The sequence below is a fragment of the Ptychodera flava genome, chromosome 6 (genome assembly GCF_041260155.1).
Source record: "Ptychodera flava strain L36383 chromosome 6, AS_Pfla_20210202, whole genome shotgun sequence".
NCBI lineage: Eukaryota > Metazoa > Hemichordata > Enteropneusta > Ptychoderidae > Ptychodera > Ptychodera flava.
This window is the reverse complement of record NC_091933.1, coordinates 18,510,450-18,582,538: the sequence shown is the minus strand read 5'-3', so window position 1 is coordinate 18,582,538 and position 72,089 is coordinate 18,510,450. Positions and strand designations below refer to the sequence as shown.

Genomic DNA, 72,089 nt, shown 5'->3' with positions numbered 1-72,089 from the left:
TGAGAGCATGTAGCTGATAAAAAATGTAAACAAGAACACATCAAGCCAAGCTCTTAATGTCGTAAAAATCGCTGATACATATCCATTAAAACAACACCTTGTTCTGCAGCTTGATCGAATGTCACTGTAATTGCTTTGTGCCATTGCACGCCCGGTCTGTGAAATCGCCGAAATTTGCCCGATATTTATCAGCGATTTTGGGACTCTAATATCGATACCAGACGATACTAGAATGACTTGCCCTGTGCCTCCTTACGCGGATCTGTGACATCTCCGATATTTACCCGATATTTATCGGCGATTTTGGGACTCTAATATCAATACTAGACGATAGTAGAATGACTTGCCCTGTGCTTCGGTACGCCAGATCTGTAAAATCGCCGATATTTACTCGATGTTTATCGGCAATTTTGGGACTCTAATATCGATAGTAGACAATACTAGAATGACTTGCCCTGTTCCTCGGCACGCAAGGTCAGTGAAATCACCGATATTTACCAGATACTGTATATAGGCCTAGTTATCGGCGATTTGGGGGCTACATGGACGATCTGCCGATTTGGGGAGTCTAATATCGAAATCAGACAATACTAGGTTCTGTCAAATCGCGGTAAATATCCGATATATATCGGAAATTACACCACCTTACAGATCTGGTCAAGCCCGACTTCCAAGGACTGACTCTTACTTTAATACTGAACGATATAGATTCTGTCAAATTGGGGGGAAATATCCGATATTGGAGATTTCACCACCTTCTGACCTTGCAAGTTTTGGTCAAACCCGACTTCCAAGGACTGACTTTAGCTTCGATACTAGACGATATAAATTCTGTCAAATCGCGGGTATATGTCTGGTATATATCGAAGATTTCACCACATTACAGGTTTTGCCAAACCCGACTTCCAAGGACTGACTCCAGCTTCGATACTAGATGATATAAATTCTGTCAAATCGCGGGTAAATACAAGGATCATGAATGAAGCTATTTGGGCAATTTTATATGAAGGTGTCTGAGTGCAGCCGTATTTTTTTAACAGAGATAAGGCGCGCAGGTTAGACTGCACTGTATTGGCTTCTGTCAACTTGATCTGGCATTTCTATGCAACCCACAATCCCAGCCCCTACGCAGTGTGAAAAGGCGTTGGTCAGAAGCATTGATAATAACTTATAACAAGCTATATGCATCGATTATGTGTTTTACGTTCATATCAGAGAGTAAAGTCTGTCATCGCGCTGTAAAATCTGGTCCATACTACAGCGAAAAATAATTGTCGCGAGCTCATTTTTCAGTTATTGATGTTTGTCATGTGATGATTAATATATCATTACAATACCTATGACAACAACTCGCTGGAGCACAACACAGTCGTAATTGAAACTAAAATGTCAATATTATGAAGTAAGGGTGTTTTATTGGATAAACATTATAGGCTGTTTGTCATAAACATTTTGAAACCGGAAAGTGAGAGGTAAAATAATTGTAGAAAACTGTATTGCGTCATTGTTGCTGAAATCACAGGCTATCGACTCAATGCCGGCGATTTGAAAAATCGTCACTCACAGCCTGCAGGTAAAATGGTTAATCAGACCTGGACGCTCTTGCCATTGTTCTAGGTCTAAATAGGTGCGACCATATCAGTTGTTAATGTAGCTGTTCAGAATGTTTGATTGCACAGCTTATTACAATGGGAACACTCAGTAAACATGCACTTCCTCAATTCCAAAGTTTTGAATATTTACGAATTGGTGTGTGGACTTGAGTGAGACCAAGTTCAGAAACAAAAATGCTAGAAACGTTTGCTCCAAGTACTACTACTGTCACTATTTAGTCTCAACGATCAACTCCATGACTAATTTAGCACTTTCCTTATGTGTTTTATCCAAACACTCTACATTAGGTGCCACACAATTAATTCTTTGTTTGCCGTTCGCGTGCGGGTAGGATTTTCAATGGACGAAATCTGAAAAACAAACATAAATCGCCTGCTTGAAAATAAGGTGCGTTGTGCTTCCTTGTTCGCAATGACGCAGGCAGTGTTTCCGCTGCCTGCTCGCAAAATCGCAAATGCGAGAAAAAAGTAGCGTTGCCGAGAAAATTTAGGCAAAAATTAGCCAAACTGCGAATCGAAAATTGCACTATGATGTCATCACTTGTCTGTCCACGCGCTGTCCTGCATTCAACTTGAGACGTACATGCTTTATCTCTGTTCATGCCCCGTCAGAAGATCGTATTTGTAACACATACAGTAATGAATAAAATTGTGACGAAATAGCTCACAATCCAAAAGTACCCCACATGTTTACCATGACTATTTGACTACAATGTACTAAGTTTTGGGTTGGACAACTTCGCACAATGTGCCTACAGATTACTCCGTGCACTGTGCAGTACAGTGTCGTCGTCAACACTGAAGGATTGAAGTGACGGTGAAACTGAAACTAAGCAAAAACGGTAAACTTTCGATTTTGACTTAGGCAGCTCCACCAATATGGGGAGAAACCACCCCTAACGCAGGTTCTAAGCGCAAGTAGAGATATGACATGGAAAGAAAGTATGATGCAGAGTAGGAAAGTCGACTGGAATTGGCATGGTCAAAAGCTACGCTTTTTTTGCAACGTAGAGCGAGTAAGGCACTCCTGAACGGTGAAAATGTTGGTGGTGTATTGCTGCCAACAAGAAAATATCTTTACTGACGTTAGGAACTTGTGTGAATTGGCTTCCTTAAAGATGATTCGCAAGAAATTTCAGTGTACTGTGACGTGATATCGTAAACAGATTTTCAGAGAAGGCGCTCGCTCGTCCGCCAGAGTACAGTCGACGTACGGTAGAGTTGACTTTTCAGATCCTCAGATTCAGATCCTCAGATCCTCAGATTCAGATCCTCAGATCTCAGACCTCAGATCCTATAACTTCAGACGCAGATTCGGAATTAAAATTTCACAACTTTCAAAGTTTGATGTAATATACTGATAAATAAAATATAATTTAGATTTGAAAAGGCTTTAGAAATTATTTTTTTTCTATCTTGAATCTTGAACTTAAAACTTCGATCTCAGAATCAGAAACGTCAATCAGTCGAAGACAGGGTGCGCAATGACTCCACTTGTTATGTCATCACGTGAAACGTTTCTCATAGAGATAAACACACCCGCAATCGACCGCGACGATCATGTAAATGCTGGCTATCGACAGTCCGTATTTTACATCGTTCGTAATATGATGGCAGGGAATATAACTATCCATGATGGAGGCCAGTTGACCCGGCTAAATCAGAATTCAGGGGTCGGAAGAAGCAAATTAGCTAATCTGTAATTGTTAGACCGGTGTTCGTTGAAACTTGTTGAGCGAAAACGTTTACGTAGACTTGGTTTTTTTCATAACTGCCTTGTACATGTCATATTCAAATTATTAATTTAATATTGCAATCATACTGTTAATACGGGTATTGTAAAAGGCTTGTAAATTCGAATCTGCATCTGAAGTTATAGGATCTGAATCTGAGGATCTGAGGATCTGAATCTGAGGATCTGAAAAGTCAACTCTACCGTCGACAGTACTTACGCATTCATATGTGTGCCAATGCGCAAGTCTTGTCGCGATATTTGAGCATTTAACTTGACTGTCAGTGAAAACAAAAAGATCTTTCTCCATATCAAATCATTATGTGTTTTATATTTTAGGGTTCTCTTTACGTAATAGACATGAACATTTGGATTTATGATCCATGATTTCTGCGATCCTGGCATGATTCGAGCTCGCCGTGAATACGCTCTGACGTTTTTGGTGATGACCCCTGACCCAAGTGTCATCGATACGCTGTGCGCTGTCCGAGCATCGCTTGCTAAATTCATCGAGCTACCAAAGCTCGCTAAATTAAAGCGTAAAGCAAATGTGTCGAAAGTCTAAAATGCACACATTTCTCTGAGACTATTACTTGAACTGCTATGAAAATGGATATCTAATTCGTTTGAAAAACTGGTATGCTGAAGCAGGTTTCGTGCCGTTGTCTATAGCGCGATATGTACAGTACTGCATTGATAGCGATTACAGGTTGTAACTATTAAATATAGCTGCATCGCATACGCCTAACTTTTGACAAGTATAACTAGCCTTTAAAGTTACAGCTAAGGGAGCATTTCACTCAACAGAAACAGTGCTCAGGACTAGTATTATTTGACTCTTAAAAAGGAGGATTCGTACTCAAGGCTGTTATGATTTGTTCAGCTACCCACTCTTCTTATTGCAAAAATTGTAATCTTATAAAAGAGACAGTATTTTCAACTTTTACCACGATGTTTAGCATTTATTTCCTGAGTGACAACTCCATACTTTGTTATTGCCAGTAACTTTTGCAGTTTATTATTTGGAATCTTCAGGTTTTGAAGAACACCTTTTGTTCTACCCAACATTTTCAAATTCATAGTATACAGGTCATCAAAACAACTAGTATGCCAAGAAAAATAAAACATTTCTTTGTTATCCTAGACATATTTCAAAAATTATGTGGTGACGCGGGTTTCTTTATTTATTCTTCAATCAACAACGCGGGAAAAAATGGCAACAACATATGAATGCACGCAGAGATAAATGAACAGCAGTGTTGCTTTATTATTTTTGTACAGCAACAGTTCAGCGGTTTGACTTTAAGTGCAACATTTGCAAATTTTTCACAGAGTAATATAACAGTGAAATACGTGTACAGTTCTGAATGGAATGTTAGTGTCAATTATTTAGTTTATGGTTCTGTTTTATACATGCACTATCGTGATGTATTTTTTGCAGTTTTTTGTTCAGTCAATTATTTAGTTTACGGTTCTGTTTTATACATGCACTATCGTGATGTATTTTTTGCAGTTTTTTTTCATTTATTTCCTCATTAGCAGAAAATAGATCTGAATTGACACGCGCGAGGATGAGAAAAAAACCTTCATTTTTCTTGTCATCACATCAGTCTGTATGGCTTACAAGTGACCACATAATCAGTTGAAATTTATTGTAATGCTATTTACCGTTTGTCTATGACACACACACTTTTCAAAGTGATGTAAATGGGAAATCGGGAAAACGATCTTTGACACGAAATTTTCATGTATAACAACTAGTTTAAGGATTAATCAACACATAGGACACATGGTAAATTTACAGAATGAGCTATGATGATATACATCAATTGTCACGTACTTAAAATGCTTGTTCGCCTCTCTCTGTCAAGCATACTTTTCAAAATCATTTTAAATGAGAATTGAGATGCGTCAGCTTTTAAATGTATTTTCAAATGTGTTAACAACTAGTCTAAAATTTCTCTACACACAAGACACATGGAAGCTCAAAATGTGCACATAGTATCATCAGTGCAAGTACTTTCAACAACAGCGACCGCTTGTACCCCGCCTACGCTGCTTGCAGCTTTAATCTATATTTGTATTCTTTCTTGCATTGTACTAAAGACCACGAAAGTGGTTTCAAAAACAACAATGAGAACAACATATATTCATTATCCTTCAATATCATTCGGTAACAAACAAAGCAAATAGGGCTCAAGTTTGCTGTGATCGACGAACGAAATCATCTGAAACACTGTAAAGGTTTTCTCATGGCTATGTTGTGAGAGTCTCGACAGCATTAGTATTTTCACTGGATTTTTACCTGCCAGATTAGGTGTTTAGTGAAGTCTAAGCAAGTTTAAATTGCAGCTTGATAAACCTTCGGTAATGGCGTTAGTCGAGCGATAATCACATTTGTAGGGCGGTTGCCTTGAGTTTCTTTTGACCTACCAGAGATTCTATTTTATTTCAGGTTTTGGACAGAACTTCATCCATGATGATCACTTCTTATCTCTGGTTGGTTCTTTTGCATCGGTTTTCAACTGTCTTGGTCGTGTTTTTTGGGGATACCTTGGTGACAGATTTTCCTTCCGTGTAAGTACGAGATCGAACATCTGTGCTCTCGACTATTTTAAGTAAATTCTTAGAGCTTTCATTCGAAAAGACAACGGTGGGAGCATGAGAGAGAGAGAGAGAGAGAGAGAGAGAGAGAGAGAGAGAGAGAGAGAGAGAGAGAGTTATGAGATTTTATAGATTATATGATAATCGTTCTCGAATTACTGATATGTGATAATGATAATAATAATTATTGATAATTATTTCTTTGGTCACAGGATGCAATGCTTGGTTTATGTACGTTCAGTGTTGCGTTCATGGTAACATTTATAGCCACTGAAGAAGCTGGAAAAGCAATGTTGCTATATGGTTGTGTGCCATATTCTTTCATTTTCTGGAAATTTTTCACTTTTTCCAATGGCAACGGCAAGGTATGTGACTTGTGACATAGTCTTCTATACATTGAAGCATTTATACGCAATAATTAGTTAAGTATATCGGAAAGGAACAGCACCTTTAATGCAATCACTGCCATTGGAGTTAACACAAACTTCTGTGTTCCATTCAGACAGTCTGTCTGGGGGAATCAAAATCAGATGCACTCATTTTCAGATTTTACACTCTGTATATATAGAGAAATATATAAGCAAGAAAAGTCATATTTCGTATGTAAGTTACGATGACACTAGTTTTTCCGTTGGTTATTGTGTAGTTATGACAAAATTTTGTCTAAACAAGACAGTTGTATATGGACTGTGTTAGCCATCGTAATGTCATCTGAATCTTGAGAGGGAGGGTGTCAATCGTAAACTCTAAATTACAACTCTTGGTAAACCTCAGCCTGGTTTTGCTTTTCTGACAGTCAAGTGGCCACGGGTGTACTTAAATATTAATCAGAGGGAGGCAGTGACATAAATATCATTCATAAATGTCTCCCTCTTCTTTCCAAGGAACGATGATCACTTAGACGAATTTCCCAAGACAACGACGATTCGACGATTGCACGTTTCCCAGTACAGCAAATGAAAGTGTAGTAGTCAGGCTGTATTCAAAGGGACTTTAGTTCGTTTGCACTGCACACGCTCACTGCCGACAATGTATGCATAGAGAGTTTATATGTGTCGGGTTTATTTGCCTAAACTAATAGAATGACTTTACAAAAAACGCCGGACGGGTGAATTGATTCATATAGGAAAACTTATTTGCATTTCACGTCTACCTAATCTTTACACATAGAGAATAGAATGCATGTCTCCATTTCATTGCAGGTCCTTTGGTGAAGAAAACGCCGGACCAAATTATGGCATTTTGTTTACTGCAGTAACGGTATCGTCAGTATCAGGAACATTATTTGCTTACACACTGTCTGAACGCATCGGATGGATTGGTCTTTTTTATTTTGTGCAGGATGTTCACTTGCTGGTAAGTTTAGAAACAATTTGCTAAATTGAGTTAAGACAACATAGTAGTCCTTGTGCAAGATTAAGTTGCACCATGATAAAGGCATGAGCTATTTCAATACGACTATATTTATGAAAAATTGCAATGGCGGGTATTCTTTAAAAAAATGCTTTAGGAAAGATTCTGATTAGGACGGGACCATTAGATCTTGGGAGGGGGGTGGTCAAAACAGAAAAAAAAAAATTTCAGAGCAGAAAGTTAGGAAAAAAAATCTTCAAACTAGTTTGCAAAATAAAAAAAAATAAATAAGAAGACAAAGGCGTAAAAAAAATCTGCAAAAGTCTTTAAATTTTGAATTTTTTTTAGATTTTACCGACAGTAAGCAACTTTCTGTATTTTTTTACATCCTCCCGGCACATTTTTAATTTTAATTTATACATTTAGAGTGACTGTATCCCTTATACTGGAAGTTGTGATTATCTTATCTTTTTAGGACTTTTGTATTCTGATCACTTGAAAATTATGAAATTATAGAGCCTGTTTTCTACTTGTTTCCTGCGTACAAACCAAGCAGGTACACTGGGTAAAACATTGAAACTATGGTATGGTTGTCAAGACAGAAAGTTGTATTTGCCTTTTAAGATCAAGGTAAACAGATGCAGGCCACATCAGTTTCATTTTTTTCACAGCATTTTATTACAATGATGAATGCAAGAATGGGTGAACAAGTAGAAACACGTCAATAATGATAAAACAACATATCAAGTCATTATGTATTATTTTGCTTTTAAAAAGGCATTTTCAATTCTTTTTCTCAAAAAACAGCCTCAAATAACAACAGCAACACATGTTTTAACATTCAACAATACACTACGTAGAATGCCATCTATCCAACAAATCCCAACACAAAAACACATAAAAGGGTTGAACTTTGAAAGTTTCTCGATAGCAAATACTGAATAAATCTGCATGGTTAATCGTTTTTGTGTAGCAAATTTCAAAGAAATTGGACAAGCCCTTTCAGAGAATACAGATTTTTTGACCATGAATGGCATAAATTGCCCAAAAAGACAAATATTGAAATTTCAACACATCTATACACATCCAATCAATTTAGACATGCTGCTACAGAGAAATAGATGTTTTGATCAAAAAGGGCAACAATTGCTCTAAAAACACAAATATGCAAATTTCACTATATTATTTAGCTTATTTTAGCTTCTCAGCTTGTCAAAATCAATTGTAAATATGAGATATGCATGATGTTTGGTGGGGTGAATGTAGGCATTTCACCACGCAGTAGAAAGGGAAGCCAGGAAACCAAAATAGTCAATTTTCAAAACTATACGAAGCTACTGAGGAGCAAGAAGACCATGTTTCAGAGGAAGATGTGTAATCCGAAAAATATGCTCCCAAAGTGCCACCAAATAACACCATTTTTATCTCTATTTTCAAAAGCTCCAACGGCAGGAGGGGGACACCCCCCTCCTGACCTCCCCCCGCAAAAATACTCCCCAAGTGCCACCAAATAACACCATTTTAATCTCTATTTTCAAAAGCTCCAACGGCAGGAGGGGGACACCCCCTCCTGACCACCCCCCGCAAAAATACTCCCCAAGTGCCACCAAATAACACCATTTTAATCTCTATTTTTCAAAAGCTCCAATGGCAGGAGGGGGACACCCCCTCCTGACCTCCCCCCGCAAAAATACTCCCCAAGTGCCACCAAATAACACCATTTTAATCTCTATTTTTCAAAAGCTCCAACGGCAGGAGGGGGACACCCCCTCCTGACCACCCCCCGCAAAAATACTCCCCAGTGCCACCAAATAACACCATTTTAATCTCTATTTTTCAAAAGCTCAACAGCAGCAGGGGGACACCCCTCTCCTGACCTCTTCCCAGTGACCGCTTGCGTGGCCGCTTGTGGTGCTTGGCACCACATGTTTGCCCTCTTTATCTTTAGACAGCTACGAACGAAAACAAAATTATAAATCTGAAAATTTACTCTGAAAAAAAAAATTGCACAGCTAATCTCAATTTGAAAAAAAAATTTTCAGAAATTTACAATTAAAAAAAAATTTTCACAATTTCATTGTGACAACCCCCCCTCCCAAGGTCTAATGGTCCACCCTTAGTGGAACTCATACTCGACAAGCATCCTGCAGTGACTGATGCAGTTCGACTAATACTTGAATTACGTAATTGTGGATAACCAGTAATTTCCGATCAATTTTGACGAGGAATTATATATTTTGCTTGAACAGACGACAATTAGATATTATTCCCTGATATTTTTCTTCGTTCAGCGAAGGAAAATACGAGTGACGTAATGACCGTGTCACCACGAGTCGAAGACGAGTGGTGACACGGTCATTACGTCACGAGTATTTTCCGAGCTGAATGAAGAAAAATATTAGGGAATAATATACTTATCACATGTACAAGCCAATAATTCGTTATTTTTGCAAAATGAAATAAGTTTTCCATGACGATTCCGCGTTTAAACCTTTGAACTACTTCAGGAATAAATATCAGTACGCCGCCGTGCACAAGTTGTCAATCATTTCCAGTCGTCCGTTGTGTGCATTAGCGCTCACGTTCGTTCATGTGTGGAGCAAATGACAGCTCTCGGTCTGCATGTAGGCTACCTTCCGCAAAGTTATACTCTATTTCAAAGATAGCATAGTCCTAGAAATTTATCACAGACGAAGATACGCTATTTTTCGGGAACAAATATCGACTGAATCTCGACGGCGCGAACACTGTAAACGTCGCGCCATGACCCTGTTTGCAATGCGTGCGGAACCCACGGTATACGCGACCAGCTTCGAGTTCGTTGTTTCCCACAAATTATTCACGTAATTCCTTCGGAATATACAGGCGGTACACTCTTGTGTTTACATTGTTCGGATTAGTAATGTCGTAGTCCGTGAAAATATCGATTTCATTACATGACTTTTGATTGTGGGAGCAACTGCATCACCACCATGTTGTTTGTTTACATATTTACGAGCACACCGAAGATTGACAAAAAAGGTCCGACGCACCGAAATTGATGACATAGACGCGGGTTGTCGTGAGTAGAACGACCAGAGAATAAATCCCGTATTTTTTTGTTCGGAGACGACAAACTCGGCTTATGCATGTGATAATATCAGATATCTACGTGCATAGATTTTATATAACGTGCAAACACTTTTTCAAAAAGTTGGCAAACTGCATGTAACTGCCTGACATTGACTTTTTTACACTTTTGAATATCGAACTCATTATAGAACGAAATGGCTACAATGCTGAACTTACTTTTTATGCAGGTGGTATAACGACCTTTACCTTCAATGTGAAGACATCAAAAGGAAGAGGTATATAAGAAGAGCATCGCCCCAAGACACGTAGTTTAAGCTTTTGGAAATTGGATCAGCGATGCCCCAAGCGTGGATTTGACCTTATGACTTATATCATATCATATGCCCCAGACTGTATGGTGTCTCTTCTGACGTTGAACATAAATTATTAGCCCTCATGATGTTTTAAGTCATAACCGCTTAACATGTAATGCTGAACCTAACTTATTTCAAGGCGGTGACCCTAGTATAAACGAAACAACATTTTCCTATGTGCTGTGATGGGTGTGATCCCAATACACTTAGGCTCATGAAGTGTAGATAAATTCGAAGAAAACGAAATTCAGGACAGTGCTTGTATTTTGTTTTGTTACACAGAGTATGGGAATATTTGTTAATATAACGTGCAAAACAAAGTATATTTTGAGCTGCATTCTTGTACGATGTTTTCCATAGTCCGTCGATCAAATGGTGTACATGTAGTGAGTTTGTGGAAATACAAATAACTTATCAGCTAAATATCACTTTATTTCGAAGCCAAATTGTAATATATACCAGATAAGTTACTAACACTTGACTGTAGAGAAATATTAACTGTGGATAGTATAATTTTTAAAAATTAAATTACATCACCTTGCCGATCGCGGCGAAATCTTTTACTTGCTGTGTTGTCCCTTGCAAAGTCTCGTTAGCCGTATTTTTGTGCGAGTCATGGAAGTGATTTTAAAATTTCAATAAAGTCCGATATACTTATTTCCACTACTAGTATGGGACAACGGATTCCTTTAAACTACCAACCTTAACTACCAACCGTAATCAGCTGTTGTAAACAATGGTGTTATGACTGCGCTCAGTTTAGCGTAATAATACAGAAACATGTAGCCCCAAAACATTGGGTAAGTAAAACTTATTCCGTTTATTCTAAGTGAGTAACATTATAATACTAATATCATGGGCAAATTATAAACCGGTTATCACAAGTTACCATCGCTTTGTTTAGTCGCATTACCACTTGTGGTGATGTGAATTGTATTGTGCATCCTAACTCATGGCAATACGATTAAACAAAGTGGTGATAATGTAGGATGACCTTATAACATTGCCTACAGATGGATTATTTATTTCAGTCGACATATAAAGCTTCTTAATTGATATATTTCTTAAGCCTAGTACATATTTTGGAGTTTTGGTCTGTAGATAATATACTTGAATTTAAACTACCCATTTACCAGTGAATGGGCTATTTTGAAAGTTCTTTTGCTATGAATAAACCTCTCTAACTAGCCAGTACTTTGCGGGCAGTCTGGATGTCAGTTTGACCATCCTGCTTTGAGAAAGATTAAAAGACTCAGATCAGCAACTTCGTTAGGCTTACAGGCAAAAAACAATTGGGACCATTTTTGTTTTGCACTTTTTTATTTTGCCTATAAAGGTCTTAACCCTTTCACCACCATGGTTTGTCCCAAATCCATTGTTTTCTATGGTAAAGTTGGACCTGTATACAGGGAACTGGGGGTGAAAGGGTTAAGGTTGTTTTTGATCCCACTCTGTCTTCAACTTGCTTTCCTAAATCCTACAGAAGCTTTTAAGTAGACAGTTTGGCCCCTCCCTTTAGCTGCAGTAGGCATTTTCCTTCTCTTTTTACAAAAAAAATAATTCTCTTGTCAAACCAAGAAGGAAACTTTCACTTGGCAAAATGTTACTTTCGAATTACAGTCCTTAATGGCAGATAACACAAAGTAGTATATACATCCATCGATATCACACATAAGATTCCGTTTGCAATGGTGCTTTCAAGCTACTTGCGAGAACACATACAAATAAAGTTGCAAGGTTATACAGAAACAATCAATTGATTGAAATTAAATTCAATGTATTTTTGACAGAAAAGGGAAAAAAGCATGGACATGCATGGCAAATATTTAACAATTTGTAGAGCAAGCCCTGGAGAATTCTATACACTAAATTGAACAATTGTAACTAATAGCCACGCCCAGTAGCCCTTTTCATTGCTACTACATCAGTCCGGGTTATGTCCATAGAGAGGATATTACGATTGACCAATCAGCGAACCTGCCGCCGCAACGTCACGAATAATTAACCATGCAAACCTGGGCTCGTACATTGCAACGAGTTTGGAAGTTTTCGGCTTGATTTCGCCCTTTATTTTTAGCACTGGGTAGTTTTTAGATGTAGACGTTTCGCACAATGTTTAGTACGGTCGAGATGGTGACCGACACAAGTGGTTAGTACATTAAAAATTACTTATTTGGATGAATTTCCTGGCCGGGTACGGCTCCTAGAAATCAGCATTTGACCCTTGTAAATCTACAGTAAGTTTATTTGTCGCCAAATATCGCCTATTTTTGGTCGAATTTCAATTTAACCTTGCCATGTGCAGTATGGAGAATGTTTCAAGCTTTTCAAAGATGGGTCAACTGTTTTAGTCGGTCATCGGAGCACGATGGAGCACGATTTTTTCGATCACCATGCGTTGCCCGGTACGATTGACCCTTCGCTCATAAAAACGCACGCCGGATCAATCGCCGAGAAGTTAACCAAAAGCTGGAAAAGAGAACGAAAAACGTCCAATAACTCTTTGTCGAATATGGTCAAGGGTTAAGAAACTCAGAAAACTATTCCTGAAGAAATCTTACAATTTTTAACACGGTAGAACGTCGCCAATCGACTGGAGCTAAGATACTTCCGGGTAGTCAACAGTCTCACTCGATCGGTGGATCTGTCAGGTCATATCGCGATCTGAACAAAGTGAACCAACGTAACCTTTGACCCATGTTACATATACAGTACGTGATTGGTTATTGCCTTAATTTCATTACATATACGGTACGCCATTGGCTCTTCCCTACTATCCTCTATAGGACATAACCCGGACTGTACATAAACGAAAAGAAAACTAGAATAACAAAGTAATTTGTCAATTAAAATGTGCCGGATGAGAGATATCCGTAATGACTTTGCTACATGTATATCTAGGAACTAGGCGATTGCTATAAAGACAGTATATATTGATGGGACGTCACACCTAATGGATGTAAAGAATCAAAATGTGAATAACAGCACCGAATCAGAGCACAGCAACTTCTAAAGGCTTTATCAACTACAACAACAGTGAGACATTCCGAGAGTCAAAATCGAGCCTGACTGCATCATAAACTTAAGTTGCATCCAAGAGGCTACAAAGAACAAAGAAATCGAAAATTGGCGCTTAAGGCATGTACAGTTTACCAAAGTGTGAGAAGTTTGTCACTACAATTACTTTAACCCTACATCAGAACAAAGATTTGAAATGAGCGATATCACACCAATGGTGTTGCTCTAAAGTTACAGATCAAAGCTTCCAGTTGTTACGATTACAGTGTTTTCAATTAAATTAAGATAGTAAGGATCAAAAGTAGTGCCAATCTCCTTGTTTGAAGAGCTAGGGTAGAGACGTTAAGGTTAGACCATAGGTTTATGATGTTTTAGTGAGAGCAGCATTGAGTTCATTTAAAATTACATCTCCTCGACCGAGCGTGGTATAATTGAATCTTAATGTGTTCTGAAACCCACCTCGTGTACCAATGGTCTTGACTTTCGCGAAATCAGCTCTAGGACCGCGTCCAACCTCAAATTTCCTTGGACTTGGGTCGCTGAATGTTCTAAAGATAGGGATTCTAAAATTTAGCTCAATACTACCATTGGCGCAAGAGGAAATTGATATATATTGTGGAGTAATATGGCGGGATATGAAAACCACAGACATACGCACAAGGGAACAGTTACCATACAAACAAGCAGAAAACTATGCATTGCATTATTTTCGTTGCCTACTTGTGAAACGAGTTGAGTATAGATGAATGCCAGTGAATTCAAACTTAGCTGAAACTGAAAAAACGGGTTTTCAAGAAGTCTCATATAACCTTCATAGATCAAAAACGATGAAACAACGTTTCAGTTTCAGTTCTTCACATACTGAGTGCGACGTAGTCGATATCGTTCCCGAGTTTTTCACAACATTTGACATTGTTTGTTAAAAAGCACAAGCCTACAAATGGAAATATGTTTACGCGATCTGCTTGATCAGTGAAAGGGCGAACGTCTTATTTAATGATATGATTTAAATTCATTTACTTCATGAACGTTCCTGTGATATATAATAGAAATAACGGGCAACGCGATGACCATTAACTTTTATTTATGGGCAGGGGCAAGAGGAAAGCCAAAACTAAACAGCCGAGCCCGTTAATTTGGCTTTCCCTCGAAACGAACGATAAATTTCAAATGAAAAGTCAATGAAAACGTACTATTTTTGTTTCGGGCAACGCGATGACCATTAACTTTTATTTATGGGCAGGGGCAAGAGGAAAGCCAAAACTAAACAGCCGAGCCCGTTAATTTGGCTTTCCTCGAAACGAACGATAAATTTCAAATGAAAAGTCAATGAAAACGTACTATTTTTGTTTCGAACCTTTCGCCGGTCCAATGTGTTCTGTTAACAATAGTCACTGAAAATGGCTTTTGCCAATCAAATTTCGTTATTCGCATCTTTTCTGGGGGCGGTTAGGAAGTAAAGGTAGGCAGGGAAAGGATTTTGTCCCGATACGCCTAGAGTAGAATTTCGGCCAAAAAGACTGTTTTTTCGTTGCGGTCCGGATCCGGACCGCAGATCGCCAGTTATCTCCATAGACCGTTGCAGGGCTGTGGTGGAGGCAGTATAATATGTATGCAGGGCTAAGGTCAACCCCGCCACCGCATAGCTTCGCACGCTAATCCCGCCAACAGATAGCTGCGTTTCGACAGCTAGTGTTTGAAGATTAAAAACCTCAATTCCAAAATGTTATGGCTTTATTTCGAGAGAGATTTGTGAAACTTCACAACTCCTCTGACTAAACAGGTACTGTAGTGACTGTGGGAGTACATGTTCATACTGATATTTCCATGGTGGCCCGTGATTTCGCCATGTATCAATTTGCATTTCGACCGTGATTGAAGGCACTTCAAAATATTCCATTACGTACCTAATCCGTTCATTAAACCCAGTAAACCAACTGCTGTGGTCACGGACATTATTTAAATATAAGATTTATTGAAGAAAAAAAAATTAGGGGTTGTGGAAATGTTGTCATTTCGTGATATCGCGATTTCGCAAAGTATCTATTTCGTTGTTCATCATAAGCCTCTTGCGATTACAGTTGTGTGTTGTTATTGTCACGATGTCGTCGGGTTTCAAATGTACATCGATTAGAATGTAAAATACTTCTGGAATCGATCACATGTTTTTGCAATTGCCAGCCCTGGACTCACATGTATTCTATCGCTGTCACCACTTTTATCGGACTGTAGCAAGTAGCACGACGTTTTGGCGTCTTTAGCAATTTTCGTTTTGAATCGGCCATGTTCGTGTTGACTGGCGCTGACCAGCCCTTCATAAGAGCTTAGAGAGCACCGAAGCTGCAAGACATACCGACGTCAAAGGCTTACAAGTCCATTGCAACCTTCTCATTTTGAATCACTCGGCAAGTTACAATCTCCCGTTGTTGTTGGCGAACCTCTTCTGCCATCTTCAAAAGAACTTACCCACAGACACCCGAAAAAATCTAGCGACAAAACGTTCTGGTCACGAGTCGAGGCCCCGCAAAGTTGAATATACCTCGCGAGCGAGGTGAGGTACTGAGCAGCAGACGAAGGGACGAACAGACATGTGACGTCATATGACACAGTTTGACCTCATTTGCATATTTGTTTGTTTTCGAGGATTTACAGCTAAACCTAGGCGCGCGCTGACGTCAAACAAAGTTTCAAATTTGCGCAGCCTAATAGATTAAATCAACGAGTAATATAATAGATTAAATCAACCACCGTCAGTGGCAGATGATATCCGTCTTGCTGTACATGTGTGTGGTTAGATCCGGTACCATTCCCCATATTGTCGATCGCAGACTCCACAACTGGCAACGGGGACAAAAGTTAAACATAAAAGCAAAAACGTTCTAGCAAAACTGTTCGAATCTGAAATGCCTGGAAGAATCAATAGTGATGACACAATGGGAATAAAACTATTTGACTCCAACAGAGACACCAACAGTCAGAACAGTGTTGGCACGCGTTTAAAGAGATGGATCAAAGGTCTCTATAAATGCAGATAGCAAACAGTTAATCGAGGATGGCACAGATAGCAATCAGCAACAGAGAAGAGCGCTGCTTCTTCATTCAGCAGGTGAGAATATACAAGCATTCTCAGATACATTAGACAAAACTGCCACACCTTAAGAATACAATAGAGCCTACGCCGTCAAATATAGCTTCAAAACACGAGTAAGCACTACCTACCGTGTGTTCTCTCTAGAATTTATATAACAATGAAATAAATTGTTGTGTTAATGAGTTTGTCTCTTCTCCCTTTGATTTTTATGTTGATAAGTTTTTATCCCCCTTGCTCCAAGGCTTTCAGGAGAACATGCTACCATAATCATGTTTTCAGAGCCACGTATATGTAACAACATAAAAATGAAAGTGCAAGTTGTAACCAGCTGAAACAAGCTGTAAGGGAGCGGTAAGTTTTTTTTTAATGGTGGGGTGGGCCGGCAAAATCTTCCTACGCATCTGATCAAAAAAGTGACCCCGTACTAATCGCAACAAAGATTGATGACCCCCATTTTTTAAGATAACAAAAATGTCATGACCCCCTCCCCATTGCTTGAGTAAAGCTGCACACACAAACACCTCGGAAGGAGGGACTATATAATCCAAAAACGACTGTTAGATTGTTTTCAAATGACCCTCTAACAAACTCACAATTCGTTCAAATCTTCCACTCTGACTTAATTGCTATAATTCTGAAAACCCCTTCAAGGGGATTGGACAGAATCGCACTTTCGTTGTGCAAGCATTTTGAAGGGTCATGAAATTTCACGCATGCCTTTTGAGGAGGATCACAATTTTTTGCGCAACTATTAGAATGCAAAATGTCGCTGATGTAGCGCTACACGTCCTAAAATATCAAATCATAATATATCGGAGTCTATTCGTCAAACTATTAACATTTTCCCATAAAAAAATCAATCTGTTTCTGTACATTTACAACATTTATATTTGTTTGATGATTCATGTTAATGTACTTTGCTTGCAGTGGTAGGTAAAAAATGCGTGTGTGTACAAAAATTCGATATTTAGATTTCATTAATAATGTTGATTCACAATACATGGTAGTTTATGAGAAAACTATGTAATACTTTTTCAATATAAAACTAGCAATATCTATGCATTTATAGAAGTGTGATAAATGACATCAGTGTACTTAATTGTAATAGAGTTGTTACAACTCGTATGAGTACAAAAAATATGATTCTAGAAATTCACCGAAAATGTTTATCCACTATACGTGGCAGTCTATGATAAAAACTGTGAATATTTTTTTCAATGAAAAACTTGCTATTCTTGTGCATATATATAGATGTTTGATAATTTAATTAGAATAGGGTGGGTTACAAGTGAATATGTATACAAGTGCACTATACATGGTAGTCTATGAGAGAACTATAAACGTTTTTTTTTTCAAATACAAAACCAACACTACCCGTGCACTTGTGGACATTAAATATTTGGTATGCATGTTCTTGATTAGACTAGGGTTGTAACAAGTGGATGTGTGCGCAAGAAATTTGATTGTGAAATTTCACTGAAATGTAGATTGAACACACATGGTAGTCTATGAGGAAACTGTGAATATTTTTTTCCTGTACCAAAACTAGATAATTTTTGTGTATTATAAACGTTTGATAATTCATTTTGAAGTACTTGATTAGACTAGGGTTGTTTCAAGTTGATATGTGTGCAAGAATTTGATTTTGGAATTTAACTGAAACGTTGATTCATTATACATTGGAGTCAATGAGAAAACTATGAATATTTTTTACAATAGTAAACTAACTAAATCTGTGCTTTTATAGTGTTTGACAATTGATATAAATGCACTTGATTAAATCGGACGTTTGAAAGTTCAGATGTGGACAACAATTACGATATTGAATTTCACCTAAGAGTAGTATTATTCACTTTTCATGGTAGTCTACAGGTAACTTTTCGATATTTTCCTTGACAAAACTTTCTATATGTCTAATATGTAAGTAAAATGAATTGCTCATTGCCCTAAGTGAGCTCTATTTACATACAAGACAAGCCTCAGCACGGTCCCTCCACAAGGTTGCCACGGCAAAATGTTTATGTGACAAATAATTATACTTTTATTCAGAATTTCAATTAAATGTCTTCAGAGAATGTAATCTCTCCGTCAGCAACTGGATGCCGTGTGTTGTGAGTTCGAATCCGATTTACAACTAGCCGTATACTTACGACAATTAAGTGACCCTCTCTGTGTTGTTTGAAAATACATGACCTTTGCTGTTTTCAAATTGAAGGTGACTGGATTTTGCCGACCAACCCCCGGCCTAACTGAACGCTCCCTTAATGACAGTGTGACAACGGAAATCAATGGGACAACTATTAAAATACCGTACCAACTTGTTGAAAAATAATCGCAATCATACCAATCCATAATCCAATGACAGTAGGTCAGAATTCATAAGACAAAAGTTGTAAACACAAGCACAAAACAGCACAGAACAGACAGTAAATAGACGGCTACACAAACAAAGTCATATTCATTAAAGAAAGATATATGGACCTCTGGCCAGAAGACCAAGAAGTGATGTCAGGTGTTTCGAAAATAGTAAGCGCATCCTGCCCCACATGTGGCACCCGCCATATATCAATCTATAAGTCAGATAGGTAGTGGTCACTAACTAAGGCCCAATGTCACCGATGCCATCAGTGATCATCTGTCGAAGAGAGATATTGTATTTATCTACCAGCTTGCGATACCTGCCAAAAAAGTGTTTGAATGTAGAGACAAGTCTTGCTCTGTAACAGTTTGTAAGAGAGATGGCCATGTCTCTCTACAAAATCACCATATGAACTGCATGCTCTAGCATATCGAATAAGCTGGGAAATGTATACCCCATAAGCTGGTGTGAGTGGAATATTACTTATGAGGTGTGGAAAATTGTTGAGCTGCGGGTCTGTGTTGAACATTACTATAACCAGATATGAACTGAAAATGCTGACGTGCTTCAGTATATTGTGCAGTTGTCTGTGAATCTAAACTTCCGCCTCATGTTTGCAACTTAATTGAAAGTGTTCTGATCAACATCGTGAACAATATTCACCGCAGATTCATTCCGAAAGGTCATCAAGTATATAAATATGTAATAAACTGAAATAAAAATACTACATTTCTTTGACTGCTGTATTGTTTCATCACTTTATATAGCAGGTGTAATTGCCTTTGGTCAAGTCCTTCAAGCTATGCCAAACTGTGAAAGCTCACTACATATGCAAATTATAAATTTGCTGACATAAAATGCAAGATACCAGGGAAAATCAAACTTTCGTTTAGGAACTTTAGGTACTTCAAAGAAGATTAGTTCTATTTAGGCAAGCCAGTAAGGAAAATATGCGAGCAGACGATGTAAATACCTTTGAAATGTTTTATTCGTACAGCAACAAAATCACGATCGAGTTACAACGCTACAGCTTGCAGTGTACTCACTTCACGTTTTCCCTAACCCGCTCACAAATTCCTTTCTAAGATCGTAAATTCGGCATATTTGACGTCTGAGGGCATGTATAATTCTTGGAAATAAACTGACTGTTACGGCTATTATATTATTAGTAAATCCGCTGTGCATTCATAGATGTCACAGAGCTGCTTGCTCTAACTCTATCATCTGTTCATACTCGATCGAGTCTGAAATCGAACGTTGGCGCGGCGCGAGTATTTTGATCCAATTTTGGTGGGCCTAATAACTTTCGCCAAGGGATGAGGTTATGTTTCAAAACACGTAAAACACCCTCATTTTGCACACTCGAGTCTACGTTTTACGTCCACCGTCATTTTAAGCTCGAAATAAATCTTCATCAAATTTTGAAAACCTGTGTCGACATCTTAAAGGGATAATAGCTGTAACTTTTGACCATTTTTTTCCGCACGACCACATGATAAAACAAAGCTAGATTATATCTATCCCACCCTAATTGTCGATTGACAAGGAAATAAGTCGAAACTAACACCCGATTGTGAATAACGAACGGTAATAGAACTGTTGCTGGCTTGCGCTTTTGTTTACAAAATGTTAGGCGATCACGTGGTATGGAGCACAAGGAGTGATGATATCACTAGCCACGCGAGAGCGGGATTTTAAACGTGATCACTGTAACGATGGAGACGGAGAGCGTTGTAATTAATGCATATTTACATCCAACTTACGCACATGTGTTTTGATTGTGATGTACGTCCACTGTTCGTTTGAATCTGGAGTGCTATTTGTTCAAACTCTTTTTTTTCTGTTGCCTGAGTATGAGAATGCTTTTTACGTTTCAAGTGGTGATGCAATAAGTCAGAGTAAAAAAGAGGTAATTTAGGCCCAGTGCATTAGCCCGACCCGGCATCGGCAGTCGGTGCATTGCCCGCGCCAGGGCCCGAAACGACTGTCACCGCGTCAAAAACCCGAAACGTCGAGCATTTTTCCACCAACTATTCATCATTTACCAAAGTTTAAAACTAGTGCATTCATAATTTGGTCAGTTTGCGTTGTCATTTATCGGCGAGCAAGTCAACTAGTTCAATGTAAAGGTGACGATGCGATGCTATACTTCAAGTTAACACTGGATTGGGAACGGCTTACACTCGGGCCCGCGGACACCAGTTGTGTAGGTACGTTTGACGTTGACCTACATGATCCGCAGGAATTACTGCTGAAATCACTAATGCATTCAAAACGTAAAAACAAAAACCCTGCCGTCAGCACGTCCGATTCTCTGGATTTACTGACTGGATACTAGACTTGGTTCAAGTGCATGATTTGTAAACGTGTGAGTTGGGTGAACACTTGGAATGCGATGATTTGTGTTTTGTTTTCATATGAAACGTGTGAGTAGGATTATGTGAACGCGTTCAGTGGGTTGACACGAGGTGTGAGAAGCCGATGGTCAGTTGGGGAATGGACTTTTAAAAAACTAACGCCAGTAGCCTACGAAAAATTCACCGATGAGAATGTTTCTTATTGTGATGAATATGTGATTTTTTTTCTGGACAACACCCAAACAAAATCCGGTTTTTTGACTTCCAGTTCTTGCATATTTCACAAAGTCCTAGTCAATGTTTTCGACCCATGCTTCTAGTTATTTCTTCCGCGGCGTGTCGATATTCTGTTCAGGTAAATCCTAGCTGTTCATCGTCGCACAATTTTCCAATTTTCCAAAGATGAACGACAGAATGGTCGCCGGCCGCGCCAGTCGACAGGACCACAATGTCTGAACAACGTCTGAGAAATGGGTTGATCTTGAAATTTTGAGGTCAAAATTGGAATTGCTTTTGCGGTGAACTTCGCTATTTCGCGCCACGATCTTTTGAGTTTGGCGGGTTGATGTTTTCACTTGACAAGTTGAGCGACAGCTGGGAATATCTTGCGGTAAGACGCGCTCGCGGCTGGGCCTTTGTTTTGACGTGACGTTTTGAACCTATCAGTGATTTCAGCAGTATTTTTTGAGCAAAATTTTGGTGGTACTTGTAGTTGTAGTTGAGTCATTACATTTGCTAACTCTGGTTACGTTTCCTAAATATCAAACCAATAAATTTTAACATGCCACGTTGTTTCTTCTACAGCGACCACAACAAGTACAGTGAGCAGTGACAGTTCGCGAGCTCGGACGCGGGCCCGGGTCACACCATCAATGATCGTTCAGTGTAGCCTACAGCCGTCGATGTCCGCGATGTGTACGGGCAGTTTTATCTGCTTATTTTCCTGAAAGAGTGTTTGCATTTTGGCTAATCACTCTGAAAGGCGCTTTCGTACTTTAGACATTTCCATCGTCAGTATTGCCTATTTCAGTCTATTTTTAAATGCATGTTTATTGTTTGTTTGTTTTTATGGGGGACATTCTTATAAAAATTTACTTCCGTCGCGAGCACCACCACTGAATATGACAACATACAACACAAGTGTACATGCATGGTTACAGAAATAAGATTATTTCGCAAATGAAAAAAAGACAACATAACTGCAAACTATAAGTCATGCGAAGAATTTATCTACATAAGTGACCAAATTTTACCCAGTTACCCGCAACTCAATTTGGTCTCTCACGTTTGTAAATTTTCAGTGATTTTCGTAATGTTCAAGGGTCATGACTGTGAAGGCTAACATAAACATTTTACATCGCATAGCCACAAGTGGTGGACATGTGAATATGCATCCTTGTTTAGACATGATAACGATCAGATATTGCCAAACTGTCAGTTATATTTCCAGCTGCCAATGTGATTGACAGATACATTGTTCGGTCGACCGACTGTACTGGTCGCTCGCGCTGCGCGCTGTAGTGTGGACGCCATGTAACATGTTGAACCAGAGTTGAACTGTGCGGCACTTCTCTTGCATATGCGTACAAAGTCGATTACGTTGCATTCCGTGTGTCAACATCGTTGAATTTCTCTCCGTCAAGAAATTCACTTCGTCAATATTCTTAATCACGAGGAATTGATGCACGTTACGTACTGAGGTCAATTAGTAGGTGATTCTTCATGATTCACTATGCTTATTCATGTGAATAGTTCGCGACATGCAACAAAAATAGTGAAAATATTCTCAAAAGTTACAGCTACTATCCCTTTAAAAATGTTTAGATTGTTGGCTTTAAAAGTGTGCCATAAACCCTCCCTTGAAGTGGAATGGCCCAACAGCGGAACAATATCAAGAAGTGATATGGTTGTCATCACTCCTCGTGATGTTTCTGCATTTTGACTCGTTGCTGCGCAACTCGTCAAAATACGGACACATCACTCGAATACGACGCGGTATCGCCCAAACTTTGTGTAATAACCTTTAAATATGTATGTCGATATGCGTTGCAATACCATCCAATTTTGGCTACCAGGTGGCCATTTCACCACAAGTTTTGGCGTCGAGAGCCATTCTCTGACGTGTCCGAATAGATCTCATTCGATAATTTTATCGGGAAAATTTACTATGATTTATATTTGCATGTCCATTGGAGTTGTTTTGCCACTGAATGTGTCTGCAAGGCGGCCATTTTGCTGCATGTTTTCCATGTCCTGAGCTATAGCTGGGAAGTGTCTCGACTGATTTCATTCAATAAGGACACTGTACGATTGTATTTATATGAAGCTCAACATTTGATGCATTTTGATCAAATATGACCCATTTGTGATCATTTGTTACAAATGTTGTTATATGTCAAGGGCTACAGATATTCCTTAACACATCTTGTTCAATGTTGGTATAAAGACAATCCTGTTACCTTTAATATCACTATCAAGTTATACCACGACTTGATCCAATATTGCTTCTGGGCAGCCATTTTGTTATGATTTTCTTCATATCCTGATCCAATACTGAAACATGTTACAACCAGTTTCTTTCAAAGGTTTTACACGGATAATTCATGATTTTCATATCCAAGTACTTTCATTCAACTTGATACAAAGGCATTGTACTATGACTTCATATGCACGTCAAGGTTTATCGCTACAATAAAATACTAACCGACCAGCGGGAGATAAAACACTCGTAAAAATGCAGAGAATAAAAACACAGACGTTACGGGTTCAACCCTTCGTACGAAGGGTTGGACCCGAAACATCTGTGTATTTTTAGGTACAGTTTTATCCTCTTTTGAGGTAGTTGGTAAGGTTAAAGCATTTTGAGGTTTAAGCAGATAGAAGTATTTGCTCTAACAGGCTGTTGAGTAGCCCTGGGTTCCATCGGCGCGGAGTTCGAGGCCGCGTTCGTGTGTACGGTGACGCTTCTATGGCCTCTCACACCGCCGCCATGGTGCCACCCATAGAAAAAACGGCGAGCGCGCAGCACTTTGCTGCGCTCACTTTCCGAATGCGGAAAAGCACCTGAAATGATGAACTAGTACCAGAATATACAAAATATTGTTGCTACTTCCTCAATTAATACCTACTTTTACTTTACCACGTTTACATCTCTCTTGCGACTGCCGACTGACGTAAAACGGACAGCAATTTTGTATTTTGTTTCATCTGCGCATGCACGAGGAGAAGTTCAGCAACGATCTCATGACGTCAGCCCCTGGAAGGCAGCTCGAGCGCTCGTGACCTGTAAGATGCTTCCTATTTGTCAAAAGTCTGGTAGTGTTTGTCATATGTACGTTGCCGTTAAACAATTGAAAGTGTTACAACTGTAGTATTGATATATTCAACGGTTCCTTTTTTAAGGAAAATGAAATTCAAATTACTTTTTAACTTATTCGAAAAGTTCTCGGACTTCTCCTCGTGCATGTCAGTCGGCAGTCGCAAGAGAGATGTAAACGTGGTAAAGTAAAAGTAGTATTAATTGAGGAAGTAGCAACAATATTTTGTATTTTCTGGTACTAGTTCATCATTTCAGGTGTTTTCCGCATTCGGAAATGTGAAACGCAGCAAAGTGCTGCGCGCTCGCTGTTTTTTCTATGGGTGGCACCATGGCGGCGGTGTGAGAGGCCATAGAAGCGTCACCGTACACACGAACGCGGCCTCGAACTCCGCGCCGATGGAACCCAGGGCTAGCTGTTGAGTAGGTCCAGGGGTAGACTCTCCACAGTCGCTGTGCCTTTTTTTGTGCGCCGCCCACGATGAGCCTGCATTCGAAACTACGCTGTGCAGCTGTGAGCACGCGCTGCCAGACACAGCGACTGTCCGTTTTTGCAAGGGTATGAATATTCATAAGGGTAGTGACCTCAAAAGAAACACCTATCTAACTGGGCGGAGAGAATATATACTAGTAGCTAGTAAACCTATATACGCGGTATGGCTTTATTTTTCATTTTTCATTTTTTTGCTATGCTACATGTCATTTTTGTTTTGATTAACGGATGTGTGGAGTTCTATAAAGTACCCGGATCAGGCAGAAATCCGACCGGTCGCTTGCAAGAACGTCCAGACCCACTCTCGGAACCAGAGTTCTTATCGCGCGTACGCTAATAAGTATCTCTGGCACAGGCAGATTAATATTCATGTGACCCCGAGGTCATTGGAACGTCAATGAACTACTTTTTTACCTGTCGCGCACTGTAGCTATGGTATTGCCACAGTAACGCGCGGCAGTTCGAATTCGTTCCAGCACGCGCACAGTTATGTACAAATTCAAATAAAAACGCCATTTTCTCTTTTCAGTGTTTATTTATTGTTCTTGCTTTTGAGTATTCATATATACGACCTTGGTAAATAACTTCGAGTGCAAGAGGGGTCACAAGTTAAGAAAATACATCATCAGCAGACGATACAGGGGATTTGCCCAAAGGTCAGAACAGGTCAAAGCCTTGTTTCTTCCCGAATAATTACACTATTTAAAAGTAGTTCCAATGGTAATTATATTTTTCCAGTTCGTGTTTTGCTATAAACTTATAGTAATTAGTTTTCAAACCGATGAACATTTTTGCATGGTTGATTGACTTTGTATTTTGAGCGAGTTCGTCACACTGTCGGTTTTCGAGCTGACTTCCGGTTTGCGGATCGGTATGTGGAGATTTACCACGTAAACAGGACACCTGTGGCAGAGTCACTTATCGCCGAATCGAATACATCAGGAATTGTGGGTAACACGCGATAAGATGACTCTGCCTGGAGATTGCGTCCAGACCGTGGGATTCGCGTCGCGTCTCTGAAGGGCGCGCGTGTTCCAACAGGGGAGAACGCGAATCGCAGGGTTGGCTGGTCCCCGCCTCAGTGACAAGCACAAAGAGGCAGGTAACGGGAAACCGCCATGTATCGAATTACGAAATCTGATTGGTTGAATCATGGGGCGCTGTCATTGGCTGTTCAATTTTACTTGCAAGTAAAGCTAAAATTATCACAGCGAACGTGGCTAGAATTTAATCGAGGATTTAATTAACATTCTTACAAGTTTTGAAATATTGGCAGGTACCAGACTAGACTAAAAAGCACGCGATAAAAAATGATGCACTATGTGCGGGCATGCGCAATCAACAACTTCCGGGAGACCAAAACTGTCTAATTTCAAAATGGCGGTTTGCCGGTATCTGCCTCTTACTACGTGCTGCGTCTAGCTAGTCACGTGAGACGCAGTGATCAGCGAAATCGCAGGGTCTCTGCTAGACTCTCCACAGTCGCTGTGCCTGCTTTTGTGCGCGCCGCGATGGGCCTGCATTCGAAAGCTACGCTGTGCTGCGAGACGACGCGCTGCCAGACACAGCCACTGTCAGTTCTTGCAAGGATATGAATATTCATAAGGATGGTGACGTCAAAAGAAAAACCTATCTAACTGGGCTTAGTGAATATTATACTAGTAGCTAGTAGACCTATAAACGCGGTATGTTTTTATTTGTCATTTTACATTTATTTTGGCTATGGTACTTGTCATTTGTTTTTGATTTACGGATGCGTAGAGTTCTGTAAAGTACCCGGATCAGGCAGAAATCCGACCGGTCGCTTGCAAGAACGTCCAGACCCTGGGATTCGCGTCGCGTCTTTGAAGGGCGCGCGCGTGCAACTGTTTGACACTGGGAAGAACGCGAATCGCAGGGTCTCTGCCAGACTACCTGTGACCCTCCAGTGGCGACGCACATAGTCGGAACGCACCAAATCGAACTTCTCTACGTGGGGGGTATGGAACGAAAAAATTCAAATTTATATCGCCGCATTCTGCAATTGAAACCATGGAGATTTTTCGCCTAGGGTCTGTCTACCCGTGTTCCGTGTGCCGTAAAAACTAAATACTATGGAAGATATCAACGTAACCTATGGGGTGGAACAGACGTTTGACACAAAATTGTCCATTTTGTGAAAAAATATGGTGAAAAACAAAGTCGTCGCGTGCGTTCCTACCCTCAAAATTACTCACACCGCCCTAAATTTTAGCGTTTTACTCCGTCACCTTGTCGTCCCCAAGTTAGATTTGGCCAGTGATCGATAGCGCAGATACTAAGTTTTAAGACTACGTATTCGGTTTTTGTATTAAAGCCGTGAGACGGAAATGTTAACTTAAAATGTGCCCAAAACACCATCGACCATGACCTAGCGAGTAAATAAAGCCGCCCTCTACCGATGACCTTTGCCATCTCTGTCGTTTTTATTAGAATTTCATTTTTCATCATCATTGCCTTTTTGTTCAGAAATCATGCTTCGTATCCATTTTGTAATTTGTTATAAATGATTTTTTCCTTTCTTTTAACAAAGTAAGCCTACGTATGATCATTGTAACACAACCTACATCCTTTTTTTTTAGGAAAAAGGTGTTTTGTTTTAAGCCACATTAGCTGTATTTTAGGATGATTTTTAAATATGATTTCCAATCAAAAGTGACTAAAGCCAAAGTTCTTCCCAAAATGTGATAAAAAAGTTTCCAAATTTGGTGAAGAATGTACAACTTGGATTTTTAACAATACAATAATTTTTGGCTTCCAAATATGGATTCGAGTAATGACAGGGAATGCAAAAGCTATCTTTGAAAATCAGATAATATATTTTGGTGAGCATTGCAAAGTGCATGTGTAGAAAAGATACAGCTAATGGGGCTTTACTGTATATTTCAGGTATTATTTGCTCTTATGTCTAGGCGCACATCCAGTCATATATTGCCTTCAAAAATGATTGCAAGACTGCTGAGGCTTTGATTTAGTCATCTTGGTATTTATTTCAGATAGAATAAAATATTTCTGTGCCATGCATGTTGTAATTTAGCAAAGGGTACTACACCCAGACAATTTTTGAAACACATTCAACACTTATTCCAAGCTTCCATATTGCCACAACTAAATAAAATTGCCGGACAGTCAGGAATATTGTTAAGGTCAACATTTATTGCAAAAAATTAAATAAAAAAATCAAAACATTCTTCTTGCACTTTCTGTGTCAGTTCTTTCACTGTATAGATGTTCCGTGATCTGCAAGTAGAAAACAAATGTAATGACAATACATTAAATGGGAATTATAAATAACATTTTAAGGTATGTATCCAATTAAAAAAAATACACATTGGGCCTTCTTAATGTAAATGCATAGATCCCATAGAGCTCTCACATCATTAGCTGTTCCAACACCTAGTTATTTACTCTGGGGGCTGAAGGAATCGCGATAATCTTATTTTTTCAGATCCCCCCTCAATACCCTAAATAATTTTCAAATGCCCCCCCCCTCTATATGATCAAAATTTTTCAAGTTCCCCCCAACTATCACAATCCCACATATTTGTAAAGGATGTGTATGCAGAAAAAATCACGTATTGCGGCGTTCCGCTCACAGGTGTTCAACACTACCTGCTATTAGCACTTTGTAAAGTCATATTCCTGAGACAAGTTCTTAAATTGATTCATCTTAAAGGCATCAGTGAACTTTTTGGATTTATCGGTCTAAGCCATCTTGAGTTCATCCAACTCTGTCCAGGTCAATTGTTGCTGCCGAAGAGCACAAAAAATGACGATCATCAGAGAGTAGGCAAATTGTGAATTCTGGCTCATTGCCATGTTGTCAAAAACTGAGCACAGTGACTTACCAAAAATTTGTTTCAAAAAGTCCAAGACATATATGAATTAGATGCTACTCGAAATGGACAATACTGGATGGCTAAAAAGTTCCATCAAATAAATGTTTTAATCTCTGAAATTTTGGGTGTAATAATGGCAAATTTGGTTAAAAATAAATAATGCCATTTAGTCACATATTTTTTTCATTTAGTCCTCACTGTTCAAAGTTTTACTTTTGTATCATTTTATGACAAAAATATGAAAATATAGAAAATCAAGCATGGTGACCCCATGTTTTTCTTTAATATTTGATTTATTCTCATATGCCACAATTCAAAAATTCACGATCACTTTTCAAGTCTCCTGGTCTTCCATATGTTGCTCCCTGGCCTGTATGTTTCACTGTCATGATCGTCATTTGACCGAAACCCTTCTTCAACTACCGTGTACATCAGAGTCAGAACTATCTCTGCACTGCTCAGGTATGCAGTAACAGTGACACTGCAGTAGCAGGGCAGAATCTGATAGTGATACTTTGATAATTTTGACAATATTTTTGTTCAGTTTATACAACTGAGTTCTTGTTCTACTCCCTACAGCATCTTGAACTGTCCAATATTCAGCTTGCTATCACAGCCTGTGTATGTGTACCATGCATTTGTATCACTGACTGTCAGTCTGAACTCTAATTAAATTGTCACCAAATACATATTTGTATATACAGGTTTTGTCGACAAACTGAATATTGTGTGTTTGAGCATGCTGTAGGGAGACAGCAAGAAACTGTAGTTGATATATTACATAGAAATATTGCAGAAATCATCAACATTTGCAGCTTCTGCCCTGTGTAACTAGGCTCATTTGGCTTTTTACGACAAATCACACATGTTTAGATTTTTTCGAGATAAAAGTCATGAAATGTAACAAAAATGGTTCTAGATTTTGTTAAATTATTACTAACATTACAACAATTCGATGACATAAAAATTGTATTCATTTTTCATTGAATTACCTACAAAAACTTTGAATTGGAAAATGTAAAACATAAAAGGGAACCAAAAATTTTCAAGTTCCCCCTACAGGTGGAGCAAATTTTCAAGGCCCCCTCACCAAAATATTTCGAATCCCCCCTGAATTCCTCCAGCCCCCTTAACCGTTTTTTGTGAACGCAGCCTTACGAGTTTTATGCATGTACATATTATTGACACAAGTATTTTTATCCTACACATAAACAGTGCTTTTTATATTTAGAATGCAGCTTTCAGCTATCAAACAGAGAGCTTGTCATCAGATCTGTTTATATTATATTTTTTGATGAAAAGGGAAGAAATATTATTTCTCTACACAGAATGTTGCGATGGAAACTAATGAAACTGTCAGATACGGAGGAAGATTTTTCGCTCATCCCAAAGAGATGTTCTGCAAAATAACATTTCCGTTAAACCTTGCAATATTATTTTAGTTGCAATCGATTACCGGGCATGTTGTACGGCCTCCTTGGCTCGCTTCCGGTTTGTACATAGCTGAAAATAAATCAATCTCAGAACGCCATCCGATCTTCCCCAAGCCGATTTTGCTCCAGCACATTAAATGATGAGTAAGGATAATAAATTTACCAAAACTTTACAAATTAAACCCATGAGACGGAAATGTTAACTTCTCAAACGACGGTATTAATTTCGCAAGTTTCTGCCAGATATGTCACAACCCACCCACAATTGACATTGAAAGTTTTTGCCGTATTTCCGAAAAAAATGTTTGGAAAAAGCCATCAAAACAACTGTCGGACCATCAATCTACTAGAACCAACGCACTTAAAACATATTTATCTAATTTAACGGTCAAAATTTAATGAAATTTGGAGAGCTCAGCTTACCTGATGTGTCGCCCTGTCAGTCAGCTTCGACTCGGTGGCGCCCGTCGTCTCGCCTTAGCGACGACAGAATCTGGAATAGACACGCCTAGCAACAACGGAAAAATCGCCTATGTGCGTCCCCACTGCACAGTCGCTGTGCCTTGTTTTGTGCGCGCCAAAGTTGGGCCTTTATTCGAAGGCTACGCTGTGCAGTTGTGAGCACGCGCTGCCAGACACAGCGACTGTCAGTTCTTGCAAGTATATGAATATTCATAAGGGTAGTGACGTCAAAAGAAACACCTATCTAACTGGGCGGAGAGAATATATACTAGTAGACCTATATACGTGGTATGTTTTTATTTTTCATTTTTCATTTTATTTGGCTATGCTACCTGTCATTTTTGTTTTGATTAACGGATGTATGGAGTTCTATAAAGTACCCGGATCAGGCAGAAATCCGACCGGTCGCTTGCAAGAACGTCCAGACCCTGGGATTCGCGTCGCGTCTCTGAAGGGCGCGCGCGTGTTCCAACAGGGAAGAACGCGAATCGCAGGGTCTCTGCAAGACTAGTCCAGGGGTGAATGCTATGGTTGGTGACTGCTGCCGAGAAAAGCAAAGGGACAGAGGTCATCAATCTACTATAGACCCTACTTCGTGGGTCTGGACTGCAACTGTGTGAATATGGCATAAATAGTGATCAGCATTCACCATTCACGATTCTAGTGTAGTTTGGTACCTAAATAAGTACACAATAATGGCAGAAATATTCATTTTTATTCACAATATTCACAATCATAAATTTATTGATACCATAAATTTTTACACTATGGTTATGACCAATAATGCCTTACGGCCCTATGCTTACATTGCTGTCCGTTGCATTTTTTCATTGGCTAGAAATTATGCATCGTTGAGAATTCAGGCCATTTTCAACCCCGTCAGGACGTATCGGTTACATAGCTGATTTACACTTCGACAAAATTAGCACGTCACTTTTGTATGAAGTCCATTAGAGATGAACTAATATTATCATTGACAGAACAGCCAATCACCGCTAGATCGTGCAGCCAATTTGGAAAATTGGAGAAGTTGAAACTGCTGCCATATGTTTGAATTAGAACCCCAAAAATAAGCTTCCGAATCGATTATTCTTGTCAATATAAATAAATAAATAAATAAATAAATAAATTGGGTCATATGTCGCTGTACGATGTCCATTCATTTGATATGCCAATTATTGCTTTTCATAAATGTCCAAATTGTCGCCTGGATGGCTAATGCTGGCCAATCAACAAGTTGGGTGTTAATTTACCATCATTTTTGTGTTGTTTGTCACGTTTTCTAACGTAAACTATATTGAGCTTTGTATCAGTTTGAACCAAACTTTTCTTAGAAGCAAATTGCCTCCGTAATTAATATCAGCTACCCGCGTATAAACAAGCACACGAAACTAGTGCATAATCTATGTGCAGCGATGCCAGAAACAGAATTCCCATGCACTAAGTTTCCCGATGCAACAGATAAAGGCTTATTACAGCAGTTTTCACTATGAAAAGCTGACATGTATGTGCTACACCAACGTCTGCATGATTGGAATCTTCACAACCTTGCTAAACGATTACATTATGTACTAGGTGAGGTCATCAGGATAGTTGGTTTCCCACTGTGCTTTCGAAGAATCTTAAATGTTTGGTACTAAGAGCCCCTTGAAGCAGAACATCAGACAGTTCTGACTATTAAAATCTCAGACTGATATTTAATCAAACAAGCTTATGGGAAACATTCATGAACAACTGATGCGTATAAAATCTGTCTTCGTCTCAGTAAGGTTTTGACTTACAGGTGAAAGCCTGTCTTGACTTGTTCATGGGCAATACGGTATATGTTTATAATCTATTATGCACACACTCCTGTACAGCTATTTTTGGGCTTTTTCAACAATTGTTTTGGAACAATTACTGCGTGGATCGTTTGTTACGTAACGGTTTTTCTTTTAATGTTTGTACATAAACCACAGTCTCGGGGTAACGATATGTTGATACTCTCTATCAAATTGTGAAGAGACTTGTAAACTGAGAGAAAACTCTGATTCTGGAAAAGTTCAGCCATCGATTTCTTCTCTTTGAATGCTGCATTCATTACATAGGTAAGTACGTGAACATATACATCGACCCGCAAATCCCTTATTTACAGTTGACAAAACTGCAAGAGATAGTAACATGAATAAGAACAAGCAACAGCCTTGAGCTGGTAGGCACTATATATGAAACGAGTCTCTCGGCAAAGAGGCAGCAAAACAATTATATTGTGAAAAACACTGGTTACTGCAACCTTTCCCTTGGGCAAACACAGAGTTAAACAGGCAAAACTGCTTAGTAAACCCACCATAGACAAGGTAATTGATTCTGAATGGGACTCTACCAAAGAGACAAAAGAAACTATACTGGTACGTATTTAATGCAACAAAACTCTACCAGGTCGGGACCTGTCAAAGTGATAAATAAATCGGCAGTGATAGCCATTTTGAGGGCGATTACTGGAGTTATGTTGATAAAACTGCAAAGGAGCAAATAATTCTTCATGTGAGTGCACCAAGAGACAAAAATCAGTTGCAGTACCTGTTTGTTTCTTCATATTAACAACGTTTATATTCAAAGATATCGGGACATGACTAATTTCTAAGAGACAAGCAAACCTTGTAACAATGGCTCATTCTGTGCAATGCCACCACTCTCTCATGATAATAAAATCGAACATATAAGTCTAGCATTACGTAACATATAATATCTAGCATATATCATTTTATAACACGCCAAAGGCTCATTCCGTTCAGCGATTCGCCAGAATAGTCACGTAATGGGAAAATAGATACGTCTAGTAATTTGTTATATTGCAACATTCAGCTATACGGCACCTAACACTTTTGAAAAATTGCAAAATATTAAGATCCAGTTATCCCAAATTAGTTCCAATCGTGTTATCAGTATATTTAGGTTGTGCTTGAATAATTCAGGGTTTTGATGTTTCTTTTGACGACAATATGTAAGTTATTAATATTAAAAATGAACACTCTGTGATAAATGTTTTCGTCAATTAAAATGACAAAGCAATTATCATTTAATATCAGTGACTTCATCAAGTACTGATTTCGGAATACTTTCTTTTTGCGTTCATTATGTTTAACCCATGTACATACATCGTTCGAAGCATTTACGTATGTATACAATGGCACCTGAGGTCGGTTAGTAGAGAATGAAATAGGGAGTCATCAAAGTCGTTTTCGGGCACAGGTGTTCGCAGGTATTTTGTTCTCGGGCATACCTGTTGACGATTCCTTATTCGTCAACAAAGGGAAAATATTCATTCTTTCAGTCAGTCGATGGATAATTTGGCCAAAAAATTCCAGCGACTAAATGGTGGCTAGATTTGTGTGTGAGTGAGAATTGCCAAAGCGAAGTAAAAGTTCATGTGGCAGGGAGAAGTCCGTCAGTGCAAAAGTGTTTCAATTTGAAGTTTCGGGAGCAAATTCTGGACTGTGCAGAGATGCGAACACTACTAGTAGGCAAGCGGGAAAGTTTCAAATTGTAGGGAGAGCAGCTGCAAAAAGCTTCCCCCTCTCCTCAAATATAATTGTTTTCACAGACTTTTCTAGATTTACATTAAAACCACTGTAGTTACAATTTCTAAGCTGCTCCCATGCTATACACAGAACTCAGCTAAAATGTTTTCTAAGAGTGTATGTTGTTCTGTGAATACATCTTTATCGTGACTCGGAGTGTTTGTATCTCTCTCCTGTCATCAGCAAACATGTCCAGTGCTAGTCGGAGCGGTAGAAAATGGCGTGGAATGGTCGCTGTTGTAGGTGGAATATTGATTAATCTCTCAATAGGTATATATACCACATTTGGTAAGTACATTCGTTTGTCTATCTCATTATTGGATAGCACGATCCATTCAACGATATCGTGGTGGCAGTATCTATGCAATAAAAATAGGTTAACGTGCATCTACCTCCAATTATTGTGTACTTAAAATACATTTTTTCTCCAAATCTGAACAGGTAACCTATCTCCATACTTAACATCCTACATCAGAAAACGAAGCAAACCATCAAATCTTACATACGAGGTAAGGTACTATTGTGTGTAGCTTTGCATTGTAGAACTCGGCATTTCATTCTCAAAGGTGGGCAAGGCGCCATGTTTTGTACTATTTTTTATTGCGTTTGAATTCAAATATTGGAAACCTACTTTGACAAAGTGTGGCTGACCACATCCACGTTTTTTCTTAAATCATTGCTTATCACAATCTGCCTTCGATGAGCAAAGATGTAAAAACCAACTATTCTTCAGTTCTGCCTCTTATTTCTGTATCAAAACTGTCGTGTTTTCATATTAATATCACTGTAGCAAGATTAAAACATTGTCTTATTCGAATCAACACATTTCTTGATTGTTTATTTTCAGAATGTTAAGAAGTGAATAAGTTTCCGTATTAAATGCTTCATAATCAGAAAAATGGTCAAAATTAGTTCTTAAATCCAATGAATTACTCACGCAGGCACATATTATCATAAAAGCCATGAAATCAAAGTATTGTTGTAAATTTGCCATTTCAGATGGCAACATGGATATTTACATCAGGTGGCATTATGCAAGCAATCTGTGTATACCTTGGTGGTCTCTTAGATAACAAGTTTGGAGCACGCTTGACAGTATTCATCGGCAGTACTATTCTAAGGTAAAATGCCACCAACCACGATCATTGGCATGAACTACAAAAGCTAAAAGTCCCTGTGACAGTGGAAGTACGCCTGATCATGATAAATAAAATCATTTTACAAGTAAGAATATCCTCATTGCAGGGTAGAAAAACTCGACAGAGACTCAACAATCAGATAGGTAGAACGCGCCTGGGGGATAGATATTCGGACCCTCAAACTTCTACAGTTCTTTTCTGATCTACCACTTATGGGGGCTCATATTTTAAAGCTCTTGGAGAAAGAAAAACTTCAACCATCTTAGTATTTCGAAAATCCAATATTTATTTTGCCCTTAGAGTTTACACAGGGATGATGGCCATTTTGAATTTTAAATATCGCAAAATGTTGGACAATTTGATTCGCTAGTTCCAAACTTTGCACGTCGACCGCCCCCCCCCCCCATTTTAATTGTTGATTGCAGAGAGAATGGTTAAAAATTGCACTTAGGAAAGTTTGAGAAAAAGTTTAAGTCGTTCACTTTGGAGGTGAATAATACTAATAGCTTCGCTGGCATATTTTCGATAGGCTGGCTATGATGCTGCAAGCATTTTTAATCATGTAAACATTTTGACAAGGTACCATAAAAGAGATCATAACAACGATTCTATTTCCACAATTACAGTGCTGGTGTATTGCTGACGTATTTTAGCATCAAGTACTCATTTTACCTTGTAATTATCACATACGGAGTGATGATTGGTATAGGTGGTAGTTTTGCCTATGGAACGGTCATCACTTGCGGAATGAGGGTAAGAGATGTTTGGTGCCTTTTGCGTCGGGGAATGTCAAAATAAGACACGAACACAACTGTGGCAAAAAAACTTCAAAGATCCGATCATTTTGCTCATGGAACTTCGGTCTTTTGAGGAGAGAAATAAATTAACAAGAAGATCACGTCAACAAAAAATATAAAGAGTGTCATCGATGGTGTTTTTTGAGGAGGAGGAGGAAGAGTATTATATTGAAAAGTCTTTCAAATATGAAAATTTTGCTACAGTCAAATGACGTCATTTTCATCTGTCATCTTTTACAGTGGTTTCCGCAACACAAGGGTATTGTCAGTGGTCTTGTAGCCACTGGAATCGGTGGCAGCAGCTTATTATTCAATCAACTTCAGACTGCATATATTAATCCCAAAAATCTCTTGCCAACAGAGACGCCCGCCGGAAAGTAAGTATACCCTAGTCTTGTTTATCCAATCTGTCCTCACTGAAATCTATGCAAGTGCAGTAAAGGGATCATATTGCGCAGTATTAGAAATTAACTTCAGTATTTGGTTGATTAGTAGAACTTTATCAAATTACTTCCGAACAGGTATTTTGACCAAAAGGAAATATTGGATAGAACACCGACATGTTTCTTGTTTCTTGGAGGTTGCTGTATAGTTCTCCAACTCATTGGAACGCTATTCATGGTCGACCCTCCAGAAAGTGAAGTGAGTATAATTTTGTTCATTTACAATGTTGTAAGAATACTTATCTATGTCACCATGTGTATCAATATTTGCAAAATATTACAGTATTTTGGACCTTCTATATGCCTATACCTGTAGCGAATCGTTTAAAAGAGTTTGATGGATCCGATTATCTTTCATTTTACTTACAATTGTTTACTAGAGAGAGCAAACGTCACGTTAGCGGTTGAAAATACACGTATTTAAAGGAGAGTATACAGTACGGGAGAGACGAAATACAAGTCGCGCCTAAGGTGTTTACATATTTTCCACAATAATACAGTCATTTCATCCATTCAATTTCATTACACCGTGTCTCACATAATTGCAAATTGTTTTTCTGGAATCTCTAAACTTTGATTTGGTACTTCCAAGCAATATATCAGTGAAAACAACTAGCATCTATTTTTCCTCTTAATTCTTGACATTCTTCTCGTTTTTCGCAAGATATTGTCTCTGAACAGGGAGAGTACGTCTGAAAGACTTCATATCGTTTCCAAAGGCGATGAAAAAGACTCAAGAAGCAGTGGCAATAACTTGAAACCTAGTGCAGTTGTTCGGACCAGAGCATTCTGGACATTGTGGTTTACATTTGCTCTCAACATGGTAACCGATGTGTTGGTATCATCTATGTACAAAGTAAGGGTTTGTATACATTCTGCTATCCCCATCTGTGTTATTTGTTCACACGAAAGTGAAAATGTAATCTCGTGATTTGCTTTTACCCGTCTTCTTATCTATGCAGACTTCCTTCCACCCATCAGCCTCCTTTCCTTCCAAAATAACCGACCGACAAATATACAACCAGCCAGACGACTACACTCCATTCATCGGGAACTTGACCTGTTACAGACGAATGGCAGTGAATAATAATATTTGTTTGTTGTTTAAGCCCGTTTGTCTGTCTGAATATGCCATATATGGGCCAATTAAGGGGCAACATCAAAAGTTCAATATAATAAATCTAACTTAATTGCTTAAGTTTGGCCTCAGACCCCCCACTCCCCCTTCTTACTTAACTGACCTAAAATTGAAAAACATTGCGGACTCATACCCTGTACTAATTCTTTCAAACGACGTACCAATGTACCATTGAATTATATGAAAATTAAAAAACCACCTTGAAATCGTAAAATTTGCCAAAAAGACGTTAAATAGTTTTTGACTGCACAGAAATTAATTTGGCCAAAAACCCCCCACCCCCAAACTTAAGCAATTAAGTTTTTTTTTCAAACATCGATCTTTTGACGTTGCCCCTAAGGATCGAAAAGGGTGTTGAGTAGTATCGTTACGTAAGTTTAAGAATACGTATTTCAATTTCTGCTCCATAAGCATTATTTAATCGCCGAAAAATTTAAAATGATAAACGAATCACGAATCCCGAGCGCGCTGTGTATTATGGGATTGGGGAAAGGTCAAGTGGGCATCAACCGACTCAGGCTTACGTAACTACGGTAAACAATACACAGACCGGCAACAATAATACGGAAGTTATCGTGCGAAACAGGTGCGTATCGATTATTTCTTCAGATTTACTCTCTATATTTTACTCACAACGACATTTACTTGTATCGCTGTCAGCTATTTAGCAGAATTATTCTTTCAAACCGAAAAAAATTACTATTTTACACGGTTCCTCAAGTCCGATGCGTCGCCGGGGCCCGGACGCCGGTAGGCGTACGTTATCGTAGATTACGTTCGATGGTATTCGCACGTTGATTTGTACAGAATGGAACCGAATCACAAAATAAATTTCTTTTTGATGTTTGTCGTTTCATAAATTGAGAAAACAAGTAAGATTTTGGCGATATTCTCCCCAAATATTTCCTTGAACGATCAACGTATTCGTAATGGATTTCCCGCCGTAACAAGTTACGGGTATCGACAGCTCGTTTTGGCGGTAAAACAAACACATAACTACCGAAGATCGAAATTTGGGTCTCGATCTTTACTTATCCTCCATAACCTCATAAAAGTCACTTAATTCCAAAGTGCTCCTTCGAGTTGTATATTGTATGACCTGGTCATATTTTTGGCCATAAATAATGTTTTAACAGACTATCAGAAAATTGTGTATTTTCAATCTATTGCTTTGTGACTAAACTTTTAAAATGCTTTCCTTTCAGAATGCCAGGACATCGTAATTGTTGTGTAGTCGGCTGTGGAAACAGTGGCGTCAGGTTAGAAAAATGGATGGCAAAGGTTTGCTCGAGTCACAACTGCTTATTTGGACAGGGGCGGTGCAATTGTCGTCCACCATTCACCCTTTTCCCGTTTCCAACGGGTCTCAAAGATGAATCGGGTAGACTCAGATGGCAACGATTGATCAATCGAAAAGATGGTAACGGTAAAAACTGGAAACCAAACAGGTACTCTAGAGTTTGTTCTCGCCATTTCATCGACGGCACACCAACGAAAGAACACCCGACCCTACCCTATACCTCGGCTATACTTATACTAGACGACAAATCATCAATTCCAGACGGAAGCCAGTGAACAGGATTGTTGTCGTCAAGTCTGATGACAGTGATGGAAATAGCGAATGCGCATCTTTGCCAACATCCAGTGATGCTCCACTACACTCTGCAAAAATTTCATCAATTACATCGTCATCGCCAATAACAACTCACAATAACGATCATGATTATTGTTCTTCGCCTTGTGAACCCAGCACATGTATAAACGAAAGATGCACCGAGAAACTGAAAGCTAAAGACAGGGAGATAGACTTGCTGAGACAATATACAGGTATATTAAAACGAGAAGTTCAAAACTTGAAAACAAAATCAACGACAAAATCAAACAGCCCTTCAGTCATTTAAACCTTTCTGATGATAGAAAAACAAAACTTTTTACAGGATTGCCAAACAGAAAAACTTTCGACAGCCTGTTTGATAAAGTCCTTCAAAGTAAGGCTTCGAAACTTAAATACTGGAGGGGTCCAAGTAAACTGTCAACCAAGGTGCATAGGTTTACACGGACACAAAAAAAATCTGGACCAAGTCGCCGACTCAGACAAAAGGATGAATTCCTTCTAACACTGATGAAATTGCGTCTTGGCAGTACTAATGCAGATCTTGCTGATCGTTTCGGTATAAGTTCAAGTACTGTTAGTAATATCATCAACACGTGGTTGCGATTTTTAGCCCGTGAACTAAAATGCCTTATTTACAACCCTCCGAGAGAAGTGGCAAGTCAACACTGTCCCATGAAATTTAGAAAATCAAAGTATAAGAATGTTAGATACATAATAGACTGCACGGAAGTTTTCATTGAAGCACCAAAGGACCCAGTTGTGCGTGCAGCCACATTTTCTGATTACAAACATCACGAAACAATTAAATTTTTAGTTTCTATTATGCCATGTGGGATGTTCAATTTTGTATCTGAGACATGGGGTGGGAGAACGTCTGACGTGTACTTGACTAGACAGAGCGGGTTCTACGACATACTACAATACAATGACGAAATAATGGCAGACAAAGGTTTCACTATTGCTGATGACCTATTACTGAGACACTGTCATCTTCACATACCCCCTGGCAAACGAGGTGACGAACAAATGTCCAGGCGTGACGTTCTACGAACAAAAGAAATTGCGAATTTGAGGATTTTTGTTGAAAAAGCCATAAGAAGGTTGAAAACATTCAAAATTTGAAAAATGAATTCCAATCACACTTTTGGATAAAGCTGATGACATCGTTGTGATATGTTCAGCAATCTGCAACACTTATCCAAAACTGTGTATGTAAGCTTAGTTCTGCTGTATGGACCATGTAAATAGAAAAAGTTATTCTTATCTTGTATATTGTTACAGTAAGTAACGAAATAAACACTGTATTAATTTCAAATTCAAAAAAACTTGTCGCATTTTATTTATTTTCTGGTACGAACGTAAACTTAATAACTCCTGTGAAAGTTTAAATACACTGTCTCTCCCATATTACTCTTCAATTACAAACACAAGAGGATAATAATTCATTAGCTACATATGTATTAAAAAAATAGTCGAGGTTGGTCACAAGGTCTGACCAATATTTCTCATCGAAGTTAACTCGAAGTGTAAGATTCCCGGCGAAAGTAAATATGAATAGATCACACCATTGTGTGCCGGTAATGGCCATCTGACCCTGAATTTGTGCGAAATATAGGTGATTTCTTTTTAATTTAATACTTCCACTATCGTCTAATTGTATGTAATCTAAATTATACACGGATGGAACAGAATGGCGAATTCGGAAGGGGCATTTACATTCCATTAATCCTACTTCACAACATTTACAGCTCACAACAAGATCCGGTGAAGCACCAAGATAAGGCTTATGTTTATCGACAAACAGACCACACTCCCTATGACCGAATCCTTCGTGTTTGCTTTTCATCAGCTCGATGTACGCTTTCTTTGCCTCGGGTTCAAGTGTTCGACCATGCTTCACAGATTCAACAGTGTCAATGGAAACATCATGTCCTAATATTGTTTTAAGAGAAAGTCAATGTTATGTAAATTATTTGGATGATTTTTTATTGTGTTCACCTTTGTATAGATCGAATAAAACTTAGACGCAGTTAGTCTTCCAATACGTTGATTACGCCATAAACTATTACAATGCTGACCCACAGTTTTGCTTTCCAACATATGAATATCATAATCACTATAATTTACATTCTTAAGTTTGGAAAGAAATTCATCTGTAGTATCGGATAACTTTGCAAGCTTTAAAATTTCATTTTCCTCGATAGCTTTTGGATCATCTAACAAAATCGATTTTGTTTCTTCAGAGATCGCATCAATCACAACAGAGTCCGACATTTCTGCTCCACCTCCTACTTGGAATTTATTTTCCCTCATGGCTCTATAACATCCGTTGGGGACTGATGTCTGCAAGATATCAAGCAGGTTGGAACGTCTGACATCTTCATTTCTTCCGGTATATATCCGTCAGGCCGAAACTGTTTTCGACTCCTGTCAACAAGGGGTCTTGAAGCAACTGTAAACAAAACACTTTAATGATTAATATCTTCGAGAAAGTTTTATTCTTTTATGGAGGAGATCCATAAACAGACTTCTTGCGTTGTTCCGTTAACCTTTTGTACGTGAGATTTGTTATATCGTAAAATTTGAGAGTAATATGTACAATCGTATAACAATATCGTCACTATCCCCACTTGGTGTTGATGACATTTTTAATACTCCGAATGACTTGAATATGTTTGAAAATAACGACATAATTTTCAGAACATGCATCATTAGTGCCAGGAGGAATATGGTCGACACATATTTGGCTGAAAGTACTGAATCCATAGACCGCAAATCCCGGTCGTGTGCGGGAGGTCCGTACCTGCGCCCCCAAAAACAGGGTCGTAGGGACTTGGCACGGAGCGCCAGAACACAACTGGGCCTTACAGTCTACTGAATACATAGATACAAAATAACAATAGAATGTTAGTGATTATACCTTTGCTGAATTTAGAGACCTTGAAGTCCATGTCTTTCACACGCAATGGTTCAATATGCGTTTTCTTGGCTGGGATATTCCATTGGCACAGTTTAGACGTACATGCTACATTTGTCTGGCCTGTTCTGACTGCCGCTTCAACACGAAAAAACATCGCTGTTATGTGAATGCATGAACATCCTAGTCTGCGAAATGTGACAAGAAAGAAAAACGGATTGTTGGTAAATTAATAGAATAATAGCAAAATTGTAGTTTAGTATATTACTAAATAGTCTTAGATAGGATGGAAGGTATGAACCAGAACGAAACATTTCAAGACATGTCAGAGACGATATTTAAGTATTTTGCTTAGAGACAATTTTATAATTGTTTGAGGTGGATGACACTAATACAATGAATGCGTGTATAAGGGAATGTGAGTGAGTGAGTGAGTGAACGAGTGGATGAATATTTACCCGGCAGTACAAGAGCAATAGGCACTTTTTATATCACCAGTTTTCTTTAATACACATATCCAAACTGTGTGAGGAACATCACCAATCTTCATGGTGTGGCAGCAGTTTGCTTTCAAAAAGCAATATTCTGAATGCTGGGACACTGCGTGATAAAATATTTCTTTCAACCAGCCACCAGTATACAGCCTGTATGCTTTCCCTTCCTTGTACTCATTCAAGAGACGTTGCTGTAGAGGTACGTCGTTGCCAGGGTGGTTCGCCATAATGTACATGGTAATATCGCTTAGGAAGATGGAAGGCCACATTTCCATTCCACGGTCTTCACCAACCCAACCATCTCCAAGTGACATAGGGTCTGGTAAAATGTTCCCTTCTGGGGTCGTCAAAAGAGACACCAGAAACAGATGCCTCTCAGCCGACATTTCCGAAGCCGTCGGTGACTCTGGTATGTTTTGTTCCATGGCGGCAAAAACTCGGGCCACTAACTCATCCTTCCTGCCTGACGTTTTCATATTTCGTTTGCGGAGGTAGTCTTTCAGTGCCGGTACTCTCCACATACTGATGGTCCGATAACTAATTATCTCTGCCATGTTTGTAATCTACAACAAATTTGAAAGGAAGTGGATTAAAAACCTAAATATGATTATTCTTCATGTTGAGCTCGCCAACCTAGTCCTGAATATTTCCAATCAATCAACTAAGACTTACCCAAAAATTCACTATAAGATTTGAAAAAATACGGTGCGTAGGCCTATTTTTGCTAGCTCATAAGCTTATTATTTTTGAAACGAAATAAGTTGATGACAGCACATTGCATTACGAATTTGTGTAGTTTTTAATTTTATAAACCGACAAATCATACGATAAATTATATTCCAATAAACAAATAACTAACGGTACATGTTCATATTAACGAATTTATGCCAAAGATCGAGACCCAAATTTCGATCTTCGGTAGTTATGTGTTTGTTTTACCGCCAAAACGAGCAGTCGATACCCGTAACTTGTTACGGCGGGAAATCCATTACGAATACGTTGATCGTTCAAGGAAATATTTGGGGAGAATATCGCCAAAATCTTACTTGTTTTCTCAATTTATGAAACGACAAACATCAAAAAGAAATTTATTTTGTGATTCGGTTCCATTCTGTACAAATCAACGTGCGAATACCATCGAACGTAATCTACGATAACGTACGCCTACCCGGCGTCCGGGCCCCGGCGACGCATCGGACTTGAGAACCGTGTAAAATAGTAATTTTTTTCGGTTTGAAAGAATAATTCTGCTAAATAGCTGACAGCGATACAAGTAAATGTCGTTGTGAGTAAAATATAGAGAGTAAATCTGAAGAAATAATCGATACGCACCTGTTTCGCACGATAACTTCCGTATTATTGTTGCCGGTCTGTGTATTGTTTACCGTAGTTACGTAAGCCTGAGTCGGTTGATGCCCACTTGACCTTTGCCCCAATCCCATAATACACAGCGCGCTCGGGATTCGTGATTCGTTTATTAGGTGCTGATAGTGGTTGGATCAAGCTAATAGAAGAAAATGTCGAAACACCATTTGTATTCTTATTTCCTGCCAAAAAAAGAATTTCAGGAGATTCAACACAACTGAAGCCCAAGTAATTTGAACTTTGGACAATTTTTTCAAGTGATAGTCTTTTTTTGAAATGGCAGATGCAACAAGAGCAGATGATAATGGATACTGAATCGCCCAGTATGCATGCCAAGTCTAACGGACAAACGTATACGATTCATAGTAAACGAGTGAAAAACGAATTCTTGGGCGGACAAGTATTCAAGCTTTGTTGACAAATAGAATGCAACGGAATTACACTGTGTTACATGCGCAGCCGCTTCAACGCGGTCTTGTTGCTCCAAAGCCCAGCGTCTTGGCAAAAAACGCAGAAAAATCCGGCTAATTGATCATGGTAAGAGATTGTCGCGTATCGAGTGATTCGACTGTCACCAAGGCTCTTCAGTGAATTGTCGAGAGAGATCAAGAGAGATCTGGCGAAGAAATCTAGAGAGAGAAATGGAGAGAGAGAGAGAGAGAGAGAGAGAGAGAGAGAGAGAGAGAGAGAGAGAATCGCATCACTAAACTATCGTCATCTTTGAACTACATTTCTTTTTCCATGGCGCAGTGTTATGAAATTTTTTTCAAAAAATAAATTATTCAACAAGGTCAGTAATTTATTTGCGTAGTGCCAGCCCCGTAACTATATTTTCGCCAAAATATCCACCGTGCCGTGTGTTCTTTCATTGATTTTACATCGGTACCGCGAGATACTGCGATTTTACCCTACTGACTAGACTTGTCGCAAGTCTATTGGCGTCTAACTGCTGTTGTTTATTGTCTAAACAACAGCAGATTATTGCGTTTGTGGTGAGAAATAGAAACAGTATACTTGGAAAGACTGTCGAGTAGATCGTTGAATGCTGTGAAAGGCCAAGTGAGTAGAGCCAGTCTGCATAAAGCTACCTACCCCGGTAGCGTGATCCCAAAACCACAGAAACGGGGGCGTTTTTGTTCATCATCAAGGTCCGTAAAAAAAAAGAAACAGAGTTTGAATTTCCGACAGTTTGTTCATGAATGATTAGAATATCATCGGGTACCTGGTAAATAATTACAATAGATGCACAGTCGTGGAAGTGTTATCATATTGTTTTAGTAGACTGTCATTGAGGTAGGTTAGTATACACGAAAACGATATGTTGTATTGGTGTGGAACACGTATGTCACTTAATACGAGATTGCCATGAAAATTATCATTTTTAAATTATCCTCCCCCCAAGGGTTTGTAAATTAGGGGATACCTTACAGTTTTATTTTCTCCCATATTTCTCAAAATAAGGATGTTTGGTTTTGTGAAAAAAATCCCAGATAAGGGTTGTATGAAATATTTGCGGAACAAGCATGAATGCCCAGCAATTCTGTAAGTGCCTACGCCGGGTTACCGACCAACCCGATTTACTGGTTGTAAGCCGTTTGACGACAGACGCGCGACCGATTACGTAGATTTGCAAAAATAGAATATTAGCTTCTATTGCGGAAGGTTTGCATACACTGAAACAATACGTATCTGAACAGAGAATAACACACTAAAACTTGCATAATTTTATCCGTTGTCGGTCATTTAACTGTATTAAAGACAAATAGAAACTAGCCTTTTGTTTTACGGTCGTCTTGATAGACTATGGCCTTTTCGCACATACAGAGAATTGTAAAAGCTATTACACCGAAAATAGGTATTTTTTCAAAAATTCGACATTTTGTTCCAAAATCTGTTCTTCTTCATATTTACAACGCTTTTATTTTACCTCACTTATCCTACTGTATAGAAATTTTGGGAAACACCTATCAGACTTATCTTGAGCCAATTTTCCTTCTTCCGAAAAGCTAGTTCGCTTAATCACCTTCTCCGATTTTCATGCTCATTCAGAGCCTTTTTTTTCCGAAATTTACGTATTTTGAATATTTACAAGTTAAGTAAATATTACTCATGTATGTTTATTTTTGACTTAATGCATAACAACTTGCCACATAGAATTGATCGTTATTTTGACCTTGTCTCCCATGATTATCTAACACGTTCAATTACCGACAATAATATTCGAGCCCCACATACAAGACTTAGAATTATTCAACATAACATGACGTATGCAGTTACCAAACATTGGAACTCTTTACCATTTTCATTAAAGAAACTAGAATCCAGAAGTTTATTCAAAACGGAATTGTATTCTTATTTACTAAATTAATTTTACAAACTCTATTGTCATATTTATTTTAGTGTTATATTTATATATTTGTTGTTGCTGATTGACACTTTATTTTTAGCTCACGTGTGTAAACATGTGGGCTATTGTCATAGCGATGTCTGTCTGTCTGTCCGTGTGTGGTGTGTGTGTTAGTGTGTGTGTGTGTGTGTGTGTGTGTGTGTGTGTGTGTGTGTGTGTGTGTGTGTGTGTGTGTGTGTGTTTACACGATAACTCAAAATCACCTGAACTGATTCAAGTCAGATTTCGTAGACAGGTACCATATGCTACTTGCAAGAACTGATTAGATTTTGGTTAGTGTGGCTTGCATATTAATGAAGTTATGCAACATCGTTTTTTTCCGTACAATGGTTTCCCTATGGAGACGGTAATGACAGTGTAGACATATATCAAGAAATACTGCACAAAATTTCATGAAACTTTTCACAGATGACAATCTCAGAACATTATGATGATACTGTGAGTGTCATGTCAATTATCTTCTCATTTGCATATTTAATGAACTTTTGTTATTAATGAGATAACTCTGAAATTCCTGCACCAAACTTGATGATACTTGCAACAAATATTGATCTGATATATATCTAATTATACTTAGAAGCATTGGGCAGTGTCAAGTTAATAGCTCATTTGCATATTTTATGAAGTTTTGTAATTAGTCATATAACTCCGATATAACTTCACCAAATGTGATGAAATCTGCTGCAGATACTGATTGGACTGATATCTAACTGTAGCATAAAGCATTTAGTAGTGTGAAATTAATTAAGGGTTCATTTGCATATTTAATGAACTTTGTAATTAGGTATATAACTCTGAAATTACGGCACCAAATTTTGTGAAACGTGCTACAGATATTGATTTGATAAATATTTAATTGTACTATGAATCATTGAACAGTGTCAAGTTAACAAATAGGTCATTTGCATATTTTATGAAGTTTTGTAATTAGTGATATAACTCCAAAATAACTGCACCAAATGTGATGAAATCTGCTGCAGATACTGATCCGACAGATATCTAATGGTGGTTTAGAGCATTTAGTTGTGTGAAGTTAATTAAGGGTTCATTTGCATATTTAATGAACTTTGTAATTGGTGATATTACTCTGAAATTACGGCATCAAATTTTGTGAAACGTGCTACAGATATTGATTTGATAAATATTTAATTGTGCTATGAATCATTGAACAGTGTCAACTTAATTTAGGGTTTATTTGCATATTTAATGAACTTTGTAATTAGTGACATTACTCTAAAATTACAGCATTGAATTTAATAAAACGTGCTACAAATGTTGATCTGATGGATATCTAATTGTCCCATGAAGCATTGAGCAGTGTCAAGTTAATTAGCAGCTCATTTGCATATTAAATAAAGTTTTATAGTTAGTGATTAAACTCTGAGAGTACTGTGCGAAGTTGAAAAAAACCTGCTACATATAGTGATAACATATATCTTATTGTTCTGTGAAGCGTACTACTATTAATGAACCTGTTGTAAAACACGTGAGCATATTCAGTTCATATCTGGTTTCTATTACAATTACCACTCATTTGCTGACACCCGTCTGTCTCATATACGTACGTATGATTGCTTTGTTATACTTTTTTCTTTGAGATTCGGGCCATGGACTAGATTAGTCTCTATGGACTATTTCCATGGTCCTCACCAGAAACTTTGTATCGAGGTATACTTTGACATTTGCTTTTGTGTTGTAGTTGTTTTTTCTTTCCGGTGAAATAAATTTGATGATTGATGATTGATTCATATTATAATGAGCTTCACAGGTGTTATACTTTTTGGAGACTTCGGTCGTGGTTGATAATTGCAGGAGATTATGCGAAAAGTAGGACGAGATGGCATCATGCCGCCTGTCGCGTAGCAACCGTACTTACTATGTGTGCTTTCAGATCAAAAACACTGCACATATAAGTGAGACTACCCACAATTCCCCTTGATTTGTGTGCTCAGACATTATTTGCTAAAGGCTTCTTCAATTTTATCAGTTTCTGTACAATTTGAAACTTATAATTTAAATTAAGGATTATTGGTTGAAACTATGTTCCAAAATTAATTATAGTGTATAAAATTCTGGAGTAAATTGAATAAGAAGTCGATGTTTGGAGGTGCTAACATTGTGCACTTGTCAAGGTAAAGTAATCAGCAACTAAGTTGGTCTCATTATACCACCTGTCAGACATACAAATTTCCTTTGTTACAATCATTCAAAAACATCAATACCCTTTCTTTTGCCAATACAGATGCAACTTATTCCCTCAGTTACCTTGAAAATATTGCATATGGCTGTCAAAAATCTATGTTGACAAAATCACAAAATTGCTATATCCTCTGCGGAAAAGGGGTTGATCTTCTCATTATTCCGAGTGAGAAATTAGAGAATTGTGATTATGAAAACTATGGTCCCAGAATTTTGAAATATGGACCGAGCTGTTCTGTGTACAGAAGACACTTGCTTCAGTTCAGTGAGTGATCTCCGTGTGTACGGATCATGGAGAATTGTGGGTAGCCTCACTTACTGTGCACTGCTTCACGCAAATCAAAACATAACACGCCAGCAGTTTCAGAAACACTTCCTCCCATGACGAACTTGTAAAAGACGACATGACTGACAGTAAACCATTGAGTAAAATCTGACAGTATCGCTAAAGGACTTTCAAATTCGGTTCAAACACACCCATTATATATTCTAACCAGATGTGGACTGAATATGCTCACGTGTTTTACAACAGGTTCATTACTAATAGTACGCTTCACAGAATAATCAGATATATGTTATATCACTATCACTATAGGGAAAAAGTGCGTGACTAGAGCGAGAAACTGACGCTTTCTCGCAATCGGTGAGAATCTGTTCTTATTCTCACCGCTGTCGGTGAGAAAATTTTAATCTCCACTGGAGATTGGTGAGAAATGCACTCCTTGGCGAGAATCAAGTGTGAGAACAAATTCTCACAGGTGAGAATGGAAATTCTCACTAAGTACAGCGAGAATTGAAATTCACTGGCGAGAATCATCAAGACTCGCCGTTCATTGGCGAGAATCATAAAGACTCCGAAAGGCGAGTCTTGATGATTCTTGCCAGTGAATTTCAATTCTCGCTGTACTTAGTAGAAAGCGTCAGTTTCTCGCTCTAGTCACGCACTTTTTCCCTATAGTGTATATGCAGCAGGTTTTATCAACTTCGCACAGTACTCTCAGAGTTTCATCGCTAATTAGAAAACTTTAATTAATATGCAAATGAGCTGTTGATTAACTTGACATTGCTTAATGCTTCATGGGACAATTAGATATCCATCAGATCAACATTTGTAGCACGTTTCATCAACATTTGTAGCACGTTTCATTACATTTAATGCTGTAATTTTAGAGTAATATCACTAATTACAAAGTTTATTAAATATTAGCCCTAAATTAACTTCACACTGTTCAAGGTTTCAAAGCACAATTTAATATTTATCAGATCAATATCTGTAGCACGTTTCACCAAATTTGGTGCCCTAATTTCAGAGTTATATACCTAATTACAAAGTTTATTAAATCTGCATATGAACCCTTAATTAACTCCACACTAATTAATGCTTTACAACCCAGTTAGATATTTGTCGGATCAGTATATGCAGCAGTTTTCATCACATTTGATGCAGTTATTTCGGAGTTATATTACTAATTTTAAAACTTCATGAAATATGCAAATGGGCTATTATTAATTTGACACTGCTCAATGCTTCTCAGTACAATTTGATGTTTATCAGATCAACATCTGTAGCAAGTTTCATAAAATTTAACGTCGTAATTTCGGACGGAGTAATATCACTAATTACAAAGTTTATTAAATATGCAAATGAACCCTTAATTAACTCCAAAAAACTAAATGCTTTACACCACACTTGTATATTTTTTGTCGGATCAGTATCTGCAGCAGATTTTATCACATTTGGTGCAGTTATTTTGGAGTGTATAACTAATTACAAAACTTCATAAAATATGCAAATGACCTATTTGTTAACTTGCCACTGCCAAATGCTCCTCAGTACAATTAGATATTTATCAGAACAATATCTCTACCCGATTTCACTGACTTGGGTGCCGTAATTTAAGAGTTATATACCGAATTACAAAGTTCATTAAATATGCAAATGAACCCTGTATTAACTTAAATTAAATTCAGTAATTTTATAGTAATATCACTATTACAAATTTCATTGAACATGCAAATGAACCCTTAATTAACTTGACACTGTTCAATGTTTCATAGCACAATAAGAAATTTACCAGATCGATATCTGTAGTAGGTATCACCAAATCGGGTGCCGTAATTTCAGAGTTATATGCCTAATTACAAAGTTCATTAAATATGTAAATGAACCCTTAATTAACTTCACACAACTAAATGCTTTACACAACATTTAGATGTATGTCGGATCAGTATCTGCAGCAGATTTCATCACATTTGGTGCAGTTATAAATGAGGTATATGACTTATCACAAAACTTCATAAAATATGCAAATGAGCTATTTATTAACTTGACACTGCCCAATGCTTCTAAGTATAATTAGATATATATCAGGTCAATATTTGTTGCTAGTATCATCAAGTTTGGTGCAGGAATTTCAGAACTATGTCACAAATAACAAATGTTCATTAAATATGCAAAAGAGTAGATAATTGACATGACACTCACAGTATCATAATAATATTATGAGATTGTCATATGTGAAAAGTTTCATGAAATTTTGTGCAGTATTTTCTTGATATATGTCTACACTGTCATTACCGTCTCGTACGGTAAACATTGCTTTTGCATAAGTTCATTAATATGCAAGCCACACTAACAGTAGTAGTATATGGTACCTATCTACCAAATCTGACGAGAATCCGTTCAGACGTTTTTGAGTTATCGTGTAAACAGACAGACAGACAGACACACACATACATACACTGACAGACTCTCTCACACACACATACACACAAGGACAGACAGACAGACATCGCTATGACATTAGCCCACGGGTTCACACACGTAAGCTAAAAATGTGAGAGGAATTTTATATATGGTAAAACTAACCTCCCCTAAGCTCAAATCTTTCCCGTTTTAGAAACACGCCAATTCCCCTCAGCATCACACGACAACAACAACACGAAATTTACCGAACTACTTTCACTTAAAAATTTGTGAAAATCCTGAAACTACCGAATGGTGCATGGTCGGCACTTTCCATAAAAGAGTATCGAGAGCTTCCTGAGGCGGGGTTACATAACCGCCTCATACCTTGAACAATACCCGTTGCTAGTCTTTCTTTCTATTTGTCTGTGCACAAATATTTATTATTTCTTCACTGAAACAACATCCCATTGTGAATGCACGAGGAAAATGGGAAATTTTCGACGATCGAATAAATTTTAAAAATTAGCATTACTTGAGCTTTAAATTCAATTTAAAAAGAAACCCTCGATGCAAACATGTTTGGATGATAACATTTACGTGCTTGAATTTCTTATTAGTAAACGTGCTTTATCATTTCAGGTATTTGGGCAGAATTTCATCTTAGATGATCACTTCTTAGCTCTCGTAGGTTCTATTGCTTCAGTTCTCGGTTGTCTTTCTCGTATAGTTTGGGGATACCTGGGTGACAGATTTTCCTTCCGTGTAAGTATGAGATCAAATCATTGTTTTCGAAATGTTAAAATGTAAAATTGAAGTATTCCCTTAAAGTCATGTCCTTTTGAGAAGCGCTTGGTCTCAAAACTCAGATGTTTCAAGCGTTACAAAAGTATATGATTAAGTGGTCATGTGTAAGAGGAAGGTGGGGGAGTGAGTGAGTGAGTGTGAGTGAGGCAGAAATACAGAGTCTTTTTTGATAAAAATATTTGAGTGACTTGCTTCAAAATTATTGGTATAATCGAACTCTAACAAATAATAATTATCTGTTTTCATAGGCTGCAATGCTCTTACTATGTACCAACACTGTTGTGCTAATGGTTACGTTTATACTCACACGAGAGGCTGGAAAAGCGATGTTTGCTATATGGGTGTGTGCCATACAATCTACATTCGTTGGACAGTTTGTACTTTTTCCAATGGCAGCGGCAAGGTATGTTAATTGTTTAAAGGTAGTAGTCCGTGGGCTGGAGGGGCCCACCGTGCACCCCCCCCCCCCCACATCCCTACTTCTTGGGTATTTTTTTGTTCTTTAGGACCTGCTGAACAAGAAAAAAGATGTTAACATTGGATATTTTGGGATGCACTACCTATCTAGGCTGGTTTTTGATTTGCATGTACCGCAAAAAATGGCCAAAAATGGGTAGGGGTAAGGGGTACTATATCCTCCCCTACATTGAGTAAACTAGCATGAAATAGCACAAACTATACATTTTTGGAAAGCTGAGATTCTGCTCTTTATGAGAAACACCAACTTTAGCAAAATTAATTTGTGTACATAGAATAGGACGACTTTAAAATGATTTTTTTTGACAATTTTGAAATTTTTTACCCAAAATACCATGTAACAATTGTGATTTACTTGTTATTAAGCAAAATTTTGACAGCTTTTTGTGTTTGAATTATTTATTCCCACATATTAAACAAGAAAAAAAGTGTTAACATTAGATATTTAACTATACACTACTTCTCTTGAGTCAATTTTGAATTGCGTGTATCTGTATGGGGTGTGCAAAAGCTAGGGGTAGGGGTACAACATTCTTTCCTTGATGAAGTAAACTGGCTTGAAATGCCATATACCTTATAGTTTTAGAAAGCTTAGATACTGGTCTTTCTAAAATGCATAAAGTTTTAGTGAAAAAATATGACGTCATAGAATTGGATAACTTTAAATCGATTTTTTCTGGTAATTCAGTATTTTTAACCGGAAGAAAATACGACAACTATTGTTTCCTCCTTATGAAGCAAATCAAACACATTTATGGATGTTATTTACTAATTGCAACGTGCTGAAGAAGAAAATAAATGTCAAAATTGGGTATTTACATGCATTATTGTCTCTAGTCACTAAAATAGCAAGTTTTGCTACATTGGTATATCGTGAATGGGCATTTTATTGTTATGCAATGAACTAATGCACAGCCTTAAAAAGAAGACTCGAAAACGTGCACACATAGTCACATTGCCATTTTCTCCTTCAAGTAAATAGATTATTGACGACTGTCTATTGTTATCATTTAATTTTTAAATATTTTTCTATAAAATAATTTTGTTAAGGCGTATTTGGAAAATTGTCTATGCCTCCTTGTCTTACTTTATATACCGCAAGCATTACTAACAATCTATTAGGCCGAGGCTAGAGGGGGCGTCTACGTGCACCTCCCCCCTCACCCCACAGGATAACAAACCTGTAATTTTCAGAAGCTTTGGGATCCCTAGAATAAGAAATGGGATTTTAACAGACAAAATATAGGGACTCAATAGCTGTTACGGTCATGTTTTGAAGGGTACCACAAAATCACGATTTTGTGACCCACGTGTATTTTTGTCAAATCTGTCTTCTTGTACGTGATCTGCTGAGCTTACTGTTTAACATGACCTAGGTTATGGGGTATCATTAGAAAGGTAATTCATTCTTCTTGAAAATGGTATATAGCAATATGCAATATCTTCTATAGTTTTCATGAAATAGGGCCATAATTTACCCCATACCCCAAAGTTTTATGTCACAAATTACTGTCAAAACTAATCTAAATTCCACAAATTATTTACCTATACATAATACAAAAGGCAATACTGTGTATTAACTTTGTCTTATTTGCTACAAGTACATGTTAGAAACTTGGAATAAACTTTTAACAGAAAAAATATTGGGATCCTGTAGCTGTAACAGTCATATTTTGAAGGGTACCGAAAAATCACAGTATTACTGACTCGCATTCGTTTTGTTAAACCTTTCTTCTTGTAAGTCTTCTGCTGAGCTTATTTTGAACATAACGAGGCCAATGGGGTACCATTAGAAAGTTAATTTACTCTTCTTTAAAATGATATGTTGCAATATGCAATATCTTCGATAGTTTTCATGAAATAAGATCAAAACTTACCCATACTCCAACGTTTTATGTCGCAAATTACTATCAAAACTAATCTCAAATTCTACCAATTATTTTCCTAGACACATTACAAAAGGCAATTCTTTGTATAAAATATATTTTATTTGGTACAGGGACATGTCAAAAATATGAGTTAGACTTTAAGAGACAAAATATTGGTATTGAATGACTGTTACTGGCATGTTTTGAAGGGTACCGTAAAGTCAGAGTATTACCGACTCGCATATGTTTTTGTTAAATGTGTCGTCTTGTAAGTTTTCTGCTGAGCTTACTTTTTACCATAGTCTAGATTATGGGCTGCCATTGGAAAGACAATTTATTTGGCTTTAAAATGACATATTGCAATATGCAATATCTTCTATAGTTTTCATGAAATAGGACCAAACCTTACCCCATACCCCAAAGTTTTATGTTGTCTATTACTGTCAAAACTAGCATTTAATTTCGATAAATTGTATAAAAAAGACAAACTTTGTATGAAACATATTTTATTTGTTACAGAGACATTTCCAACTATGAAAGATACCATTAACAGGATAATTATTGTGATTTAATAGCTGTTAGCATCATAGTTTGAAGGATGGCAGGATATATGTTGCTGAAACCCGTGAAATTTTATTAATCAAGTTTCCTTGAAATTTATCTGCCAACCTTTATTTTATCCGTAACACAGATTATAGGGTATCATTACAAAGCTTTTATCACTCTTTATTTTAGCATATGATAAGTGTATTATCATCTGAAGTTGTAATGAAATGGCAAAAAACTTACCCAGCCCTTAGTTTTATTTGCAAACTACATCTGTTCGAAAACTTTGCAGTTTGCGAATTTGGGATATGGGTAGGTAAGTCTGGTCCTATTTCATGAAAACTATTAAAGATATTTCATATTACAATATGTCACTTTAAGGCAAAATAAATTTTCTTTCCAATGATAGCCTATAAGATAGGTTAGAGTAAAAAGTAAGCTCAGCAGATGACTTACAAGATGACACATTTAACAAAAACACATACGAGTGGGCAAGACTGAGACTTTACAGTACCCTTCAAAACATGACAGCAACAACCATTCATTCCCAATATTTTGTCTGTTAAAAGTCTATCCTATATTTGTAACATGTCTCTGTAGCAAATAAAACAGATTTCATACAAATCATTGCCTTTTGTAGTATGTCTAGGTAAAAGTTTGGTAGAATTTGAGATTAGTAGTGATAGTAATTTGCAATATAAACTTAGGGGTTGGGGTAAGTTTTGGTCTTATTTCCTGAATACTTAAGAAGATATTATATATTACAATATGTCATATCAAAGAAGAAAAAATTACCTTTCCAATGATACCTCAATAGCCGGGTTATGTTAAAAAATAGGCTCAGCAGATGACTTATAATAAGACAGGTTTAACCAAACGTATGCGAGTTGGCAATACTGTGAGTTTGTGGTACCCTTCAAAATATGACTGTTACAGCTACAGCATCACAATATTTTTTCTGTTAAAAGTTCGTTTCAAGTTTCTAACATGAACCTAAAGCAAATATACTAAATTTAATACAAATCTTTGCCCTTTATATTATGTCCCGGTCAATAGTTGTCAGAATTTGAGATTAGTTTTGACGGTAATTTGGAATATAAAACTTTGGGGTATGGGGTAAGTTGTGGTCCTATTTCATGAAAACTATAAAAGATATTGCATATCGCAATATATTATTCTAAAGAAGAGTAAATTACCTTTCTAATGATGCCCAACTTGCTACATTATGTTAAAAAGTAAGCTCAGTAGAAGACTTACAAGAAGACAGGTTTAACAAAAATGTATGCGAGTTGGCAGTACTGTGATTTTTGCAGTACCATTCAAAATATGACTGTTACAGCTAGAGCATCTGGATATTTTTCTCTTAAAAGTTTATTTCAAGTTTCTAACATTTACCTGTATCAAATAAAACAAATTTGATACAAAGCATTGCCCTTTGTATAATGTCTAGGTAAATAATTGGTAGAATTTAAGATTAGTTTTGACAGTAATTTGTGACATAAAACTTTGGGGTATGGGTAAGGTTTGGTCCTATTTCATGAAAACTATAGAAGATATTGCATATTGCAATATGTCATTTTAAAGCCAAATAAATTGTCTTTCCAATGGCAGCCCATAATCTAGACTATGGTAAAAAGTAAGCTCAGCAGAAAACTTACAAGACGACACATTTAACAAAAACATATGCGAGTCGGTAATACTTTGACTTCACGGTACCCTTCAAAACATGCCAGTAACAGTCATTCAATACCAATATTTTGTCTCTTAAAAGTCTAACTCATATTTTTGACATGTCCCTGTACCAATAAAATATATTTTATACAAAGAATTGCCTTTTGTAATGTGTCTAGGAAAATAATTGGTAGAATTTGAGATTAGTTTTGATAGTAATTTGCGACATAAAACGTTGGGGTATAGGGTAAGTTTTGATCTTATTTCATGAAAACTATCGAAGATATTGCATATTGCAACATATCATTTTAAAGAAGAGTTAATTAACTTTCTAATGGTACCCCATTGGCCTCGTTATGTTCAAAATAAGCTCAGCAGAAGACTTACAAGAAGAAAGGTTTAACAAAACGAATGCGAGTCAGTAATACTGTGATTTTTCGGTACCCTTCAAATATGACTGTTACAGCTACAGGATCCCAATATTTTTTCTGTTAAAAGTTTATTCCAAGTTTCTAACATGTACCTGTAGCAAATAAGACAAAGTTAATACACAGTATTGCCTTTTGTATTATGTATAGGTAAATAATTGGTGGAATTTAGATTAGTTTTGACAGTAATTTGAGACATAAAACTTTGGGGTATGGGGTAAATTATGGCCCTATTTCATGAAAACTATAGAAGATATTGCATATTGCTATATACCATTTTCAAGAAGAATGAATTACCTTTCTAATGATACCCCATAACCTAGGTCATGTTAAACAGTAAGCTAAGCAGATCACGTACAAGAAGACAGGTTTGACAAAAATCCACGTGGGTCACAAAATCGTGATTTTGTGGTACCCTTCAAAATATGACCGTAACAGCTATTGAGTCCCTATATTTTGTCTGTTAAAATCCCATTTCTTATTCTAGGGATCCCAAGGCTTCTGAAAATTACAGGTTTGTTATCCTGTGGGGTGAGGGGGGAGGTGCACGTAGACGCCCCTCTAGCCTCGGCCTAATAGATTGTTAGTAATGCTTGCTGTATATTAAGTAAGACAAGGAGGCATAGACAATTTTCAAAACACACCTTAAACAAAATTATTTTATAGAAAAATATTTAAAATTGAATAATAACAATAGACAGTCGTCATAATCTATTTACTTGAAGGAGAAAATGGCAATATGACTATGTGTGCACGTTTTCGAGTCTTCTTTTTAAGGCTGTGCATTAGTTCATTGCATAACAATAAAATGCCCATTCACGATATACCAATGTAGCAAAACTTGCTTTTTAGTGACTACAGACAATAATGCATGGTAAATACCCAATTTTGACATTTATTTTCTTCTTCAGCACGTTGCAATTAGTAAATAACATCCATAGATATGTTTGATTTGCTTCATAAGGAGGAAACAATAGTTATCGTATTTTCTTCCTGTTAAAAATACTGAATTACCAGAAAAAATCGATTTAAAGTTATCCAATTCTATGACGTCATATTTTTTTACGAAAACATTATGCATTTTAGAAAGACCAGTATCTAAGCTTCTAAAACTATAAGGTGTATGGCATTTTAATCCAGTTTACTTCATCAAGGAAAGAATGTTGTACCCCTACCCCTAGCTTTTGCACACCCCATACAGATACACGCAATTCAAAATTGACTCAAGAGAAGTAGTGTATAGTTAAATATCTAATGTTAACACTTTTTTTCTTGTTTAATATGTGGGAATAAATAATTCAAACACAAAAAGCTGTCAAAATTTTGCTTAATAACAAGTAAATCACAATTGTTACATGGTATTTTGGGTAAAAAATTTCAAAATTGTCAAAAAAATCATTTTAAAGTCGTCCTATTCTATGTACACAAATTAATTTTGCTAAAGTTGGTGTTTCTCATAAAGAGCAGAATCTCAGCTTTCCAAAAATGTATGGTTTGTGTTATTTCATGCTAGTTTACTCAATGTAGGAGAGGATATAGTACCCCCTACCCCTACCCATTTTTGGCCATTTTTTGCGGTACATGCAAATCAAAAACCAGCCCAGATAGGTAGTGCATCCCAAAATATCCAATGTTAACATCTTTTTTCTTGTTCAGCAGGTCCTAAAGAACAAAAAAATACCCAAGAAGTAGGGATGTGGGGGGGGGGGTGCACGGTGGGCCCCTCCAGCCCACGGACTATAGTATTAAAAATTGAGCAAGATAGAACTTTTCATAAACAGACATTTGAATGTCATTAGCATTTAACATTTGAATGCATACATATGTCTGGATAAGCGATCGTTCTCCTTTTTAGCTCAAGTGTGTTAACACGTGGGCTAATGTCATAGCGATGTCTGTCTGTCTGTCCGTGGTGTGTGTGTGTGTGTGTGTGTGTGTGTGTCTGTCTGTCTGTCTGTCTGTCTGTCTGTCTGTCTGTCTGTCTGTCTGTTTACACGATAACTCAAAAACGTCAGATTTGGTACACAGATACCATATGCTCCTTGCAAGAACTGATTAGATTTTGGTAAGTGTGACTTGCATATTAATGAAGTTATGCAATATCGTTTTTTTTCATATAATGGTTTCCCTATGGAGACAGTAATTATCAATGCACAAAATTTCATGAAACTTTTCACAGATGACAATCTAAGAACATTATGATGATACTGTGAGTGTCATGTCAATCATCTTCTCATTTGCATATTTAATGAACTTTTGTTATTAGTGAGATAACTCTGAAATTCCTGCACCAAACTTGATGATACTTGCAACAAATATTGATCTGATATATATCTAATTATACTTAGAAGCATTAGGCAGTGTCAAGTTAATAAATAGCTCATTTGCATATTTTATGAAGGTTTGTAATTAGTCATATAACTCCGATACAACTTCACCAAATGTGATGAAATCTGCTGCAGATGCTGACCAAACTGATATCTAACTGTAGTGTAAAGCATCTGCTAGTATGGAATTAATTAAGGATTCATTTGCATATTTAATGAACTTTGTAATTAGGTATACAACTCTGAAATTACGGCACCCAAGTCAGTGAAATTTGGTACAGATATTGTTTAGATAAATATCTAATTGTACTGAGAAGCATTTGGCAGTGTAAAGTTAACAAATAGGTCATTTGCATATTTATGAATTTTTGTAATTAGTGATATAACTCCAAAATAGCTGCACCAAATGTGATGAAATCTGCTGCAGATACTAATCCGACAGATATCTAATTGTGGTGTAGAGCATTTAGTTGTGTGAAGTTAATTAAGGGTTCATTTGCATATTTAATGAACTTTGTAATTAGTGATATTACTCCAAAATTACAGCGTTAAATTTGATGAAACTTTCTACAGATGTTGATGTGATAAATATCCAATTGTACTGAGAAGCATTGAGCAGTGTCAAGTTGTTAATTTGGTTCATTTGCATATTTCATGAAGTCTTATAATTAGTCATATAACTCCGAAATAACTGCATCAAATGTAATGAAAACTGCTGCACATACTGATACGTAAGATATCTAACTGTGTTGTAAAGCATTTAGTAGTGTAAAGTTAATTAAGGGTTCATTTGCATATTTAATAAACTTTGTAATTAGGTATATAACTCTGAAATTTCGGCACCAAAATTTTGTGAAACGTGCTACAAATATTGATTTGATAAATATTTAATTGCACTGTGAATCATTGAACAGTGTCAAGTTAATTTAGGGTTTATTTGCAAATTTAATGAACTTTGTAATTAGTGACATTACTCTAAAATTACAGCATTAAATTAAATAAAACGTGCTACAAATGTTGATCTGATGGATATCTAATTGTCCCATAAAGCATCGAGCAGTGTCAAGTTAATTAACAGCTCATTTGCATATTAAATAAAGTTTTGTAATTAGTGATTAAACTCTGAGAGTACTGTTCGAAGTTGAAAAAAACCTGCTACATATAGTGATAACATATATTTCATTGTTCTGTGAAGCGCACTACTATTGATGAATTTGTTGTAAAACACGTGAGCAAATTCAGTTCATATCTGGTTATCTCATACTTGCTGTACGAAACGTATACGATAGCAACTTATTTTTTATCTGTCTGCATATGTAATTGTCTTTGTTATACTTCCATCCAGAGAGATCTTCAAAATGTTGTATGCCTAATGCAATAATGCAATTTATTGTTTTTGTGTGACAGCTATTTGGAGGACCTTTTCATTTTTCGTTCTAGTGCCAAACATATGCAAGTGAACAAAGGATTATGCGAAAACTCTATAAAAATCTTCATATTGAAAATTGCTTATCCGATAATTGGTGTTCAGGTCCCTACATATGACTGCATTCCTTGTTTATTTGTACATTAGTTAGCATTATTTGAGCGAATTGGTTTCGGTAAAATATTTTGACTGAATCTCTCAGTCTTCATCAGCTGTTGTATCCTTGTGAATGCTAACCGTTCTATAGATCGTACGATGACGTTACGTCATCGTACCATTCACAATGACACAACAGCTGATAAAAACTGAGTGATTCAGTCCAAGTATTCTGCCCGAAAGCAATTCGCTCTGAGTTACAGGAATTACGGCAAAAACAATATGATCCCTGAGCAAGGAAACAATATTTTAGTAGCATTACTTGATTTAAGATTGTATTTCAGTTTTTTATATATTCAGCGCACATCACATGCTCTAAAAACTGTCTGATTTCTTCGGAATGAGTTTTCAACTTCCCTATGAATAACTTCTCTGACATTCGTTCAAATGATTGTTGAAAATTGCATTTGTAGACTTAAGCGTAATTTGGCCATATGTCTGTAAAGACCAACCCAGCTAGACAGGACATGATGAAAATTTGTTCATATAATAGTGGTCCAGAAATTTTGCCTGTTAAGTTTTCTCTTTGGGTGTCAATTTTCTAAAATTTGAGAAAACACATTTTCCGGGAAAAGTACTCAAAATATAGCTTTCTACTTTGTGGTGTACGTTCACAGACGCGACATTCAATTTTGATCATCTATAATGCACATATAAATTTTTCGGACTATCAGTCCAATGCGGTAACCCATTTTACTCAATCAGTGACCGACTTGGAGCTCTTAAATGTGTAATTTTGGTTTCTTGAGATCAAAGGGGAAGTTCACCAAGGATGATTTTTACATATGTGGTAGATTTGTGGTCATTTACCCCGGAAATACTATTTTCATCGTTTATAACTTGCTGTATTTTTTACAAAAACCGATAAAAATAGTACAGGAAGTTGCCCATATAATTTGAATCATGGGTAAAAAACTCCAAGCTTGGAGCTTGCATCATGCGATATGGAAGGGACCTGGCAAAAGTAAGCCAGGTTGAGTTCTGATGAATTTGGAATGGGATTTGATTGCCGCTATTTTGACATAATGCTACTTCAATTGAATTTACCTGAGGATCTAACATCACAAAGTTCGCTATGGTGATTGCCACGATACTGACGTAATTAATATAAAACTTCAGAGGCACTGGGTGTGTACATCCCTGCTTATTAGCAAAGCAGCATGTAAAGGGGACAAAGACGGAAGGATATGCCTGTAAAACATCAACAGAGACTCTTATAGGTCAACTCTAGCTATTCCTCCTGTTCAGTCTGAGGAGCGACTAACACCTTTGATATAGTGATTGATTTAAGAAAGAGTGGCGTTGAGGTACAGGCAATTATATTCTGTCACCTTCTTCTGCCCAACCACTAAGATAAGGTTTTTATAAACATCCAATGAAATGACGATGGCAAGTTATTTGGAAATCAGCTTCCTCTTATCTCGCGAGAAAGAATGATTGAATCCTTCCAATCTTTTGCAGATCCTTTGGTGAAGAAAATGCAGGCCCCAATTATGGCATTTTATTTACTTCAGTGTTAGCATCGATAGTCACGGAAACGCTAGTCGTGTATTTCTTGTTTCAGCACATTGGATGGATTGGTCTTTTTAACTTTTGTGCGGGATGTTCGTTGGTTGGTGAGTACAATATCAAATATCACGACGATGCAATCAGCTGGTTATATCGGAATTCAGTCGGATCGCATAGAGGCATAGGCTATTTCACTATGTTTTTTCAATCATGACAACAACTTGGTCATTGTATAAAATATATAGATGTAATGTTTTATACAGTACGATATCACTCAAAATAACCGTGAAAACCTCTAAACTCCGACCAATTTTAATGGTAAATAACCGTGATAGCTTGAGCAAACAAGGCTTATTTATAAATACAACCATTAAATGTTATTGTCTTAATCTAGGCAGACAGACGTATAAAAAGGCAGATAGACAAATAAGTGACAGCAACTTGTCGTGCTTGAAACGCTTATTTTTACTCTTTGAATATGAAATAAATTCACGAAAGGCGTGATTTTACTTGCATTCAACAGGTGGTATATTAACATTTACCTTCAACGTGAAGACACCAAAAGGAAGGGATATATAGGCACAGAATTTCCACAAGACAGCGTATCGCTCATTGAACATTTGAACAGCGCTGCCCAAACCAATTTGAATTTATGCTAATATCATACCTGTAGCAATTCAGTTATATAAATGCTTCTTAGGGGTTATTGCCCGAAGTTTTGCCGATATCACTTCGTGTTCGAGTGGATCCATATTTTAACGAGTTGCACCGTCAAAAACCAATCTCAGGCTGCCTTCACAAATACTTGAGAGGGAGCTGGAGGAATTCAGGGGCGATTTGACAATTCGCGAGTACAAGAGGAGACTTTAAGATTTTGTTCTTGGTGTGAGGGGTATCTGAAAATATTTAGTTCCCAATATTTGTACATTTTCAGATTGTACAATTTAGTAGGTATAATATTTTATGTCAACAAACGATTCAAGTGTTTGTACTAATTATTATTACATATGTAGCACAGATTACCAATCTATTGGCAGCGAAATAAAGTTGGTATTTGCACAGAGTTAATATAGCCACTATATTTTTTGCAGTTTCACTAAAATTGTGAAACGTTTCTAAGTATTTTAGCTTTTTATTGAGCTAATTATCGCTGCTTTTAAATATTTTACTAATTGCTTGTGTTCAGTTAAATATTGTACGTGCTTTGCCAACTGCAAAGCATTTTGAAAACAGGTCACGTGCCATTATATGTTTACATAGAAAAACCATGGTCAAGAAATTATTTCACGCTAAATTATGCAAATTAGATATTATCCCGTACTACTTTCTATTGGTAAAATATTGTCGCCGGCTCCTGAACAACAAAGAATATTGAAGCGGATTGTATATCTATGGAGGAAAATAATTATTACGATTGGCAGAACTGTATTTATTCCGAACATTTAGAATAAGAATTTTATTATCGAAGTGAAACTAACATCTTTGCAAGGACGGAACAAAATATTGGGACTACAAAAAATTGTGACTACGATGGAAGCGGTACCGCGAAAGCTACGATAAGCCGTTGACATCTGCACGATTTGCTGTTGTCTCGACGGAAGACGTCATAGCTCCCGTCAGGTTGCAAAAAACTAAAACACCGTTATGAAACCCGTCACGAAGTTGCTGTTTTCAACGACTGGCTTCAGACAATAACGAAATAACGGAAACTCGTACACCCGAGAATATTTCCATCGCGGGGTCGAGCTTCACCCATGACCGTGACGTAAATATTGCCAGATTTTACGTCAGAAATGTAGCGACGAAGAGTATGAGCTAGATTCGGTATCAAGTTACCATAAATCAGTCGCCAAAGAAGATCAACATCGGCAAAAGTGTAATATTCATTGGGGTTGATAACAAATTCAACCCGTGACAGAGCACATCGACAAGCGATAGCGCATTGCCAGTGACGGTCATCATGGCGAAGTCAAATCTGTTTGGCCATGGCCAGCAACACCGGATACACAGAATTATGCAAATTTTTCAATTTGCCTCCTCTATACAATCGTAGGAAGGTTTCTTATCTTAGCTTCCTGTACATATGTTTTGTGGTAAACTGTTCTCATTTAACTCAAATCCCAAATCCCACTGAAAATTCAACGTAGTCTACGGGTAAACCTACCATTTCGGGTACCCTTTTCCAGAATCAGTGTTCGTAAACACTCCTTTTTGCCACGTGCTTTAAGCAATTATAATGATATTGCACAATTGCCCTCGAGTAATGATATTTTTAACAGATTTAGTCTTTTAAAACAAGTGTAAGGAATTATTTTTATTCATGATTTGTATGTTCTTTGTAATTGTCCTTTGCGTTAATTTTGTGTTTATCTGTATTTTATATATATTTCTATGTTTTGCGGAGCCTGTGATTGGAATTTACTCCTGTTGCTTATCCGAATAAAAAAAACACCTCAGTACCCTGCATCAAAATATTTGCATATGAATAGTAGAAAATTTCCCTTAGCTAATCAGTGAGCTCCTACCTGATGAAAAGTTCATTGACAGCATAACAATGCGCACTTTATAGAATTTATATGCAATCAGACCTTGGAGGGCGCTCTGTGGCGTTCCGAAGGTATTTCCCTCTTGATACGGTGTATCTGCCTGTACTTTCATAATAAGCAATATCATGTACCACCAAATCGCATTTCATGACTTACATTTCGAACAAAATCTGAAATAGTTTGAACACTATTTAATTTCCGTGCGAAAAAAGTAGATGGTGAAACTATTGATTTTTTTATATTTCTATGCAATCTAAATACAGTTTCTTGGTGTCTGCCTACAGCATGCCCAAACTCACAATATTCAGCTTGTCGAATAAGCTTGCATATATGGAAGCCCGTAAGGGACATTCTGTAAAGCAAAAAATATAATTTATCTCGTGCGCGCGAGATGTTTTTTCCGTGCGCACGAGATGCTTTTCGGTGCGCACGGAATACTTTAGACTAATATTTCAGTGCAAACATAAGGAGTCCGAATTACTGACCCAACAATTCCTTTGTGGCCACATCAGTTACCTTTTCTGTTTGTTGTACATCAAGTATGTATGAGCATACCTTGAGGTAAGTAATTGTGAAATACTGGTGTATCAACTTAGTTATTCAGTATCCGGCTGAGAGAGATCAATAATCTAACAGACAGCCTAACTTTCCTACACAGGACAAAGCCAGTATGCCTAGAAGACATTATGGACTACAAGCCGAACTTGTAATTTTCTACATTTGATGGATTACTATCACACTGAAAACATAAGGATCTTTTTCAAACTCACGCGTCATATACAATAAATTATTTCCGTTAAATGTTGATGATTTACGCCCATGTAATCACTGTTACGACCTTGTCTGAAAGATGAAGTAGTGAATAAACACGGGATATTAATGCATACATTTTTAAATATGAAAAGGTAGCATTTTTCAGTAAATTATTGCGAAGCCGAGCTGTGTTGTAAGTAGAGGTAAAATGACCAATGTCATTTTAATATCCATATCTGCCTTCTTGTCACATCAGATCTCTTGGTCCGAAAACCAGTCGTGAAATGTTATACATTTTCGACGGAATATCATGACAATAACATGAATGACAACTTATCAGATCAAAATATTCGACTAAAGAATTTGGCCTTCATTTCAGCATTTTGGGACAATGGAGGTATCACTATGACTGTAAATTCTGAACTGTTATACAAAAACAACTTGTCCGGCAATTTTAGACAGCTGGCATATTTTAAATCTTCATTGATGTTGATGCCATGTAAATACCATTTCCAAATAGATATGATTAAGAAAAGTTGTCAGTATATAAAAAATATCTCGATTAATAGATAAGATACATAAAAGGTAAATAATGTGGCCACAAAGGAATTGTCGGGTCAGTAATTCTGACTCCTTATGTTTGCGCTTACATATTAGCCTAAGTATTCCTTGCGCACGGAATAATATCTCGTGCAGAAAAACATTTCATGCGCATGGAAAAACATCTGGTGCGGAATAACATCTCATGCGCACGGAAAAACATATCGTGCATCAAACCAACCTTGTTTAATACCCATGACCATGAGACATTTAAAGCCTGAGCCATCGGGAATTATTTCGTCGTTGAGAATTCAGGCCATTTTCAACCCCGATTACCCTGTCAGGACGTATCGGTTACATAGCTGATTTGCAATTTGATAGAATTGGCACATCACATTTGTATGAAGTCCGTTAGAGATGGATTTACTTTATTATTAATTTGTATGCTTTTATATTTAAATTGACATAACAGTCTCTCACCAATGAATCGTGTAGCAAATTGGAGAAGTTTAAGTACTGCAGTACTTTTGAATTAGAATCCTGTGAATAAGTGTCCGAAGCAATTTTTCATGTCGCGTTTATGCAGACAAATTAGTTCACATGTCGCTGTATGATGTCCAGTTCATACGATATGCCAATTTAATTGCTTTTTTCATAAATACCCAAAAAGTGTCGCCAGGATGGCTAATGCTGGCCAATCATCATGTTTGGTGGTAGCTTACGTCAACTTTGTGTTGTGAGTCTCTATTTTTAATTAACATATAACTGTTCGCATTTATAAAGCCGACTAAGGTAAAATACATTGAACGTTGTACCATGTTGAACAAAAGTTTTCTCATAAGCAATTACCTCCGTAACAATATGAGCTACCCGCGTATAAGCTAGCATACAGAACTAGTGCATGATATATGTGCAGCGATGTCAGAAACATAATACCCACTCAATAATGCTCCCAAATGCAATAGATAAAGGCTAACAAAAGCTGCTGTGACTATGAAAAGCTGACATGAATGTATTACACCAACGTCTGCATAACTGGAATTTCACAACCTTGATAAACGATAACATGTGTACTAGGCAAAGTAATCGGGGAAGGTTGAGTTAGCTTTTGACTGTGCTTTCGAAGGACTTCAAACATTTGGTACAAAACGCACCTAGAAGAAAGAACACTTGACAGTTCTTAAAATTAAATCTCAGACTGACATATATCCAAGAAAGATTATGGGAAACAAAGTCTTGAAGTGTTCATGGTCCATACAGTATATGTTTATAATCTACTCTTCATACTCCTTCACAGCTATTTTTGTATTTTTCAACAATTGTTTTGGAACAATTACTGTCTGAATCTTTTGTACACGTTATTCTTTTGATTTTTGTACATGAACAACAGTCCCGGGGTAACGATATGTTGATACTTTCTATCAAATCGTGAAGAGACTTGTAAACTGAGAGAAAACTCTGATTCTGGAAAAGTTCAGCCATCGATTTCTTCTCTTTGAATGCTGCGTTCATTACATAGGTAAGTACAGAACATACACCGACCCGCAAATGTACATCTCTTATTTACAGCTGACAAAACTGTAAGCGACAGTAATTCCCAATGGGAGCACATGAAGAAGAATAGGCAACAGCCTTGAGCTGGTAGGCACTATATGCGAAACAAGTCTCTCGGCAAAGAGGCTGCAAAACAATTACTTTGTAAAAAAAGACTGGTTACTTCAACCGTTCCCATAGGCAAATCACAGAGTTAAACTGGCAAAACTGCAGAGTTCTTAGCAAACCTACCATGGATAAGGTAATTCTGAATGGGATTCTACCCAGGAGATAACAGACACGATACTGCAATGTATTTAATGCAGCTAATCTCTGCTAGGTTGGGACCTGTCAAATTAAGTGAACAATAAATCGGTAGTGATAACAATTTTGAGGGCGAATGGAGTTGTGCTGATCAAACTGCAAAGGAGCAAGTAATTAGTCATATGAGTCGACCAAACGACAAAAATCAGTTGCAGTACCTGTAGGTTTTTTCCATACAAACAACGTTTACATTCAAAGATGTGGCCAAGACATGCCATATTTCTATGAGACAAGCTAAACTTGCAACAATGGCTCATCCTGTGCAATGCCACTGGCTCATTCATGGTAGTAAAATCGAACATATAAGTCAAGCAGTAACGTAGCATATATGTTATACCTAGCAAATATCATACTACAATGACAAAAATAACCAGATGTGAACTGAATGTGCTCACGTGTTTTACAACAGTTTCATTAATAGTAGTACGCTTCATAGAACAATAAGATATCTGTTACATTACTATATGTAGCAGGTTTAATCAACTTTCGCACAGTACTCTCAGAGTTAAATCACGTGTTACAAACCATTATTTAATATGCAAATAAGCTGTTTATTAAGGTGACACTGCTCAATACTTCATGAGACAATTAGATATCTATCAGATCAACAATTGTAGTACGTTTCATTACATTAAATGCTGTAATTTTATAGTAATATCACTAATTACAAATTTCATTGAATATGCAAATGAACCCTTAATCAACTTGACATTGTTCAATGTTTCATAGCACAATTAGAAATTTATCAGATCAATATCTGTAGCAGGTATCACCAAATTTGGTGCCGTAATTTCAGAGTTATATGCCTAATTACAAAGTTCATTAAATATGTAAATGAACCCTTAATTAACTTCACACAACTAAATGATTTACAGCACAGTCGCATATCTGTTGGGTCAGTATCTGCAGCAGACTTCATCACATTTGGTGCATTTATTTTGGAATTATAAGACTAATTACAAAATTTCATAAACTATGTAAATGAGAAATTCATTAACTTGACACTGCTCTATGCTTCTCAGTACAATGAGATATCTACCAGATCAAAATCTGTAGCACGTTTCATCAAACTTAATGCTGTAATTTTGGATTAATATCACTAATTACAAAGTTCATTAAATTTGCAAATGGTCCCTTAATTAACTTGACACTGCTCAATGTTTCATAGCACAATTAGATATATATCATATCAATATCTGTAGCAAGTTTCACCGCATTGGGTGCCGTAATTTCAGAGTTATATACCTAATTATAAAGTTCATTAAATATGCAAATGAACCCTTAATTAACTTCTCACTACCTGATGCTTTACACAACAGTAAGATATTTGTCGGATCAGTATCTGCAACACATTTCAGATAATTTTGTGCAGTTATTTCGGAGTTATATGACTAATTACAAAACTTCATAAAATATGCAAATGAGCTATTTATTTACTTGACACTGTCCAATGCTTCTCAGTACAATTAGATATTAATCAGATCAATATCTGTAGCAGGTTCCACTGAATTGGGTGCCGTAATTTCAGAGTTATATGCCTAATTACAAAGGTTTTCGAGGCTCTATGCTTACATTCAACACCAACATTAAGGAGTGTCGTCACGTGACTAACTTCTTGCCATCGTTGATTTGTACATTTGCACTTTTGCTGAAGCAAAGTGGGTTAAAAAAAGTAAAATTCCCTTGTGGAAAAAGACTTTTCAGCTTGCATATCCGTGAATGACAACATTTCACATTATTGAAAACCATAACGCCGTAGACATTATCCATAAGTAAATATAGGTTGTGCTTGAATAATCTAGCGTTTTAATGTTTCAGTCTGGCGACAGTATGTAAGTTATTAGGACGAAAAATGAACACTATGTGATAAATAGTTTTGTCCAATAATCTGGCAAAGTAATAGTCATTTATGTCAGTGACTTCATCAGGAACTGATTTAGGAATACTTTCTTTTATTCGTTCATTATTTTTAACACATACATATACATCATTTGAACCAATTACGTAAATAATGGCACCTGAGGTAGGTTCGTGAGAGTAAAATAGAGAGTCACCAAAGTCGTTCTCGCGCACAGGTGTTGGCAAGCATTTTGTTCTCCGGCATACGGGTAGGCGATTTGTTAATTCTTTCAGTCAGTCGGTTGATAATTCGGCCAAAAAATTCCAGCGACTAAATGGTGGCTAGAGTTGGGTTTTAGTGAGAATTGCAAAAGCGAAGAAAAATGTCACGTGGTAAGGAGAAGTCCGTCACTGCAAAAGTGTTTGAATTTGAAGTTTCGGGAGCAATTATAGGATCTAATCTTCGGGACTGTGCAGAGATGCTAATACTACGAATTGGGAAGGGGAAAAGTTTCAAATTGTAGGGAGAGCAGCTGCAAACAACTTCCTTCCTCCCCTCAAATATAATTGTGTTCACACACTTTTCTAATTTTACATTAAAACCCTTGTAGTTACAGTTTCTTGAAATAGGGTGATAAGCTACTACAATATTATACATAGAACTTGGCTAAAATGTTTTCTAAGAACGTATGTTGTGCTGTGTATACATCTTTATTGTGACTCAGAGTATTTGTATCTCTATCCTGTGTCAGCAGCAAACATGTCCAATATTAGTCAGATCGGCAGAGAATGGCGTGGAATGGTCGCTGTCATAGGTGGAATATTGATTAATCTCTCACTAGGCATATTTCACACATTTGGTAAGTATATTCGTTTGTCTTTCTCATTATTGCATAGCACGATCAATTTTATGATATAGTGGTGGTGGTATCCATGCAATCAAAAATAAGTTAACATGCATCTACCTCTCATTGTTGCATAAGTAAAATAAAATTGTGTTTTCTCCAAATCTGTTTAGGTAACCTATCTCCATACTTAACATCCTATATCAGAAAACGAAGCAGACCATCATATCTTACATACGAGGTAAGGCACTATTGTGTGTGGCTTTACATTGTAGAAATAAGCATTTCAGTCTCAAAGGTTTACAAGGTGCCATGTTTATTGTGTTTGACTTCAAATATTTGAAATGTATGTTTTGGCGAACTGAAGTGCGACTGACTACATCAACGTTGTTTCTTAAATCATGGCTTGTCTAAAGGAGCCTTTGATGAGCAAAAATGTAGAGTATCGTAACATTTTGCTATATATCTATACGAACTATTCACCAAGCAAGGACGCACTACATACTGCATACATAATTACCACTGAGCCGTCATGACTCACTTGAACAGAGCGAGGAAATATAGGGGCGAGAGGAGAGATCAAAGAAACATGGCTCGTACACAAAACCTAGTCTTTATTCT

At 37.3% G+C, this 72,089-nt stretch overlaps 2 protein-coding genes and 1 long non-coding RNA gene across 5 annotated transcripts; 2 read left to right on the top strand and 1 right to left on the bottom strand.

Annotated features, from left to right (window-relative positions):
• The first annotated feature begins 33,064 nt into the window (after positions 1 to 33,064).
• LOC139135044 (apicoplast pyruvate carrier 1-like) lies at positions 33,065 to 40,903 on the top strand. 3 transcript variants are annotated; one of them, XR_011552923.1, is made up of 9 exons: positions 33,065 to 33,200; positions 34,857 to 34,961; positions 35,115 to 35,182; positions 35,673 to 35,794; positions 36,439 to 36,565; positions 36,850 to 36,986; positions 37,131 to 37,251; positions 37,717 to 38,776; positions 39,396 to 40,903. XR_011552923.1 is itself a non-coding variant. In XM_070702232.1 (9 exons), exons 2-9 carry the CDS (start codon positions 34,862 to 34,864, stop codon positions 39,411 to 39,413), a joined length of 885 nt encoding a protein of 294 aa, XP_070558333.1. In that variant the 5' UTR covers positions 33,065 to 33,200; positions 34,857 to 34,861; the 3' UTR covers positions 39,414 to 40,903. The 3 variants fall into 3 exon arrangements, 2 of the variants coding, with proteins under 2 accessions (XP_070558333.1, XP_070558332.1); XM_070702232.1 differs by having other exon boundaries at positions 37,717 to 37,908; XM_070702231.1 differs by lacking the exon at positions 39,396 to 40,903 and having other exon boundaries at positions 37,717 to 39,389.
• On the bottom strand, positions 40,778 to 44,711 carry LOC139134238 (uncharacterized). The gene is made up of 5 exons (XM_070701151.1): positions 44,549 to 44,711; positions 43,181 to 43,779; positions 42,726 to 42,910; positions 41,559 to 41,737; positions 40,778 to 40,849 (listed from the first exon to the last, which is right to left on the bottom strand). Exons 2-5 carry the CDS (start codon positions 43,768 to 43,770, stop codon positions 40,778 to 40,780), a joined length of 1,026 nt encoding a protein of 341 aa, XP_070557252.1. The 5' UTR covers positions 43,771 to 43,779; positions 44,549 to 44,711.
• Positions 44,712 to 52,938: 8,227 nt separating this feature from the next.
• Positions 52,939 to 64,338, top strand: LOC139134283 (uncharacterized). The gene is made up of 3 exons (XR_011552766.1): positions 52,939 to 53,083; positions 63,041 to 63,195; positions 63,612 to 64,338. It is a non-coding gene; the product is annotated as an uncharacterized lncRNA (long non-coding RNA).
• The last annotated feature ends 7,751 nt before the right edge of the window (positions 64,339 to 72,089 follow it).

Excerpts from the sequence above, each read along its gene's own strand:
- LOC139135044 (XM_070702231.1), top strand. The coding sequence starts at position 34,862 with ATGTCCAGTGCTAGTCGGAGCGGTAGAAAATGGCGTGGAATGGTCGCT. Across the intron at positions 35,795-36,438 it reads ATCGGCAGTACTATTCTAAG|TGCTGGTGTATTGCTGACGT; the intron begins GTAAAATGCCAC and ends CCACAATTACAG. Across the intron at positions 37,252-37,716 it reads TCGACCCTCCAGAAAGTGAA|ATATTGTCTCTGAACAGGGA; the intron begins GTGAGTATAATT and ends GTTTTTCGCAAG.
- LOC139134238 (XM_070701151.1), bottom strand. The coding sequence starts at position 43,770 with ATGGCAGAGATAATTAGTTATCGGACCATCAGTATGTGGAGAGTACCG. Across the intron at positions 41,738-42,725 it reads GGTCTCTAAATTCAGCAAAG|GACATGATGTTTCCATTGAC; the intron begins GTATAATCACTA and ends AAACAATATTAG. Across the intron at positions 40,850-41,558 it reads GTGCTTCACCGGATCTTGTT|AACGTCACGCCTGGACATTT; the intron begins GTGAGCTGTAAA and ends TTTTGTTCGTAG.